Source organism: Trichosurus vulpecula, chromosome 5 (assembly GCF_011100635.1).
Source record: "Trichosurus vulpecula isolate mTriVul1 chromosome 5, mTriVul1.pri, whole genome shotgun sequence".
Lineage (NCBI taxonomy): Eukaryota > Metazoa > Chordata > Mammalia > Diprotodontia > Phalangeridae > Trichosurus > Trichosurus vulpecula.
Window position 1 is genome coordinate 88853141 of NC_050577.1, and position 72089 is coordinate 88925229.

A 72089-nucleotide genomic window follows, 5' to 3' on the forward strand; every position below is an offset into this window, starting at 1 on the left:
CATACATAAGACCCCTGAAAAAGATGATCTGTATTTTAATGTCATAGTTCTTTTTCTATGAAGAGAGAGTTCATGACTTAATCTTGAAATAAATGCTTATTGACTTGACTGAATTTTATATTTCTCTCAGATCCTAACACAGTGTTCTCCACACACTAGACATTTAACAAATGTTTGCAGAAAGAATGGAATGAATTACTCCTATCCACCCACCCCAGAGGAGAATACTGAGACACAATGACTTTCCCAAGGTCACACAATAAATCAGTGAAGGAGCTGAGACTAAAGCCCAAGTTTCCCTACTCCTTGTCCTGTCAGTACTCTTTCCATAGCTCCTCTGGTGTGAGGGCTTGCTGAGCACTTTTCAGGGCTGCTAATTCACCTTGGGTGTCTACCTGGCACTCAATTCTCACCTGTGGCTGCAAGAAGCTGTACCATGTACAATGGCCACACCCTGGCAGATGGGTGAAACCAGGTTGAAGGCAACTGACTGGCTTTGAATCATCAGTGAATTAGTAGGGTATCAGCCCCAAGCATGTGAAAACTTCCCCCGGTGGGTTGAGCAGATGAGAACAATTTGTTCCAGCGGCCATGACGGTGGCTGAAGTAGGCACTGTGGAGTGCTTAGAGCTTGGTCAGACATTGAAGACACAAAGATCATCCACTGCATGACAGGCCATCACCAGTCATTTTGACTTTTGTCTTTCCACTGGACTTTGATGACTCCAGAAGAGAGAGTGAGGCTGATGACTCTGTCCAACTCTGCCTCCCTTAAATCCAATTCCCATGAGTCCAAGACATCACCCCTCCTCTCTCAAGTGTACACATATTCTTTAGCTATAATTCATAGTCATTTATTCTGTGCTCTCACTTCTTTGGGTTCACCATGGAACCCGTACAAGATACTCTTTATTGGATCACATTCTTAAATTGGTATCCCCCAGTTCCTCTGTGCCTGTTACCGGTGTATCGTCTAAAATGAAACATAAAGTTGGAAGAACTTGAAAGAGAGAGTTACCTTGTGTAATTCTATACTGTCAGCCCATCTAGATTAGTTTGGATTCTAAACCTATTATTTTCACCCATTGCTTCCTGTTTCTCCTCTCTTTCCCACCTCTGCACAGGAAAAGTATTTTGGTCATTTGAGCAAAAAGGAAAGTGGGTTCCCCTCCACCCCCAACATTCTCTTTCTGAATTTTCCAAGTAAATGTGGTTATTGAAAACTTCTCCTTCTTAGACTAGAAAGTGGAATTGACAGTGAGTTGTATAGTCTCTCAAATCTTGGTTTAAGAAAGGTTTCGATATTTCATGGATTGTAGATCTATAATGGACCATGGAAAATAAGAATGCTTAGAATATTTTTGTTGTTCAGTCATTTCAGTTGTGTCTGACTTTTCATGACCCCATTTGGAATTCGCATGGCAAAGTGGATGGAGTGGTTTGCCATTTCCTTCTCCAGCTTATTTTACAGATAAAGAAGCTGAGGCAAACCGGGTCACCCAGCTAGTAAGTGTCTGAGACTGGATTTGAACTCAGGTTTTCCTGATTCCAGACCCAGCACTCTATCCACTACGCCACTTAGCTGCCCAATTTAATTTAATGACATTTTAAATTACTTGTGAGGTATTTCAACTCCCTGGACCTCTGTTTCTTTTTCTGTGAAATGAGGGGGTTGAATTAAATGGCTTTTGAGGTCCCTTTGAACTCTAAATATATGAGCCTACAATCCCAGTAAGCATTTCATATTTTTCAAATTGAATTACTTCCTGGGCTCTTAAATTCCTGGTTTGGTTTGGTCTTTTCAGGCAAAGTATGTTATTCGCAGTGTGGGTAGCCAATACTGCCTGAAATCACAAGCATATTCTGACCTCTGTGAGTGACTCAGGTCAATGCTGGTGTCATTGGTCCGAGGAGAGACCCAAGCTAATATACAAAGTATAAAAAAATTGTCTCTATGCTCAATAACCTATATTCTCTCGATTAACTACTAGGATATGAGAGACAGAAAACCAGTGAGTTTTATGAACTGTGAAGATTGATATTATGATTCTATTTTCTTTGAAAGACCTTAAAGTACTTATTTCAGAGAGACAAGGTGTTCTGGTGGATAGAGCATGAACTAGGAGCCAGAACATGAGGGCCCTGGTCCCAGCTTTACTACCAACTTGCTAGTCTTTATATCACCAAGGTGGAAGGGACCCTAGAAGCCACCTTTTCCAACTCCCTCATTTGTGAATGATATCTTAGTTTCTTCATATAAATCAAGACTAGAATCAAGGGTTGGCAAACTACAGTCCAAAGGTCCAGAGATCGTCTGAACTAGATGGTGGGCATGCCACTTTCAAAAGGCTGCTAGATCAACGGAATATTTTCTAGGTTGGTTGAAGATTGCTCCCAACTCCATTCAACCTAAATTGATAAAATCGCAGAATCTCAGATGCAGAAGTGACCACAACCAACTTCATACCTGAGCAGGAATCCCTTCTATAATATCATCGAATTAGTGGTCATCTAATCTCCATCTGAAGACCTGTAATGATGGGAAACCCGCCACCTCCTGAGATAGAACATGGCAGTTATAATTTTTAGGAAGTTTTTTTAAATCATGCAGAAATTTGCCTCTCTGAAACCTATACCCATCGCTCTCGATTTTGATTGCCAGCCTACTACAAGTCTTCACCTCTGCATATGTTCCAGCTTGTCAATGTCTTTCACTAAATATGGCCCCCAGAACTGAATGTAATATTCCAATATGTCCGGAGTTAGGCAGTGTATATAGGATTACTATCTCCCTCATTGTGGACACTATACTTCCATTAATTTAATCTAAGCTCAACTTAGTTCATTTGGCTGCTTCATCACCATATTGACAACTGTTGATATTGATTCATGAATCCCTCCAGGATTCACATACATTATTCACATAAATTATTGCCCAGCAACATATTCCCCAATCCTGTATTTAGGCAGTTGGTTTTTTGAACCAAGGTGCAGGATTTTACATTCATCTTTGATCAGTGTCATCTTATTAAATATGTCTGATCATGCTAGCCTGTCAAGTTATTTTTGAATCAATTCAAAGAATGATTACTCAATATTAACTTAGCAGAATATATCTTTAAGTAGCAATTCATTTTGCTTTCTTCTACTACTAAGTGTCTCTGTCGAAAGTCAATTGCTAATGCAGAGTGAAGTGAGTAGAACCAGGAGAACAATTTATACAATGAACAAGAATTCTGGTCAGGGCAATGACCAGTCACATCTCCAAAAAGCTGATGATGCTTCCCATCTCTTGGCCTAAAGGTGATAGACTAGAAGGACAGAATGGGGCATATTTTCAGACATAGTCAATATATGAACTTACTCGTTGTAAGGGAATACTTTTATTTATAAGGAAGAGTTATTAGGGAGTGATAATAAGGGCAAAAAGAAGAAAAAAAGAAAACATGAACAAAATATTTAAAACTACGTGAGAAACAAGGGAGAGAGGAAGAAGGGAAAGGAAGAGAAGAGAAAGAAGGAAAGAAGAAGAAAGGAAGGAAGGAAGGACCAAAGGCAACATAGATCTATCAGGGTAGTGTTGGTAATATCCTGTTAAATTTAACATACACAAAGGAAAAAAACCTACCACAAAGTGTAATTGAGTTTCATATATGTTCTTTGAATATGGGAATGTTAATGTTTGTCAATATTTGTTAAGCTCATTAAAAAAAGGAAAAAAATTAAAGAGCTAGTCAGCTGACCACAGGGATATGCAACAGGGTTTCCCTAAAGTCTGGACACATAGGAAATCTCATTAACATCTCATTAACCATTTCACCGAAGACTCTGTTTTGTTCAGCAACTTCTTTTTCTGGGGTATGCTAAAGGAAAAGGTGTACTCAATGAAAATTGAGTTGTACAGATGCAACACACTTGATTGAACGCATAAAGAGTGGATGTGCTAAAATTGCCGGCAATGTGGAGTTACTGCATTGAGTTCACATGAATCTTGCAAAGTGCATCGACCTTTGTTAACACAAATGATGGAAATCATATTGAAAATGTTATTTGTTAATATTCCAATTAAATGAAATGTTGAAAATTTCATTCATTTCATTTCTTGAAAATATGCATTTTTGCCTATGTGTCCAGACTTTAGGAACACTATGTATAGTCAAAGACTCTAAAGAGTTTGTGAAGAGTTGTGCCTACGGTGTCTCCAACAAAAGATAGTACTTGTATCAATTTTATTTCCATGTGATGATGTCTCATATCACAACAATTTTTAAAAATCACACAATTAAAATATTTGCATTTTCCACATGTGTTAATGACCTTCCAAACCAGGTTCAAGGGACTGGATGAGAAACCCAGCATATATTAGCATTAGTAATTCAGTAACCACTTAGGCCTTCCACTTACCATATGGAAACTTCATTTTTAAACTGTTTCATAAAGGCAAATCTGTTTTCATGGTATCTTTCATATACGTGATGGGCTATAATGTTGACTCACTCTCGGTAACATTGCCAATGATGAAACAGATCCTCTGAGGTGGAGGCACTTGCCCTTGGTCACACAGCTTATAAGTGTCTGAGGCAAGATTTGAACTTGGGTCTACTGACATCAAGTCCACCAGTCTTTCCATTATACCCACTGCCATCATGCCTAAGTGTGTATGCTGGAGAGAACTGGGAACTTCTTAGATTGGTCATTTATTGATTCAATTTGTTTTATGTAACGTGAAGCTTTAGCTATACTGATTTTTCAGTCTTGGGCATATCCTCCTCCTAATTACAAATAGAATATAAACTCCTTGAGACAGGGATTCTTTTTTTGTCTTTGTATCTCTAACACCTAGCACTATGCCTTATACACTGCAGACCCTTAATAAATGTCTGCTGAATAATGCTTACAGAGTGATTTTATGGGCATGGTATAGAACAAATGCTAGACTTGTGGCCAAAGGACCTGGGTTTGAGTCCTGGCTGGCACTTGTTACCTGTGTGATTTTGGGTAAATTGCTTCACTTCTCTAGGACTCCATTTCCTCATCTACAAAATGAGGGGAATCAGGCTAGCTACTCTCTAAGGTACCACCAGCTCTAAGTTTTTGATCATTATGATCACATAAAGCACCTCATTTGATCATTACAATCAACCTATGAAGTAAATAGTGCAAGTTTAATTATGCCTATTTTTCAGATGAGAAAACTGAGACTCAGAGAGTTTGTAAGTGGTACCAGCACAAATCCTGACTTGGATCCAATGATCCTTCTACTACATCTGCCTCTGACATCATGCATTTAGAAATATCTATTAGTGAATTGCAACGTAATGGTTTAACTTTATTTGACTATAAATACACAGACAAATGAAGGAAGACTGTAGAATTCTGGGAGTCCATGAATGTGGAATGAAGTGATTATCAAGCCTGGGAGAAAGCCCTATAGTATGGGACGGAAGTGAAGTGATTAATGGTGATAGAGATCCCCCAGAGTTGGAAAAGTATTGGAAAATAACAGGGACCTGATAGATGAGGTGTGTCAGTCACCTCAAGTTCTAAGCTCAATCTAATGAGGACTTCCCTTCCCACTACCTTCTTATTTGTAAATACATCCCTAATTAATGAATAGGAATCAATAGTCTGGTCCAAATTGCTCCCTTCCCCTAATGATTTTCTTTTTTTCCCATTAATACCTTTTGTCTTATACACAATATTTATTCTATAGCATTAGATCCCTCATACTTTCCCCTATTGAACCCTCTCATAACAAACTGACAAAAATACTGATAGCTAAAACATTCTACTCTTGTAGGACTCTGACCTCTCTAGCAAGAGGAAGGGAAAGTGTTTCCTTTCTTCTCTAAGACCAAGATTGGACATTGCAGTAATCAGAATCAAGTCACCATTTAGTGTCATTTTTGCTTATATTACTGTAATCATTTTGCATATTGTTCTCCTGGTTTTGCTTTCTTTACTCTGCATCAGTTACAGACTCTTCCCATGTTTCTCTAAATTCCTGATATTCATCACTTCCTAGAGTGTAATAATATTCCATTGCATTCATGTAACAAAATTTATTTAGCTACTCCCTAATCCCCAGTATTTTTTCGCTAATGACTGGTTAAAATAAACACTTAGGGCAGCCTAGAAGAAGGAAGAAGAGAAAGGGATGTCAAAACAGTAACACATATAGCCTGAGGGGGGATTGTAGAAGGGAAGAGGGGGTTATTGTTGCCCAGAAGTCACTGGTCATTATTCACTCTTGTCTTTTTTTCATGATCTCCTATGGGAGCATCACTTCCTTCTCCCTCTCCCTGCATTTCTTCTCTGTATTTCCAGTTATTTGTCCCTCACAGCAGCATCGGACTCAGGACAACTACCTTCATTTACTGAACTCTAGAAACAGCTCTAAAATAAATCTATTACAGTGTCCAGCCCTAGACCACTTTCTGGAGTCCTACACAATGAATTCCCACCAAGCAAAATAACATTGTTCCATCGAATATTGTTTGGATATGATAATAATGGTTGCATCAATACCTAGACTATAAACAATAGTCTAAATGCAGCAAGTATCCCAAGGACTTGCTCTTCTTAGCTGGTTTAGAGTCAACTTTGGCAAATAATTTGGGGCACATATTTTCAGTAACCCACTGAGGTAAGTAGATATTACAGCCTCAAACCTCAAGCATCTTTCTACTAGGCAGGAAGGTCAATAGATTCTTATGAAATTTGACATGCCCATGGTTTGACATCTCAGTTTGCAAATGGCAAATCCTTATTGTTGTTTGTGACATAGAGGATAGGGTAATTTCCTCCTGGGAGGTGAAGCACCGTTAATGCCCAAAGATTAAAATTGTGTTGACTGATACTGAAATGTTTAATGTGATCAAAGATAATCAAATCACTGGCACTCCCAAACAGACCTGACAAGAGCTGCCTGGCTTTAACATTGAGGTCCTACAAATTTGTAGTGCTGGGTGGGACCTGAGAGATGATATTTAGACATGACCCAGCATTTTCTTTGTTTCAGTAATGGGCCAGATAGGACATTCATGTGTATTTGAGCAGTATAATTTTTTAAAAATTGATAGCAGTGCCTGATGACTCTTAGTGTCCCAAAAATGTGAATTCTTTTTAGCCTGTGGGAAGAAGAAATCAGCCTTCCAAACAGTCTGAGTTAACTCATGACAAAAATATAGTTATAGTCTGTTCTATTCATTGAGGTATTTTGAACAAGTCAATGATGTATGGTATCTAACAGATTGTCAGTTTTTTATAACTGCAGGCTGTCTTCAGTTAAGGTGACATTGAAATTCTGACTATAGGTTCACACCCCGATAATGCATCCCAGCTTCAATTTTGGCAGCTTTAACAGAACAAAGTGACTCCAAATCTTGCCTAGAGTATGGCCACAGTCAGAAATTCCAGATGATTGGGCACTACCGTGTAAAGAAAACAATCGAGCACCTTCATATGTGCTAGCTCAGTAGAGAAAACCTTTTCTTTTCCTGTTAAATCTTAAGCTGGCTGTATCTTAGGGGTTAGGTAGATGACACTAGCTTGTGGATACCCAGGACCAAATCCCACTTTTCCACTTTTAAGATGATGAAACAGAAGTAAGGAGAGATGAAACTGCTTTTCCAATGTGATATTACTAATAAGTGGGAGTTTGAGCTAGAAACATGGTACACTTGATTTCATATCCAGTGGTCCTTCTACTATATTTTATGGCTTCCATTTTCCCTTCCCTACACAAGCCCCTCTCTTGCTTCTTCTCCCCTTCATGACTCCCCTTTGATATATACAGGTTCATTTAAGCAAAGTAGAGAGAATGTAAAGAATAAGCTTTGATCCCAGCACTGAATCTCTTGAGGATGGCTCTGAGTAATCCTCAGGACTAAAGATCATGCGGAGCCCTGACCTAGGGCATAGACAGTATCCACGGTCAAAGTATCTTTGAGGAGATGAAAAGCTGGAATATTGCTCAGTACATAAATGTTGAATCATGAAGGTCTAAGAACACATAAGGAGCTGAGTGTCCTTAAAGTAATCACTTATGATCCCAGGATTATTATATAGGAAGGGCCTTAAAAATCAGCTAATCCAAACAGGCTCAGAGAGGATAAGGGGTTTTTCTAAGGTCACATAGGTAGTAGGGAACCAAAATCAAGTATTCCAAATATAAATCTGGTGTATTTTCCACAGTATCATTCTGTCTTTCAGTCTTACCCAGTTGGTGCCTCGATTTCATCATCTGTAAAATAGCAATCTTAGAAGGTGTCTTTCCATTTTCACATTCTATGTATCTATAAACATACAAGCTTTTCTACTGACTCAGATAATCAGCCCCATTACAATACATACTCCTTCAAGGTAAATTGGACAGAACTATGAAAGCACTCTACTGTGACTTCGAAATCGACAAATAGGCAGTGTGTTCAATTCACAGTGAACTGGCAGGTCTTGACTATGGGATCATTCTTACTTTCACATTCTGCTTGAGCATGGGGACAGTATGGTACCGTTGAAGGAAGCCTGGGTGGCTTCCGGTTATGTTGGTGATGTGAAAGGTCCTAGAGGAGCCTGGCTCTGCCAGAAATACTCCCCCAATGTTCTAAAAATTCACCAGAAGGAGGAATGATAAGGAAAAATGAGAGAACAATGGTTGTAAGATCCTCCAACAGTTCAGGATTGAACAAGTAGATTACCAGGAGTCTGCCAACACTCTGAGCAGAGATCAACCAAAGGAGGAAGAAGTCATAGCACCCAGGCAGCCTGTTGTGGATCCACAGGTGGGACGGAGTGAAGACAGTACCTAGGCAGTGCAGCACTCGTGTTATCTGTGACAAATCCACCACAAGCGATTGGTGGAGGCATAGCAAATGACAGGGCCAGTACCGTGGACCCAAGGCGTGCAGGGCCCATGCATGCATTCTGTGCCAGAGCCCTGGGGGCAGGGCCAGCATGGCATAAGCATCAAGGATCTCACAAGAGATCTGCAACCAGCACAACTGGGATGGGGGCCTCTCAGGGACAGTAAGGGATATAGCCAACTCCAGTTAGTGACCTTGCAAGGAAAAGGAGATAGATAGGCCAAAGCCAAAACCCAAGTTGAGCCACAAGAACAGTGACCCAGAGGCCATGGATTCTTGCAGAGGGTGGGACCTAGACTAGCCATCACATCCAGAATAGCCAAAGTGAAAGAATATAGACTACAAAGGGGACAGAGCCAAGAAGGGCCCCATCCAAGAGTATGGAATGGAGAGCAGGCTATCCCAAGCACAAAGGAACGATCCAGAAACTGGGGCTGAAGATGCGAGTTGACTGAAGAAAATTCCATAGACAATAATGAAATACCTGGAGTCGAGAGATTCTCAAGAGGTAGCTAGGTAGATGGGCAGCTAGTAGATAAAGTAGATAAAGCCAGTGGATAAAGTACTGAGACTAGAGTCAGGAAGACTTAAGGTCAAATATGGTCTTAGACACTGACTAGCTGTGCGACTGTGGGCAAGTCATTTAACCTCTGTGTGCCTCAGTTTCCTCATCTGTAAAGCACCTAGCACAGTGCCTGGCACATAGTAGGTGCACATATATATATATGTTGGTGATGATGATGATGATGTAAACCTAGAAGAGTAAGTTACTTCACAGTTAAATTCAAGTTAATCCTCAGAGAGAATGGCTTGTCACAAGGACTAGAAGAAATGCAACAAAAGATACTAAAACGGAATTACTATCTAAATGATCTTGAATGAGTTATTTCATCTCTCTGGGCCCCAGTATTTTCTATAGTCTATAGTAGTCCCTTTCAGGTATGATACTATAATCTATTAACATCATCTTTTCTGTTTGTTGCTGTTCAGTCGTTTCAGCCGTGTCTGACTCTTTGTGACCCCACTTTGGGGTTTTCTTGGCAAAGATAATGGAGTGGTTTGCCATTTCCTTCTCCGGCTCATTTTACAGGTGAGGAAACTGAGGCAAACAGGGTGAAGTGACTTGGCCAGAGTTACACAGCTAATAAGTGTCTGAGGCTGCATTCGAACTCAGGAAGATGAGTCTTTCTGATTCCAAGCCTAGTGCTGTATCCCCCTAGCTGCTGCCATGTCCTTTGTTGACATGACTATTGCAATTTACCACACCAATATTTTGAATACCAAATACTTAATTATCTCACCTCTTTCAGAGGAAGATGTGAGCCAAGAAGAAATTAAGCTAATGGCTCCTTTATGCAGGTATGGCCATGAGTAGCACATGGAAGGAGAGTTGGAAGATCAGCCATATTGCGATGCAGTCTCTCTGGGCTGTACTTGTGGGTGGATACAAAGCCAGGTGACGCTGAGCCTTAAATGTCACTGTAGGGAATTTGAACTTGACCTGATACTCAATAGGATTTTGCCATAAATCTTATTCAGAGGAGGGGCATGATGATAGCAGTGTTTTAAGAAGGTTAGTTTGGCAGCAGTGTGCAAAATTCCAAATTGCCTAGCCCAGACAGAGGCTAGGGATAATGAGATTTGTTAGGAGGTTGTCTTGATAATGCAGATTAATGTCATGAGGGCCTAGACTAGAAGGGCAGCAGAGGGAATTGAAGAAGAAGGGGCCAGTTAAAGATGCTAAGGAAGTTTCCCAATTGATAAATTGGTCAAAGGATATGAATAAGCAGTTTTCAGAGGAAGAGATACAAGTTATCAATAGCCAAAAGAAAAAATGCTGTAACTAGTCATCAGAGAAACACAAATTAAAACAAGCCAGAGGTTTTACTTTACAATACTCATTTGGGTAAAATCGGCCTCCCCCCAAAAAGGGGAAAATTAATAATTCTGGAGGGAAAGTGGGGAAAGCAGGTACATTAATGCGCCTGTGGGTGGATCTGTGAACTCATCCAGCCTCTCCAGAAAGCAATTTGGGAAGATGGCCAAAAAGCTATTAAACTGTGCAAATCTGACCCAACAGTAATACTAGTAGGCCTATACCTCAAAGAGATGAAAGAAAGAGGAATAGGACCCATATGTACAAAAATATTTATAGCAGCTCTTTTTGTGATGACAAAAAATTGAAAACTGAGGGGGTCTCCATCCATTGGGGAATAGCTGAACAAGATACGCTATGTAACTATGATAGAATATTATTATGCTAGAAAAAAGGAATGTGATAGTTTCCGAGACACCTAGGATTATTTGCATGAATTCCTACTGAGTGAAGTGAGTAGAACAATTTATACAATAATAACAGATAGGTGGAGCAATGGATAGAGCACCAGGCCTGGAGTCAGGAAGGCCTGATTTCAAATCCAGCCTCAGACACTTACTAACTGTATGATCCTGGGCAAGTCACTTGACCTTATTTGCCTTGGTTTTTTTCATCTGTAAAATGAACCGGAGTAAGAAATGGCAAATCACTCCAGTATCTTTGCCAAGAAACCCCCAAATGGGGTCACGACTGAACAACCACAACGATTTTGCAAAGATAAACAACTTTGAAAGACTTAGGAACTCTGTCCAGCACAATGAACAGCTACAGTTCCAGAGGACTCAGAATAAAACATGCTGTCCTGCTCCTGACAGAACGGTGATGGATCCAGGGTACGGATGGAGATTTTATTTTTTGGACATGGACAATATGGGAATTCCCTGGATGGATTCTTGTCAGATAAAAAAAAATGTAAAGATACAATGAAAGAATTGGTGGGACTCATATGGGTAGCAGAAAAAAAAAAGAAGTGAAGAATAATGCTTGATTTCAAGCCTCTGGATGTGCACTGCCATTGGCAGTTGGCTGAGGGCAGCAGATCTGGAGATGATGTCAATGTTCCATATATTGAGTTCAAGCTGAAAGCAGAACATCTCTCTTGTTGACCGCTAGCTACAGGACTGAACTGGGAGGGGGACAGGTCAAGACTGAGCTGAAGTCTGGGAAGTCATCAACACAGAAGTGACTGAGTTAGCTCTTTAAGGAAGTTAGTGTAGGTAGAGAAATAAAAGCAGAAGACTGGAAGAGGGAATGGTCAAGAGACAGAGGAGGAAGAGGAGCTATTAAACTCAATTCAATAAAGTACCTACTATGTGCCGGGCACTGTGCTAAGCACATTATAATTATTGCCTCACCTGATCCTCAGAACAACCTGGAGAGGTAGGTGCTATGGTTATTCCCATTTTATAGCTGAGGAATCTGAGGCAGACCAGAGGAGTCAAGGAGGAATATCAAGGGCAGATTTGAACTCAGGTCTTCCTGACTCCAGGCCCAGTGCTCTGTCTACTGCACCAACACTATGCCTCTAGAATCCTCTACAGGGGATGGACAAAAAACAAGCCTTCAAGAGGCTCACCTTCTGCTGGGAGACGAGGGTTGGGACTACATATGCACACATAGATAAATATAAAATTTATACTGAGTTAATCCAGAGTAGTTTGAGGGTGGGGGCAGAGGACTGGCTAGAGAAGGCTTTGTGGATTAGAGCTGGGGCCTTCAGTGATGGATATAAGATTAGGATAAGGCAGACTCATTGTGGGGCAGGATGGGAAGAGCATTTACAGTTGTTTATTCTACCTTGCTGCATGTCTTGGGCTCTTCTCCACTCATCGGACTTCCACTGAAGTTCAAGCCCTCATGGCCTTTAATCTGGATTCCTGCAGAAATCTACTAATCCATCTCCCAGCCCTCCAGTCTCCCCTCTCTAATTCATTCTTCGCACAGCTGCCAAACTGATGTTGCTATAGCCCAGATCTGAACAGAACTGCGGTGGGTCCCTATTGCTTTTAGGATAAAAAAAATATGAAATTGCATCTGTTTGATATTGAAAACTAGCTGATGTAACTCTGACCTATCTTTCCAGACTAGTTTGCCATTATTGTGTCTCGCCCACTCTATATTTTAACCAAAATGGCCAACTCTCTCTTCCATATACATAACATTCCACCTCCTGCATAGGCTGTCCTCCATTTCTCTCCCCTACCCCTAATCTGAAATTTATGCCCCACTAGAATCAATCTCAATGGTTCCAGAGCTTAGATCATGTCCTCTTCTCATGCCCCACTACTGAAGGTCTTTCCTAATCCCTCTAGATCAATTTAACCCTTGTTAATTAATTTATTGTTTATTATTGTATTATTATTAAACAATTGTTAATTGTTTATTAAGTGCCTACTTTGAATTAGACACAGGGGTTACAAAGATAAAAATTAAAACATTTCTTTTCCTCCAGAAACTCATACAAGTCAGAAATCAGCAAATACAAAATATATACTGTTTAAGTACAAACTAATGGAAATGAGAGGAAGTGCTAACCATGGGGTAGAATCAAGAGATGTGTAATTAAGACTTGTCAACTGATTGGATTGCTACTGTTATTAGTCCTTCATGCTTGATTGAGGACCAATGACATCAGGAAGGTGATGTCTTGACTTGCTAGCAAACTGGATTTAAGTGAGGCAGAGCTGTGCAAAGTCATCAGCCTCATTCTCGCCTCCAGAGTCAACAGAGTCCTGTGGCAAGACCTAGGTCAGGATGACTTGTCGAGGGCCCCAGAGGCAGTGAGAGATCTTGGCCTTTTTAACCTAAGGTCTTTCCCCAACCTCAGTTTTTCCAAGGCAACACCCATTCAGTAAATTAAAGGCTAAGTAAGAATTGAGGCAAAATATGGCCTTCACAAAAGAATCCATCCGGGAGGGAAAGAGTTTCTGACTAAAACAGAAACAATTGCTATTTACACACTCTGAGCCATCAAAACCCAAACTCTGAGGAAGTGAGGCTTGGCTTGGGACCTGTTACTGGCCAATAACTGATTGAATATGGGGAAGGGGAGGCTAGGAGAATAAAGAATTGAAGGGACAGAAGAGAAGAGTCAGAAAATTAGCAAGAAAACTTGGTTTCTGAGGCATTTCATAGAAATCAAGAGAAAAGAACATTTCAAGATTGATGGATAGGTAGGAGTGGGGTGGGGTGAATATCATTAAATTTGGAGTCAAGTTCAAGAAGGATGAGTACTTAGAGGCTTTTGTCCACTGAAGATTGATTTTACATTTAGCTAGTGGTAAAGGATGTCCTTTTTAACACTTGTTTGGTGACCCAGAATTTGAACTTTGTCTCTCTGCCATTACGAAGACCTATGGGCAGCAGAATAGGTGTTTGCTTCAGGGAGACAAAAAAGATGCTCCTAGTCCCAAATTCCTTTAGATGTGCATAGAGTATTTTAAGAATCTTTTATGGTTAACTGGAAATTTCATCATCCTGGCAAGGAGTAGTTGGCTCAGGGGTCGGAGCCCATCTTTACAAGCCTCAGTACTTAGGTGGACTGCACCAAAGCTTTTCCCTTGGGCTAAGGCCCAGGGATGAGATTCACAGGGGCTAAAGAGGTGGAGGAGGGGAGCTGAAGGAGAGGGAGGTGTGTCTTTTAAATGTAACTAGAGAGATTTCTTATCCCTGAGGAAGGTTTATTTTTAAAACACATCCTTTACTCCATATTCCTGCAATGCTGTTAAATGTCACCTTAGCAGCTTATCCTTCCAAAACCATGCCTTCATCCCTTCTCCAGGGCTCCTTAGGGCTCCTTTCCCACTTGCTTCAGCTAAGAGCTGAGAGAGGTTACCCATAAGACCCTGAAGGAGTACAGCTTTGATAAATATATCAGCTCTAACAATTGGGATTGGGGCTGCTTCTCAAATGAGTGGCAAATCTGTCATAAAGTACTTATGGTGGATCTGGCAGTGAACTCGAGGGTAAGCCCTGGGTATCTATTAAACTGGCTGCCTTTCAGAGGGATGGCATCAATTTTTTTTTAAATGCTATAAAGTTCTTTAAAAAAACAGTTGGCAAAAAATCTTCTGCCCTGCTTTGCTGAATTGCTGAAGACACATGGCAAAGACTTCCATGTGCGGCTAACTCATATTCGGGTGCTCAGCACCTCAAAACCAGTTATGGCCACTTTAGCAAATACGTTAGGCTCTATTCCAGATTTTTGTATATGTGTCTTCATGCCTTTGCTTTTGTTCTCTTTTACCTTTTCTCCCTACTCCCTTTGCTTCTCTTGACTGTTTTGTTCTGTGTGAAATAAAAATGAAATATATTGAGTGCGTAAATATTTGTCTCAAAGGGCATCCCCCCCTTGCATATTCCACTCTCACCCTGCAGAGATTCCCTCATGCAAATCCGATTAGTGCTAATGGGATCAGGATGCACAAGTCTCCATGGGTCCATATGGGAATAGATGCCCTCCTGCCCCTTCTCTTCCCACTCTCCCTCAAGCCTCATGACCATGTATTTCTCTTGGGATGAGAATGAGCTAGTTGGCATCATTTTGCTGGTGGACTTCAAAACCAGGTAAGAAGGATTTCTACCTTGAATTGAATGAATACTGCCTTTTGTGATCTCTGGAATGCAAGTAGAGTTAGGCTGGCTACACACATAAGGAGAGTAGGTGGCAATATGATTAATATGGTCTAAGGGACCCTGTTAAGGTCATTCGGTCAAAAAAGTCTCTCTCCCCCCTCCAAAAAAAAAGTCTTTCCCAGCTGGCTTTTGAAACCTTCAGGTTAAGTCTTATTAACTCTTAAAATGCCAGTATTCCTGGGAGGACAGAGGCTGTCTTATTTGTTCTTGAATCTTCCCAAGTAACTAGCACATAGTAGGGTCATTGATCACGGAGTGTTAGAGCTAAAAGGAACCTGTAAGACTTTAGAGCAATACTCTTTACTTAAGACCAAGAACAGTGACCTGTCTTGTCCAAGGTCACACAGGTAGTAAGTGGCAGAGCCTGTATTCAAATTTAGATTCTCCTATTCCAAATCCAGTGCTTATTCAACAGTAGTGTGAGAGCTCTGGGTACCAATGCGTGGGATTTTAAAATTGGAGATAGAGTAGAAAGTTGAGGGGCACCAAAGACAAACCTCACTGATTTCCCTGTTTTGTCCATTGCAAGGGGTGGGCTAAGAGCTAAGGTGTGGCTTTCATAAACTGCACAACAGTCAGTAAATAAGCATTTGTTAAAGGCCTACTATGTGCCAGGCTCTGTGCTATGCACTGGGGATACAAAGAAAGGCAAAAGACAGTCCCTGCCCTCAAGGAACTCACAATCTAATGGGGGAGACAATATGCAAACAACTCTGTACTAACAAGTTAATGTACAGGAAAAATAAAAAATGATTAGCAGAGGGAAGGCACATATAATGAAGAGAGATTGGAAGAGGCTTCCTGTAGATGGTGGGATTTTAGCAAAAAGCAAAACAAAGTGTGGGGGATCAGTAGGGAGAGAAAAGAAACCCAACAGGACACATCATGTTATTTATGAGAGAAATTTCGCATTTCAGGCCATGCCTATTCAAACTCAGATTGAAAACAGGCATAGTAGCCAGCTCGTGTCTTCCCAACTGCAGATTTCCTAAATCCAAATGCTAAGAATCATAAACAAAAAGCCCAGGACTCTGGCCCGATGATTCATTCTGCCCAACAGGGTTCCTTCTGTCCTTGTATGCTGACATCCTACCTCCAGTGAATCCTGAAAGTCAAGTCCATCATATAATATACCCAGGACAGCATCATGCCCTGCATGTGTGCTTATTAACTGGAGCATAAGGTCCTGGGGGTGGGGGTGGGGAGGGAACAAGGACAATGCTTTATAATAATAGTTATTCATTTGTAAGATCTAGAGCAAGAAGGAACACCGTTTATTTATTTGTTTCAAATCTCTTCTCTCCTAAAAACACTTACACCACCTACACCTACCTGCCTCCCTCCACTCCTTTAAGCAGAGGATTTGACCACATAATTCACTGGAAAAAAAATGTAGCTATATGATGAATGAGGTTCCCTTGACTCCCCACTACCTCAGCATCACTCCCCATTCTCTCCTTTGTTCCAGTCAGAAGATGAGATGGCCTTTCTCCTTGCCAATGCCAACCCTTTTACTTGTGCCCCTGATCCAATTCCCTTCTCTTCCCTCTCCTAGCAGCTAGTCCCTTCCATCATCTCCTTTCTTTCCCTAATTTGCAATCTCTTCTTAGGTACTCTCTCCCTCTCTGATGCCTAGAAATGTGCCCAGATCTACCCCCATCCTAAAGAAACATCCATTTAACCCCACTATTGACTACTACCTTCAAGCTATCATCCTATATCTCTCTTCCCTTTCATAGCCATTTTTAAAAGAAAAAACTGTCTATGCTTGTTACCTCCATTTTCTCAACTCCCATTCACTTCTCAACCCTTTGCAAAATAGCCTAATCTCCACCATGGGACTTAAGATATTCTTTCTAAAGTATCTCATTGCTAAATCAAATGTACTTTTCTCAGTCCTCATACCTGACCTCTCTACAGCCTTTGACACAGGTGACTGCCCCCTCCTTTCTGGATTTTCACGATATTGTGTCTCTTCCTCCCTTATCCGAGAGAGCTTATTCAGTCTCCTTTGCAAGACCAACATCAGTTAGAGGCTATTATCTACACCTATCTTTGTATTTGCGTCCCCCCCCCCAGTTCTGTCTTGTGCCCTCTCCATTTCTCTATGTCTTCTCTAGGGGATCTCAGCAGTCTCTTTAGATTCAACGATTATCTCTATGTAGATGACTCCCTCATTTTTTTCTGAGTTCTTGTCCTACATCTCCAAATGCTATCTATACCTAGACTGCATGTCCCATAAGCATTTCCAAATCGACCTATCCAAAACAAATCTCATTATCTCTCCCTCTAAACCCATTCCTTGTCTGAATTCCCCCATCTTTAAAGGTACCATCATTCTTATAGTTAACCAGATTCCCAACCTCAGAGCCCTCCCTAACTCTTCAATTTCACTCATCCCTCATATTCTGATCAGTTGCCAAATCATGTCAATTCTACCTCCTCAACACCCTCTCACCCACAACTGTTCCCTTCTCTCTGCTCCCAAGATCTGCAACGTTTGGAACTCTCTTCACCTCCAGCTCTTGGAACCCTGCGTACCTCAAATGCTGCCTCCTTCAAGAGGTATCTCTTGAGTCCACCAGCTATTAATGCCTCTGCCCCTACTAAAATAAGTCATTTTGTATTTGTTGTTTTGTATATAACTTATATTTACTGATTTATGAACCTCCTTCTTCCCTCAGCAGAATGTAAGCTCTTTGAGGGCAGGGGCTGTTTAAATTTTGAATTTGACTAGCACATAGTAGGTACTTGATAAATGCTTGTTGCTTGATTTATTTGGTTTGGCTTCCTAATTTTGTAGATGAGGAAAATTTAAAGAACTCAAGAGACCAACCCAAGATCACATAACTAGTGTTTGAAAGGGTTGTGTTTCAAACCCAGGTCTTTGGACTTCAGAGTCAATTTTCCCCCCACTAAGCACATTGCCTCTATTCAAAAAGTACTTATTGAACTCTCACAATGTGTTCAACACTGAAGTAATTACTGTTTGAGATGTAAGGGAAGAGAAGGCATAGTTCCTGCCCTCAAGAAACTTTCAATCTAGTTGGAGAGTCCAAATACATAGCAAAAACATGTAAATAAGTCCAAGGAAAGGATATGATTATGTAAAAATAGAGGAGGTGGGTCTGGGGATCCACTAGATGAGTTCTCCAGTCAACAGGATGAGATTATAGAACACCATTCCTTGTTTGGGGGCATGTGAGGGACCGTTCTATATGGAGGTTATACATGTGCCCTGGCACCTTACTTAGACAACACTTCTAGTTGGTTTCCAATGACTCAGGATGAGGATTAGAGACTGAATATCAGTGAAACACACTCTTGTCTGGAAGGTTAAGGGGAGCCATTGAAAGTATCTGAGCAATGGAGTGACATAATATACATATAGTCTGTGGGTCCCATCACCTATGGACTATTACAGACTCAGGTTCAATTCATGGAGACTTTTAATGGTCATTTACCTATTTTGGCTCACTTGCCTCCAATTAATTAAAAACCGGGAATTTATGAACTTGATCTAGGTCTAGGAATACTGTTGCAGCTCATCAGGCTAACAGAGCCAGGCAAGGAACAGTTTTGAAGTGGTGAAATATTTAATCCAGACAGAAATAAATAGACTGGCAATGAAAACAATGTTAGCACACATTCTGGATTAAAAAATTGCCACACTGAATTGCACATAAAAGGGTCATTGAATGTAGAATACTACAGCTAGAAGGATGGGTGCGCTGGTAAATGTTTAACAACCAGACCTCCAGAAAAACAATGAGGATATGACATGTTTTTAATCTGCATTATCAACATTTTCTCTACTTTCTCAAGTCTGGACAATCAACAAATCAAGACCTGACTTTTAGCATTTGCTGATTTCTAGAGTTTAAATGTTCACATTGAAAATTTAACAATCAGCTTTTGGGAGTGTTTCTAGCTGGCTGTAGCATACCCCTTAGTAGAAGGAACCTGTGAAACTTTAGAACAGCCCCCCTCATTTCATAGATGATGAGCACAGTGTCCTCCTCTTCTCCCCCCTTCCCCAGAGCAGCTTGGGAAACAAATTCCTCCAAAATTCTCATGATTGTCATAAAACTTGAATCTCATAAATCTCATCATTCAATACAGCAAGATGTAGGCTGGGTCTCAATGCAGCTGGAGTGAAGAACAGGACATTCACCCAAAGTCCAGAGCCAAGGACTAGCCTTGTTTCAGCTCGTGTCTTGACTTGTCTCAGACAATTCTTATTATTCTCACTCTTAGTCAATGCCATTGGAGTTTTAGATGCCTCTTAAGTCTCTCCTCATGGTCTAAACTTCAGCAGACACCTCCATTACTCCTCCATCTTCTTGCAGAGAAAATCACTTTGGTGGAATCACCTGAAAGTAAAAAATGGGGTAGGGGAAAAAGAGTCAAACATAGTCTGGCCCCATCCTCTGAGTCACCAGCTACCTAAGTAGTGTTTTCGATGTTCAGGACAGATTGACAGAGGAAAGAAACTGGAGACAAGGAGGTCAGTCAGGAGATTATTGATCTAATCCAGGCATATTTATTCATAGCACCTAGCATCATGCTGGCTGCATAGCAAATTCTTAATAAATACTTTTTTATTGATTTTTATATGATTTCCTGAGGTTGTGTGGAAAGAAACATAAACAGGACATGAGAGCAGAAATAAATTTGTTGTTTAATTTCTTCCAACCCTCCACGAAAGTCCTACCTACCTCTGTGTCTCATCAGGGTTTGAAGGTTATTCTTGATTCTTGGAAGTAGTGTACAGATTCTGGAAGTTCTTGCTAAACTGAAAAGGCTTTGAGCTCTGCTCCGGTAATGAACTATAAGCCTGTCTTCTGAGGACCAGCCCAGCCAGGTGTGTGGAGATTTATCACTGGCTTGGCTGAGGGGGAGGAGGTTTTTTTTTTGACACAACAACTCTTGAATTGGATCCACTAAGAAAAGAAAGGTGGCAAAGAAAGGTGTTTGTAGAGAGATTACTAACACTAATGAAAGACCTTTTAAATACTAAGGTAATATTTTCTTTTACGCTTGAGTTTCATTAAGGCTTCTAACTCACAGGTTTTTTTTCTGACAATGGGAAATGCCAGTTCTTGGTGGGAGGAGGGAATACCTGTTCACAATAAAAAAAAATGTACCCTTTTATCCCTGATCCACTGTCAATTAAGCATGCACAGTTGCCTGCATAGTGAGGCCTCTATGAGACTTTAATAGGCAATATGGTGCAGTGGACAGAAGAGGTCAAGACAATGGGCTAGTCAGGTCAATAAGCACCTACTATGTGCCAAGCACTGTGATAAGGGCTGGGAGATTCGAGGAAAAGTAAAATACAGTCTTTACTCTCAAGGAACTCACAGACTAATGGGGGAAACAACATGGAAACAACTCTGTACAAACAAGATACATGCAAGATAAATTGGAGATAATTACCAAGTGTTAGAATTAAGTGGGATCAGAAAAGGCTTCTTGTAGAAGGTAGGATTTTAGCTGGGACGTGAAGGAAGCCAGGGAAGACAAATAACAGTTTCAGGCATGGGGGACAACCAGTGAAAATGCACTCAGTAGGAAGATGGATTCTCTTGCCTTAGGAACAGCAAGGACACCAATGTTACTGGGTTTCACTAAAATCAATTTGACTCTTGAGTAGAGAATGGACTGAAACTGAGAGAGACTTGAGGCAGGCTGAGCCACCACCAGAGGACTGTTGTAATAGTCCAGGCTTGAGGTAATGAGGACCTTCACTAGAGTGGTGGTGGTGGTGGTGGTGGAGGGCATGTGAGAGGAGAGAAGGGGGAGTATTTAAGAATTGTTACAAAGGTAAACTCATCAGACCTTGACAACAGCACAGATGTGAAAAACACGAGATAGTGAGGAGTCGAGGATGATATCTAGGTTGTGAGCCTAAGGAACTAGGAGGATGGTAATGTCTTTCATAATAAGAGGAACATTAGGAAAAGATAGTGAGTTCAGTCTTAGACATGTTGATTTAAGATATCTTAAGGACATCTAAGTTTGAGGTGTCTAATAGGCAGTTGGAAATGTGAGACTGAAGGTCAGGAAAGAGGATGGGGCTGGAAAGCAGATCTGAGAGTCACATGTGTATTGATGATAACTGAATCCATGGAAGCTGATGGAATAGTGGAGAGCAAAATGGTATAATGGGAGCTGAGAAGAGGGCCCAGGACAGACACTTGGGGGACATCCACCACTCTGAAGTATAACTGGATGAAGACCCAACAAAAGAGACTGAAAAGGATCAGTCAGATGATTAGGAAGAGAACCAGGAGACAGTAGTGTTGAGAAAACTAGAGAGAACAGAACATCAAGAAGAGAAGACTGTGGAGAAATCAAGAAGGATGAGGATGGAGAAAAGGCCATACATAACATTGGACAATAGAGACACCATCAGTACCTTTGGACTGGGTGTCAAAAGACTTGGTTTATATATAGAGGTATATAAGGTCTAGAAATAGTGAAGCCATGGAATAAAGCAATTTTCCTGATTTTTACTAATTAAAATGAGCAATTCCATTAGTAATGGGCAATGAAATTAAGGAAAAACAAGTGAAAAATAAACAAGATAATTTAGTTTAAGGCACTGCCTAGGAATATAAAGATGTATCACATAGAACTTAGTTTGCTTATGAAATGATCATATTTGGTCTTTCAATAAAGAAATATACTTCTATTATCTACTTTGTGGATCCCAAGACCCTAGGGCCAAGAAGAATCAAGTTTCAATTTCCTTTCAGCTCATAATACCTTTAGGCTTGTACTCATTCCATTCTGTCCTCAGCCTTTTAAAGAAGCGGAGCAAGGATGTCTTTGTTTCTCATTCTTCTGGGAATAAACGGAAGCTACTTCCAACGTCCACTCCACTCTCAGTCCTTTGAGATCAAGTCAGGAGTAGAGGAATTATGTGTCAACTCCTATGTCAAATAAAAACAAGAGAGAAGTCTACAAGCAAAGAATGCATTGAAATATTTTTTTTCTCTTGTGAAAATGGCAATGCCCTAGAGACAAGAACATGTCTTTTTATATTTGAGAGTCTTACTATGCCATTTATCTTTCAGGTACAAGAATCAAAATAATCTCATACTGTATATACATATATGTATATACATATATGTATATATATGCACGTGTATATATATACATATGTGTGTATGTACATATACACACATATATGTATATATGTGTATATAGATAGATAGATATAGATATACTACTGAATTAGTAGTTCTTTAGAAATCATTTTGAGGAAGCAAAAGGTAGCAATGTAGCGACACCGAAGTGTTTCGTTCAGGAGGGAGGGGAAGGAGGCGGGAAAATTTAGAACTCAAAATCTTAGAAAAGTGAGTGTTGAAAACTAAAAATAAATTTAAAAAAATTTTAAAAGTCTTTTATTCATCATACTAAAACAACCATTAAAACTTCTCCATTGGGCAGGCACAGAAACAAAAAAAAAAAGTCATTGGAAAGACACAGGGTATAGGAACAGTTTTTCCCAAATTTTTACATTTTCCTCTGGATTTTTATAGTTAGGTCTAGACTTTATGAAGTCAGTAACTAGTTTGTTCCCCTTCCGCCTACCCCAAACAAGTCAATGAATGTCTCTAGGGCTCAGTTTCTTTATATGTAAAATGGACCCAACCGTCATGACAGTGTTTGCCCTACCTATGTAACCTTGAGCGAGTCACATTTCTCTGGAGTGGAGTTCCTCGTCTACAAAGTGAGATGGTTGGACTAGATAACTTCTAAGTTTCCTTCTAGCTCAGTATCTATGATCTTATGGTCCTATCTTGCAGGATTGTTACGAAAATGAAATGAAATAATGGGTGCAAAAGTTTTTACCATACAAATGAAAGGTGTATTAAAAATCAAAGGTGTGTCGCCCCCAGCCTTCGATGATTTTACAATCCAATTGGTGTGTACACCATAGCCACAGAACCTGATGGCAGTTTTTCTAGTAAAAGCGCTGGACTTGAAGTCAGGAGACCCGTCCTTGAGTTCTGAGTCTTTTACTCAGTAGCTGTGGGATTTTAGGCACTTAACCACCTCGAGGCAGGGTGGATGGAATACTGGGCTTTCAGTCTGGAATATCTAAATTCAAATCTGGCCTCAGAAACTTGCTAGCGAAATGACCCCAGGCAAGTCACTTAAACTCTGCCTCAGTTCCCTCAACTGTAAAATAGAAATCCTAATAGCATCTACATCCCAGGGTTGTTGTGATGATCAAATCTGCAAAGCACTTAGCATGGTACCTGGCACATAGTAGGGGCTTAATCAGTGCTAGTTTCCCTCCCATTTCCTTCCTTTCCATTAAGTGGGAATAGTAACACTAACCCTATCTACTTCACAGTTGTTGAAAAGATTGAATATGATAATACAAGCAGAGTATTTGACAAACTATAAGGTCATATATATTTATATATAAGCTACTGTAATTATTATTTGCATAATCTCTGACACTCATTGTTATTATTATCCAATGACAAAACAAAGGAAAATGTGTATAGCTTTTTGAGACCACATTGGGACCAGCCTGCGTCTCAGTGAAGACTTTCCCTGAGTGCTTCACCAAGGTAAGACAAATTTACCTTTACTGTTTATTTCTCTGACTTAACCGTCTGTTCCAATGCTTGTCACAGTTATCTGGTTGGCAGCAGACCTGTGATGAGAATTCACAAAACCAGAAGAGATCATTAGAGCTTGAACATCCCAGCTCCCCGATTTTACAGATAAGGAAACTGAAACTTGGATAACAAAAAGGGACTAATGTAATGTCTCGGAGCCACTTGGTGACATTGGGGGTAGGGAGGTGAGAGCAGGACTTGAGCCCAGGTCTCCCGATCTTCAATGGAGTACTCTTTACACTATCCTTGGGAAGCTGGGTCTCCTCACCACCCAGCCTTGCACTCTCTAAGCTAGACCAGGTGCCTCCTGAGTTCACCACTTTGTCTATCACCGTGATTATTATTCATGGCAGATCAGAAAAAGGAAGTGAATAGCACTGCAAAATTCAAGCCCTCCTAAGGCAATGCAGCTTGAATGATTCCATCCATCCCAAGTAGGTGAACAAGGCTGGATACTCTGCGGCCCCGCGCCCGCTCCAAGTATAGATAGATACCATCTGAGCAATTTCCTCCCGCTCTGTGGCCTTGGTAAATCATTGATGACTGATCCTTTTCTTCCCCGCCCCCAAATTGTCTGGGTATGTTTGAGGCCAGAGACAGGTACGAGTATTTATTAATCATTTACTATGCATGTGCCAAACGCTGTGCTGAGCAATTTCAATTATTATCCTTATAACACTGTGACAGGTAGGTGCTATTATTATCCCCATTTTGCAGTTAAGGAAACTGAGGCAGACAGCGATTAAGCGACTTGGCATGGGTCACACAGCTAGTAAGTGTCTGAAGCCAGATTTGAACTCAGGTACCCAAGCGCTCTATCCATTGGGCCACCTAGCTGCCTCTAACACAACACAGAATGTCAGTGCTGGACAGATCCTTAGAGATGATCCAGCACAGAGGTTCTTACTCATTTTTGTGTGTCATGGACCTCTCTGACCATCTGTGAAACCAATGGACCCTTTCACAGAAGAGTGCTTTCAAATTCATAAAATAAAATACATAAAATTACAAAGAAAACTAACCTTGAAATAGTTATCATAATTGGAAAAAAAAACAAGTTCATGAACCCACAGGTTAAGAAACCCAGAACTAGTCCAGCTCCTCCATTCTATAGATGAAAAAGCTGAGGGCAGGCCAGTGAAAGAGCCCAGGTTGTATAATAGAAAGAGCTCTGGATGTGAAGTCAAAAGAGTCAAGTTCAAGTCCCAGTCCCTCCCAGAGCCATGTGCTGCTGGACAAGTCTCTAGATTTCTCTGAGCCTCAGTTTCCTCATCTGCAAAATAAGCCTGCCATTGGACTAGATGACCTCTAAGGTCCCTCCCACTCCAACATTCTATGCCTCCATGTCCTGACCAAGATTTTGCCACATGGTGAATGGGAGGTGTAGCAGCAAGCACCCTAGCACACCCAGGATGGCTTGCTGACACAGGTTCTTTGGTCTGCTTTTAAAGGAAAACAATTTTAAAGGGGTCAACAATCTTCTTTATTTACATTCACTAGTTCAGGGGAAAAGTCAGCCCCCTGAACATCAGAGAAAATAGCATAAAGACCAACAGACAGGGCTCTTAACTGCCTGATCAAAGCAATATAGTTATACATTTTACATATACCACTAGATCCGGAGAGCCTTTACATCTGAGCAGTCAGGGGAGTCTGAACATACAGCTACTCAGTCTCGACCAGGAAATCAAAAGATCCTTTTCGTAAGCAAACTCCCAAAGCAAAATACCAATTCAGAGTATATTTACACTTCTCAGAGCCAGAAGGCATTACAACCCTCGAGACTCAGTGCCTAATCAACTTAGTACCAAAAGGTGTGAAAGCCTTCCTAAAGGCAAGCCTCCCCTAAGCGAACTTCCCTTAACGGGCTCCATGTGCAGCCTATTAATGGGCAGAAAAGATCTTCATATCCCATTAACATTACAGGGGACTAGAATCCAGGCAGTCTGACTTAACTCCACTATACAACCTGTCTCCTTAACTAGAAGATTAGCAATATTTTGAGGAACAAAAATGAAGGTTAGTCAATCAATAAGCATTTATTAATTACCTACTGTGTACCAAGCACTGCGCTATGCACTGAGAATACAAAGAAAGACAAAAAACCTAAAGAAACAAAAAACAAAACAAACAAAAAACAGTCAAGGAGTTCACAATCCAGTAGTGGAGACAACATGCTAACAGCTGTGTACAGAAAAAAAAAAAGATATATATGAAGTAACTTAGAGATAATCAATAGAGGAAAGACATTAGAATTAAGAAGAATCAGGAAAAGTTGCTCCTATAAGATGAAATTTTAGCCAGGACTTGAAGGAAGCCTGGAGAGCCCAGAGTTGGAGATGAGGAGGGAGAGAATTTCAAACTTGGGTATCACCCACGTATTTTTCCCTGACCAGGTTCTAGAACTTGGGAATCAAAGCTAATTACCTTCTCCAAGAATTAGGATCCTCCTGGGACTATTTTGGGACAAGGTAACAAGACCAAATGCCTCATCTCTGAGATGTAATACAGTAGACCTTTGATGCCTGAACGGAAAAGAGATCCTGGATAGAAGTATATGAATACTAACAATTATTGTTACATTATTATAATAGCATTATATTATATAATTATTATATATAGAGTACCTTGCAAAGCACTTCACCGGGAGTGCTCCATTTGACCCTCCCAACAGGCACCATGAGGTAGGTGTTGTTATGTTCATTTTTATAGGTGAGGAAACTGAGGTTCATAGAGTTTAACTAACTCACTGAGTACCACATAGCTAGTAAGTATCAAAGGTAGTTTGAACCCAGATTCTCCTGACTTCGGGCCCAGCTCTCTAGCTACTGTCACACTTTCTTATACAAAGAAAAAGCATTCATTATATTTAAATGCTGCACCACAAACATGGATTAGCTAGCAAAAACCATCTTCAGTGCGGTAAGCAAAGTTAAGATGAAGTCTGGGATGCCTGCCTGGGCCTAGCAGGAGGAAAGGAACAGTAGGTATAAATGGTCTGTGAAGTCCTCCAGGTACCTAGATGACCACTGGTCCTGTATCTTCTTCAAAGGTATCAAATGGCAGGGAATGATCTCATATGATCTGACCCTATTTCTCAGGGGTAGGAAACAGACATGTCCACCTACTCCTGCCCCCCCCCCCAATCCGATCAATGAGCCTGAAAGAGATTTCAGGTCCACAGGAAGATCAGAGCTTGGCAAATAGAGTCTGTCCAATACTTGCATAACCCTCCTGTTTCACTGAAAGACCAATTCCCAGGAGCCTTGGAATTGTAAGACTCAAGCAAGAGGCCAGGAAATCTTCATTATCAGACACTGTTTGCCAAGCAGAGAAATGTCACCTGCATGCACATGAACTCTTCTCTCTCTCTCTCTCTCTCTCTCTCTCTCTCTCCCTCCCTCCCTCCTTCCCTCCCTCCCTTCCTTACCTCCCCCCTCTCTTCTTTCCCTTCCTCCCTCCCTCCCTCCCTTTGTTTCTCTAAGCTGCAGTCCCAGCTCACTTTTCCCTCCTACTTAAAAAACTCCATGATTAGCAGTAAGCTTTAATATTCATATGAGTGCTGGCTCTGTTCTAGATACTGTGCAAACACAAAGGCAGATAAGGTACCTGCTGGTGAGTTTAAAGCTAGCATGCGATAGTCAGCGGGGGAAATCACAGACTGACTCCCCAGCCAGGCCACTCAAGGCCTGAGGGGAAACAGTATTGAGCAGAAAGCTGGCGCTGGAGAAAACAGGCAGCATTGAGAGAAGGAAGGAGAGGGATCAGCATGGAGATGGGGGTAGAAAAATCAAGATACTGACTTAAAAATACTGCATTGTAAGCTCTCTACAAGACTGTCATAGAATCATAGGTTTAAATCTGTCAGGGATATCAGAGGCTATCTTGTCCGCTCTTTGACAGATAAGGAAACTGAGGCCCAGAGAGCTTAAATGTCTTTACTAAGGTCTCACAGATAGTAAGAAGCAGAGCTGGCTCTTGGGATCATTTAGGGACCTGATTGAAAAGAGATAGGGAGGGATCTCCTGGTAGCTCACTCAAGGTAACCAATGTACCATCCTTCTATTAACAATCTATTATTTTAGCACCAGCCCTAGCATCAGGAGGACCTGAGTTCAAATCTGGTTTCAGACACTTGACACACTTACTAGCTGTGTGACCTTGGGCAAGTCACTTAACCCCAAATGCCCTGCTTTCCCCCCTCCAAAAATAAAACCAATTTACTCTTTTGCCTTCAGGTCCCCTTTCAAAAATGCAAATATTTCTAGGAGAGATATCTCTTGGCAGAAGGGAAAGAGCACCAGATTTGTAGATGGGGATCTGGATTTGAATTTCAGATCTGCTATTTAACATCTTGGTGACTTTAGACAAATCACAAAACCTCTCTAGGCTTTGGTTTTCTCATCTCTCAAAGGGATGTGCCTGTGCATGTGCATGTGTGCATGTGTGTGTGCGCATATGTGTGCATGCACGCGCGCGCGCGCGCGCGCGCGCGTGTGTGTGTGTGTGTGTGTGTGTGTGTGTGTGTGTGTGTAGGGGGTAGGGGTGGGTTAGGCTGCATGATCACTAAGGTCCCTTCCAGTTGTAATACCTGTGATGCTAGGAAGCGATTTTTTACTATGGTGTCAAATGACTTAACCATTCTTATTTTCTTTCTAATTCTAGGAGTGCCTGTTCCTTTCAGTGAGAGAACCACATAACATCATCATTGTAAACAACCACCACCACAATGGAGAATGAATGCCAAAGACAAACTTCACCAGTATCAAAATTTGGCTCTGTCCTTAGGGGAAAAAAGACACGTTGGCTAGAAGTTCAAAGATTTGTTTTTTATATTTTTTTTTTGCAAGGCACTTGAGGTTAAGTGACTTGCCCAGGGTCACACAGCTAGTAAGTGTCCAATATCTGAGGCCAGATTTGAACTCAGGTCCTCCTGACTCCAGGGCTGACGCTCTATCCACTGACCCACCCAGGTTCCCTTCAAAGATTATTTTAAAAAGGAAATATACTGCCTTCTCCTCGGTAGAAGGTATATTCCCTATGTTCCTCAGACTTCCATACATTGTCCTGGGGACCATCCATCAAGACAGTTGTAACTTGATCCACAGGGAATCCAAGTCATTAGTGAAGTCCCCACCTGCCATAACTTTTTCGGGGATCTCCTTTGTGTGTGGATCCCTGTAGGAGCTGATGTGGCTAGAATCTCTACCCTACAACCATGGACTATGCCTCTCACATCAGCCAAATTGACACACACATACATGCTATTGGTCACCAGGAAGGAAATACAGAGATAATATTAAAATAAACCTCCCCAAAAGCCCCATGAGATTGAGCATATACATTTGTGGTATGTATTTGCATGTGTTATGCATAGTGCTTTGAAAATACCCTTTCCTTTTTTCTGTCATGTGTAATAGAAAAAAGGAAATGGTATTTTCAAAGCAATATGTACCCAGTGTGTGCTGCCATATTCTGCAGTTCCATCTAACAGTGCAACCAATTTATACCTGCATTCTGCTATTAAAGTTCTATATACAGTGTTTTGTACATATTGATATGGTTGTTGGGGGGTGGCATTGGAACCAACTATCAACTTACTTCTGAAAACATTGAAACTCAAATGTATCAATCTGCTGAGATGAGAAGACTGAAAGAAAAGAGACATTTTAAGAGAAGTAAAACAAAGGGATAAATGTATTTTATTTTGGAAGCCAATAAAGGCTTTTGTTTGTATTTTATTTTACTTTATTTTTGCCTTTGAGCAGAAACCAACACTGCTGTGCGCCAAGAATAAAAACCCAAGCCCACTTGTTTAACAAAAGGGGGGAGGCGTAGAAGAATAAGACATGTACCCTCAAGGACTTTACTGGCTTGCTGGGGAGAAAAGGCATACACATGAAAGAAATAACACTGAACAATACAATAAGCCTCAATACTTCAGTGGGTCTGTGATCTCTTCAGTGTAGGTGCTCTCACCATCAATGCAGAATCTATCCCATCCAAGTCTTCTCATCCTGTGCAATTCTTGTTAACATTCTTCCAAAAAAAAATCCTCCAAAGACCATCCACTCAATAGCTGAAGATATTCCTCTAGGAGTTTTGACCTTTTATGAGCACTAGTATGACTCTGGGGCCGTCCATCTGTTATCTCTCACTCTCACTACCCCACTCCCCCATTATGTTATTCTCTTTTCATTTTTTTGTCTATTTTTTGGAGACTGGCTCTCCCTATCTCAACTAAGCTGAAGTTCAAAGGCCACTCACAAGTCCAATCCCAATTCTGACCATTACCAAGACTTTGACTTGCTTCATTTCTGACCTGGCAACCTTAGCCTGATAGCTGACCACTCTCCCTCCCCGACAAATTTGTGGCTCACCATTTTGGTACCAGACTCAGGGCAGGCTTCTGAGCAGCACGCTGCAGCTCAGAGCTCCAGAGCTCAAGCAATCCACCAGCCTCAGCTTCCTCCAGTAGCAGGGATTACAGGTACACTTATCTCTTCTGATTTTTAGTACAATAATGATGAATTGCTAAGCTGTGTGGTACCCCACAGAATGTAAAATGTTATAGCAATTCAGAGAAGGAGGACCATGTTGACTCATAAAATTTCATAGCTGGACTATAAAATATGAACATTATTCCTCACTTTATACATGAATAATGTCAGGAAAGGCTTGATTTGGTCTTTGAAAGGTAGGATGGCTTTGAAGAGAAGATGGGGAAGAGAGTTTACAGATTGGTGGAATAATATGAGGAAGATGAGAATAACTATAATACCTACCTAAAATCAGCAAGATTTGGCTGGATTGAATTGAGGACCTTCAACAATCCCAAATGACATAAATTTTTTCCCCCAAAGTTCTCTTCCACATCAGTATTCTCCCAGTGATGCCATATGGTTGTGGATTATAGAACACAATGACTTCTGTCAGTCAGCAAGGATTTTTATTGGGGTGTAGAGGGTGTTCAGGGAGGACTAGCACCTCTGGCATGATGGCTCCCTGAGGCCTTTCAGGGCTGCTCATCTACTTTTGGTGTCCACCTGGTTCACCCAACTTTCATCTGTGGCTCCAAGAAGCTATATTATGTACAGTGATCACACCTTGGTCAATCATCTTGGCAGATAGGCTAAACCAGGTTGAAGGTGACTAACAGGCCTCAAACCCATTGTTGAGTTAGTGGGATGGTTACCCCAAGCATGTGAAGACTTTTCCTTGTAGGATGACCAGATGAGAACCACTTGTTCCAAAGGCCATGAAGGCAGTTGAAGCAGGTGCTGTGGGAACACTTAGAGCTTGGTCAGGCATCAAAGACACCAAGGGCATCTACTGAATCTCAGGTCATCGACATGTCCTGTCTTTTGTATTGCCACTGGACTTTGATGACTGTGCTATAAGAAACGATGAGCTCAATGATCTTAGAAAAACATGCAAAGACTTGCATGAAATAGTGAAGAGCAAAATGAGCAGAACCAAGAGAACATTGTATACAGTAACAGCAATATTGTTTTAAGAATGACTTTGAGAGAATAAGTTGTTTTGACTATTATAAATACCCAAATTAACTATAAAGGACGTATGAAGGAAGACACTATCTGCATCCAGAGAAAGGACTGATGAATAGAAGTATTCATAGAATAATTTTACATATCTATACCTATTTGTGTGACCATTTCTAGGGTGGTGGGGGTGGAGAAGGAAAAAAAAAGAAATTTACATAACTTTGTTGCATATTTAAAAGAAATCACAAGTTATACAGGCAGTATAACTTGGAAGTTTCATGTGCAATCATCTTTTTTATTTTACTATGTTATGGAAATGCTTGTTTTATTCCATTAATTAGAAATGAAATAATTTAAAAAAAATACATCACCAGTGATGTCATTGATCCTCTTTGAAAATGAAGGACAAACAAAAAGCAACAACAAAGATTTATTAAACTTCTACTAAACTAAATTTCTACTATATGATGCCAGGCATTACACTAAGCACTAGGGATGTTAAGAGGCAAAAGAGGGTCCCTGCCCTCAACAAACTCACAATCTAATGGTGGAGACAGTAAGCAAACACATATGTACAAGTAAGTTATACACAAAACAAATAGGAAATAATCAACAAAGGGAAAGCATTAAAATGAAGAGGAATCAGGAAAGGCTTCCTGTAAAGATGAGATTTTGGTTGGAACTTTTAAAAAGCCTGGATACTTAAAATGACAAACAATGCAAAAGGTACCAGGAAGACACATGTGGGTGTCCACAGGCTTCAGAATTTTATCACTGATGACTTTTATGAAAGAGGTCAAGTGAAAAGTGTCATCAGAGAGAGAGAATGAAAGACAATGGATAGAATCCAATCCAAAAAACATGTTGAGCACCTACTGGGTGCCAAGCACTGAGCTAGGTGCCAGAGATGCACAAAACCAAAATAGTCCCTGGTCTCAAGAAGTTCACATTTATTATTGGAGGGGGGTGGGGTATGCATACTTGTCTCTAAACAAAACAATGAAAAGGTTATGCCATTAGTTTGTGGTAATTTTTGATAATCCATTATCTTTTAAACTTTTACATTTCTCTAAGAAGACTGGAGGCTTCCACAGAGCTTGTTAGGCCTCAGCAGTTGGCTTTTGAAGTGGCCCATTGGTTTTGTGAACAGTTCTACAGATTTGCTAATCTACCTTTTCTTTGTTCCTCTCACCATTTTATTCTGTTCTTTTTTTCTTTGATTCTGTCTTTCCTAGCTCATAAAAAGTTTTTCTTTGCTCAACCATTTTAAGAGATTTTTGCTATCCAGACCCTGTTGGAGATTCTGCAGTGAGTCTCTTGCATATAGTCATATCCATTAATTTTTTTAAATGCCTTGGTCTTGCAATTAACAGAATGCTATTCTTTTCTTTGGCATATGTGTGAGGAAGACTAACAAAGTCAATATTGGCTAAATTGGAGTATGCCTAGAGGGTAGTGATGTGCAATATAATGAGAAAGGTAGGATGCGATTAGGTTATAAGGGCTCGACCAGCCTGTCTAGAGTAAGGCTATGGGAAGAATAGTCATGAGACAGACATAGATGAGATAAATGATGGAATAAGTAGATTATTGCTTGAAATACAGGTAGGAGAGTTGACTTAATGTGGCAGGCAACAGAAAGCCATAGAAAGCTGTTGAACAAAGAAATGGCATAGTGAAAACCTTTTAGAAAAATTGGTCTGTTAGTAGTTTGCAAAGGTAGATCTGAACAGGGAGATCTGGGAGTCAGGAAGACTAGCATCAGAAGCTGTTGCAATTTTCTTGGGGTGAGAATATAAGAGTCTGGACTACTGATCCATAAATGGTCCATAGAAACAGGTAAGAAGAAATATCAAAAGGGTTAGTTCATTGTCCACGAGAGCTTCCTAAACCCCAAGGAGTTATTGTGCATACTCCTTAGAGGGATCCTTTTCTTCTGTTAAGAGCTGGAGATGGTGCCTCAAAGGCCAGGATGGATGAGCTGGTCTCAGCTCAGCCCCTAGTCCAGAATCTTTCATTACCAGATTCTGCCCCCTTCCTGTAGCTAACTAGCAAACACCACACCATAGACACCAGGACAGGAAAGATTTATTCCAGTGGGAAAACTGTCTGTGGATTTTGAGATGTTAAACTGCTTGACAACTTTAAAAAATCAGTAGTGTCTTTCATAGAATAAACCTGTTTGAAAAAATTGCAATGTATTTGTAAATTTGGTATTTAAAAAAAATTCTTTTACATGCTATTTGTAAATTGACTCTGATTTCTTTCCCACCTCTCTCCTTTTCCTTCCTTCAGTTTTTTTCCCCCACTATAGACCAGAAGAGGGAGAATTTACTGAGGCCAAAGGTGCTGTGACCAGATGCATAATTTCCTCCCCAATGCAGACTTTATAATCTTAGTTACTTAGTACCAACACCTCATTAAAGGATTTTTCCTTTTCCTTTCAACAAACAGGCTCAGAACTCCCTCTTTGACTTCTCTGCTCAAGCCTTAGACTAAGTATCTCCTGCTGCTGATACTGCCACCAATCAAAACAGCCTTAAAGTAGGAAGGGGAGGGAAGGGGATAAACCAGGGGCCACACACTATGCCTTGTGTAACATGTCAGTAAATCAGATAATTCATTTATTAAGCACCTACTATGTATCAGGCAATGTACTAAGCCCTGGGAATACCAACAAAGGCAAAAATAGGTGTGCAAAAAAGTATTTTGAATGATTGAATGAAAAGTGAGGTGGGATGGGAAGAATGAAGGGGAGAGACAGGAATTCAAGAAATGATAAATTATGCAAGTAAATACAGTCAATGCAAAATTCCCTCACAAAGTGTCACTAACTGCACCATGAAAATTCCAGAGAAGGATGTGGAACACACGATCTTTTTTTATTTTATTGTTAGGTCTTTATTCTTTCCCTCCTACATCTTTCTTCTCCCTCCCCCATTTGAGAAAGCAAGAAAAACACACCCCAATTACAATTATATACAGTCACACAAAACAAATTCCCACATTGGCCACGTTGAAAAAGAAAAAAAATAATATACCTCAATCTGTACTCTGAACCTATCACTTCTCTATCTAGAATTGGGTAGCATTTTCATTACAAATCCTCTGGAACCGAGAGTACATGAGATGTTTGCCTGAGTTTTCTTAACCGTATAACAGATAATAATGGCACCTACCTCTCCGGGTTGTTGTGAGGAACAAATAAGATAACATTTGTAAAGTGCTTAGCACAGTGCCTGGCATATAGTAAACACTGTATAAATGCTAGCTATGACAGTAATGATATTACTAACATATTATTATTATTAAATGGGGATTAAATTGGACAAACTGATTTCTGCTCAAGACCGGGATGAACTTTCAAGCTAACTTTTTCATAAAGGTCCTTGTTATTGAAGCAAATATCCACATTGTGGAAAGTTCAGTGGGCCAGATCTAGGTTTCAGTCCCACTTTCATCACTTTCTAGCCATGTAACCTGGGGAAATTTATTTAATGTATCTGCCACTCAGTTTACTCATCTGTAAAGCAGGGATAGTATTTACTTCACAGGGTTATTGTGAGACAAGTGACCCTTCAGGTACTATATAAATGTTATGTACTATTATTGAATTAATTCACACCAATGTGCAAATGACTGGTAGCTCCTTAAAGTTCACAGAGGTGTATGCAGTTTTTAACATAAATTATTTTTTAATATATTGAATCTCAGGCAGGTGACTAAAGGTGACAATAAGGTGACTAAATTCACTAGAGAAGGGGCTGCCACCTAAGTCAGGCTTGGCTTTTGGAGCTGAGTCCAGCTCCAAGAGTAAGTTCTACCTGCTTTCCAAAGGTCTTTCCCTCCTACTTCTGAACCTACAGATGATCAAAAAGATTCCAGTTTATTCATTCTTCTACTCCCAACCCCTCCTCCCAATAGTTCCATTGCAAAGACAGTGGCATCAAAGCCTGAAGATCCCGCTGGAAGACAGTACTAATCTGTACTAGTCATTTGTAAATCAGGAACTACAAGGATAGAACTAAGTTGGAACATGTCATTAGTTAAGGATGGTGAAAGTTTATGCCTAGATAACCAGCAAGTGTCATATTAAGATCCACCAAGGTCAGTGGTGGTGAAGTAGTGAACACTGTGTTTCCCTTAGCATACCATACACTTACATATTCTTTTGTGACATTTTTCCCCAGTAATAATTTTAAGAGCACATTCAACAGTGAGCTATTCTTGGCAAAAGACATTGCTGCCTTTGGTCCCTGGTATATACCAGTTCAGTTCCCCAGGGAGCACTGGGGAGGGGTGTAACAGTAAGGCAAAAAACACAACATCAGCAATAATTGTGAATATGCTTGTATAGTTCTGTATCACTAGGTATGAGAAACTCTCCATAAAGAAGGTAAAGGAAGTATGACATTTATTCAGACACCAGAAAATCATATCCCATAACCAAATGTTCATCTCCCACAGCCAGTCAGCCCACTTTATCATAACAGCAAGGAACTTAAAACACCATATCACAGCCTGCAGCCTTGCCATCCAAAACCCTCTCTGACCCCCTTCTGGTGTCTTCCCCAAAACAAACTCAAAGTATAGCTAAGTCAGCCTGTTCAGTTCTAACAATCATGAGGATGGCCATTAGCAGCCATTGGCAGCCATAACTGCTCTCTCTCTCCCTACCCCCCACCCCAACATTTTCCTGTGACCTAACTTGCTTTTCCTGTCAGGAAGTTCCTCTCACAGGTCACATGGTCTATTAATGGGTGGGAAAGATCTTCAAATCTAAACTGCTACTACATGGGGACACTGAATAGTTTCACACCAAAGAATGACACCATATTTGAGATTTTGTTGCTGTTGAATTGTTTTAATCATGTCTGACTCTTTGTGACCCCATTTTGGGGTTTTCTTGGTGAAGATAATGAAATATCTTGCCATTTCCTGCTCCACCTCATTTTACAGATGAGGAGCTGAGGCAAACAGGGTCAAGTGAGTTGTTAGTAAGTGTCTGAGGCTGGATTTTAGCTCATGAAGATGATTCTTCCTAGTTCCAAGCCCAGTGCTCTATCCACTTTGATACCTAGCTGCCCTCCATATTTGAGAACTGATACAGTATAGTCTGAGCACCCCATGTTGGTTATAATACTTCCTAGAGAGCTTTCTTTGATACCTTCTTCTCAATCTTCTCTTTGGACTTTCTGGTGGAGGAAATATGGTGGTACATGCTTTGAAATTGTTTAACTGGCTGTAGTCTTGCTCATTAGATAGTCCCTTAGCTTACAGCCTAGACCTATATGGATTTGGTAAAACTTCTTTCCTTAGCTAGCATGGAACTCTCTCAGGAATATCACCAGGCAAGAAAAAGCTCCAAAGATACAAACACACATTTCTTTTACTAATAGATGGTAGATTTTCAAAATGGAGGCTTTTTCTTTGTGGTTGAACCAAACACAGCAAAACTTTCTTGATTTTGAAAATGTGATAGTGTGCAAATACAAGCAGTGTTTATAGGAATCCTAAAAGGGTTAGGTTGAACAGGGATGCTCACCTGTTAGTTATAGGTGAACTATTCAAAATTTCCATTGCTAGTCTAACTTAAGTCTTTCTTGGGACCTTAATTAATGATCCTAATACACAAGTACAAAGTGCTTTGGGAATTCAGAGGCAGGGCAGATCCAGAAAGAATTAATTTGAACTGGACTTTCAAAGATGGGGAAGATTTGGATAGGTGGAGAGGAACTGGGGTGGGAAAGTGAGGTATTCCATTTGGAAAAGACAGCTATGAGTGAAGGTATGGAGTTGCAGGGAGGCAGAATTCAATTCAATTCTGTCTAGTAAGAACCTTCCATGTGTGCTAAGCACTGGGGATAGCAAGGCAAATCAAATGGTTCCAGCCTTCAAGGAGCTTACATTCAACTGAGGAGATCAAATTTGTACACAGATAGGTACATTGTTGTTCATCCTTCGGTTCTGAAGAGGACAAGTGACATCACTGGGTAGTGTCTTGACTTGCTTGTGAAGTAAATTTAAGTGAGGTAGAGTTGCACAAAGTCCACAAACCTCATTCTCTCTTCCTGAGTCATAGAAGTCCAGTGATAGAACAAAAGACAGGATGACAGGTGATGGCCAAGGGTGCAGGGGATGACCTTGGCATCTTCAATAAATGACCAAACTTAAGTGCTCTACAATACCTGCTTCAGCTGCCTTCATAGCCTTTGGAACAAATTTTTCTCATCCACACATTCCACCAAGGGAAGTCTTTCCATGCTTGGGGTGGATATCCTCTTAACTCACCAATGGGTTTGAGGCCTGTTGGTTACCCATACATGTGGTCATCCACCTTTGGTGTCCACCAGATTCACTTTACTCTCACCTATGAAGAAGCTGTAGCATGCACAGTGGCCACACCCTGATAACCATCTGAGCCCAAATGGGCTAGACAAGGTTGAGGGTACTATGGCATGATGGAATTGTTTTAGGAAGGGCAAACTGATATATATACTCAGTATGCACTGGAACACAGTGTCTGGCACATAGTAGGTGCTTAGTAAATGTTTTCTGACTTATGGTTGAAGGAAAAAAATCAACTAAAAGGCACAAGATGATAAGGACCCAATTGAGTGGTGATGGAGAGGAAAGACAAATCCAAGAGATATTTCAAAGAGAGAAGTAATAGAACTTTTCACAGATCAGCTTTCCCTCACCTTCAATTGTTTCATCTCTCACCAACTCCTAGACCACTTTCTACGATGTCATGCCATTGCAGAAATAGAGAAACTAGAAAGGGGAGCCAGTCTGAAAGGTAGTTCAGTCTTGGTCATGATGAACTCAAGGTGCAGGTGGAACATACATGGTCTGTAGGCAGATGGGAAAATAAGGCCAGAGTAAAAGTGAGAGGGCAAAGCTGGAAGAACAGATATGAGTCATGAGGATAGAAGTAATAAGTGAAGCAGATGAAATCCTTTACAATAATGATAGTAGCTAGCATTGACATTGGTGCTTTGAGGTTTGCATAGCACTTAACAATATTATCCATTGTTATCCTCACAACAGCCCAGGGAGGTAAGCTCTATCATTTGCCACTTTTGACAGATAAGGAAATGGAGGCATACAGAGGTTAAGCGACTTGCCTAGACTGGATTTGAATTTAGCTCTTCCTGATTCCAGGCTCAGCACCTTATGCACTTTGCCACCTAAATGCCTCTCCATCTTTCCAATCTTCATACACCTTACCCTATACCCCAAACCGTCCTCTGGTTAATCTTTGATCCAGTGACACTGACCTTGCTGTTCCACAAACATGGCACTACATCTCTTAGATCTGGGCATTTTCTTCTTCTGTCCTCTATGCCTGAAATGCTTTTCTTCTGCATCTCTGCCTCATGGCTTCCTTCAAGTCTCAGCTAAAATCTCATCTTCTACTGGAAGCTTCTTCCAATTCCTCTTACTTCTAGTGCCTCATCTGTTAATTATTTCTACTTATCCTTTATATAGCTTGTTTGGACATATTTGTTTACTTCTTGTCTCCCACCCCCACCCCATCCCCAGATTGTGAGGACAGATACTGATTTTTGCCACTGTTTTGTGCTTATCGCAGTGTCTGGCACATAATAGATGCTTAATAAATGCTTGTTAGCTGACTGACCAGAATGTGAAAGAGAAGAGTTAAGACCCAATGACTGAGGAATAAAGATGGAACTTTGGGACACACCAAGGATTAGGGGTAGAAAGAAAAAGAGTCAGAAAAAGAGATGGAGAAAGGAAGAGTAAGGGAGATCATCGGGAATTGGTACTGGTGTATTTGGAGTTTTGAAAAGAAGGGAATAATATGCACTGTCAAACATTATAGAAAGAATAAGGAACACAGGAACTAAGAAAACACCATTGACTTCAGTAGTTATGCGGTTGTTGGAAAACTTTGAGACTACTATCTCGGTAAAGTGGTGGGGATAGAGGGCAGAATGTAGAGGGTTATTATTTTAGAAACGAAATAGAGGCTCAGAAATATTGAGTGATTTCTCCAAGGTCACACTGGTGCTGCAAGCCAAGTGGTAGACAGAAATGAAGCCCATGTCTTCTGACTTTAATCCAATACTCTTTCCATTTAATGGGTGTAGATCATATCTTAGAAGCAGTTCTGTAGAGGATGGATTGGAGTGGAAGAAACCATGAGGCAGGGAGACCAACCAGAAAGCTGTTGCAGTAGTCCAGGTGAGAGGTGATAAGGGCTTGCTCCTAGGTGAGTAGACAGTAGTTGTGCTGAAACATTGTGAAGGCAGAAAAAAAAAACCACACGTAGCAACTGATTGGACACGTGGGGTGATATGAAGGATGACACCAAGGGAGCAAGCCTGGGTGATGGAGATATCTTGTAAAATAATGCTGCCTTCTCAACCTGGAAATCTGGAAAAGACTAAAAATCGTATAATTTCTCAAGAGATTTTTAAATCAATTTTGTGACCTTAGAGCTTCCTAGATTTGTAAAGGCTTATCTGGGTTGAACCCCCAAGCTTGTTGTAGCTGCCTTGGATAAACAGAGAGCTGGACTTGGAGCCAGGAAGGCCTGAATTAAATCCTGTGCATACACTAGCCGTGTGACCCTGGACAAGTCACTTAACCTCTTTCGGACTGTTTCCTCATCTATAAAATGGGGATGATAAAGCACCCACTTTGTAGGGTTGTTGTGAGAATAAAGTGAGATAATATATGTAAAGTCTTTTGCAAACCTTAAGTGACATATTAGCTAATATTATTATTTCCTATAGATAATAAAAAATGGAGAAATTATTGTACTATTCCTGATCCTGGTCCTCTGACTCCTTTTTCCCCCACTGTCTTTCCCTTCTATCCTCTCCATCTCTTTTTCCTCTGGCTTTCTGTCCTCTCCCCGACCCCCTTCCACAGCTATCTTATTCTGTTCTCACTCTCTTTAACTCTTTTAAAGACAGATCTTCCAGCCTTTCCCCCCTACCTCTCTCTTTAGACTTTCGTCTTCTCTGCCTCTCTATTCCACCGTGATCCCAGCACTACAGATCTCTAAACCTTGTATGAAGTTATGTGCTTGAGTAGCTGACAGCAGCCTCCGGGCTAAACTTTTGATCCGCCTGTATGCTGACATCTTCAAAACAGTATGGATTTCTAGATCTCCCTGTTCCCTTAGTTGGTGGTGGCAGATCTCCTACAGGGGTGTGGTGCAGGTGATAACTTTACAGATATAAGTAAACAAATACAGAGGAACATGAGAATTGTCATACTGGGTCAGCCCCATGGTCCATTCAGTTTAGAGCTCTGTCCCTGACAGGGACCCGAGGGGATGTTTTATGGAAGCGATGATAGACTACAGGCTCAAAAGGTCTGGCCCCAGGCAAAATAGCCCAGCAGTCTCCCACCTCCTCTTTTTGTGACCTCCCTGTAACCTGTCCCTTGTCCCCACTCCCCTCCCCCATTCTCAATTCAGCACCTGAACTAATCTCACATATAAGAGCTGATGAGTTATGAGGTGGCATTTCTCAAACCCTGTTCCTTTATGTGAAAAAAGCTTTTGTGAGACAACTTCCATGCTGACAGTATTTACCCCTCTAAAATATTTAATAGTAAATGATGTGTTCATAAAAAAATGGTTAAGTGCAGCAATTTTCACTGATGAAAGAGGCTTCATTTCCTCTATTTTGCTCCAAAACATCCCTGATCCACACCTCCCTCCTCCCATCATCTGTGTATTGCATAGCAGAATTGTTACTAGAATGGGAACACTGAGATTTTTCCACCAGGGTGTGGACCAGGGTCCAGAGTTAACTTCCTCCTGGTGGTGGGAGAGGATGTACTTCTTTCCCCGCCCCCAACCATTTATCTGTCCTGGTCTATCTACTGCTGGTCCTTTGGGCAGAAGTTTGTTGTTGTTCAGTCACTTTTTCAGCCATGCCTGACTTTTGGTGACCCCTTTTGGGATTTTCTTGGCATAGATACTGGAGTAGTTTGCCATTTCCTTCTCCAGCTCATTTGACAGATGAGGAAACTGAGGCAAACCAAGTTAAGTGGCTTGCCCAGGGTCACACAGCTAGTGAGGCAGAGTTTGAAGTCACTAAGATAAGTTCTTCTGATTCTGAGTCCAGTGTTCTATGCACTGTGCCAACTAGCTGCCCTGGGCAGAAGACCTGAGTTCTAATGGTTAACCCTTCTTTGACTATGAAAAGAGAAATGGTTGTTTTAACCAAAGATCTCCTCTGACCGCCCCAATTCAGAGACTCTCTCTCTTTTATTCTGTTAACCTTTCTCATCTCAGATAAGATTCCCACATACAGGTACTGAAGAAGAAAATGCTGGAAAAATATAGGGAAGCTTGAATTACATTCTGGTTGCTGTGTCATCTTAGGCAAGTTATCTTATCTCTGTTTGCCCCAGTTTCCTGATTTGTAAAGAGAAAAATAATAATACCCACCTCCCAGGGCTGTTGTGAGTTCAAAATAATATGACTGTAAGGATTATAACACGATGACTGGCACATGCTAAGTACTACATTATTATTATTCCTTTCACTGAATGTAATTGTTCCATACCTGATAAGTCTAAAATGATTTCAAAATGCCAAAGGTAATAAGATTAATGATTTTATATGTGATAATTTGGAAATGCAATTAACTGAATTGATGTCATCTGAAGTTTTGTTTCATGCTTTAAATATATGATATTGTTCATGTTGTCATTGTATTTCTAAATTCTCTTATATTGTGAAATTTGAGAGACCATTGAAAAAGAAATGCTGTTGAACAAAAAAACTTCTGGATGCTGTTAGTCATGAATTTGGCTTTCAAAAGGATGTGATAAAATAGATATTTGAAAACTGTTAAATATTTAATGAGGTATATTTTGTTATAAACTAGGTAATAATAAGTTTAAAAACAAATTTTCATTTGAAAATTCTTGGCTATTATGAAAGTGTATATGGAAGTTTAAAGATGTAGCAACATATTGATGATGAATCAACTATCAGGTATCTGCTGAATGTGTAAAGCCCCAGAATATGGGTAGTTTTTAATTTATAAGTAAAGAATAAATGAAATTTTAACTATGAGGGAAACAGCAGGAAAGATATTCAAGCCCTAAGTTGTGGTTAGTGAAATTTTGCTATTTAAGGTAAAAATTCCTGGGACTGTAATTTACTACTGTTTGAGCTTTGATTATTGGGACAGTTATCCGAAATGTCATGAAGTCAATAGTATGAAATAGTATGTGCTACAGTCTGGGAACTGCTGAAGGTAGATGTCTGTGCCTGGGAAAAGTTTTGGGGATGACTTTGTCATGGCCAAGGTAGGATCCTCCTGACTCTATTTCTCCATTGTACTATTTCCTTTCTGAAAAGGAAAATTCCCACTTTGTTAATCCTGATCCTTGCTTTTAACACCCTGTTAACAGCCATGATTGGCTGTCAGATATAGCTCATGCCTGGAATCAAACAGAACCAAGGGAGTTCTCCCCCCACTCCATTATGATATATGACATTGTTATAACTATGTCCCTCCTTCTCCTTTTATAGCAAATCTCTATAATCAAGAAGTTTTGTAAGTACAATACTGAATCTATTAAATGATTGACTGGTACTGGAACATCTTAGTTACTATAATAGGATGCAAATATGAACATTTTATAATTTTAACCTTAACAATTTAACATCTTACAATTGTGGACAAATTATAATATAGGGATGATATCCTCTTAAGGTGGAAATGCTTAGACAAAGTAAAAAGACAAAGATGTCATGTAAAAATTTTCTACATAAATGGAATAGTAAATTCAGAGAAAACAACAGGATAATATGATTGGCTTTCAAATTTATCTATCAAAGAAATTCAGGCTTTGAACACGTTTTAGTAATAAGTTCTCAAAATTGGATTAAGATTTTACACATAAATTGTATGGATCCTGGTAAAGGAAGTGAAATTATTTTCCCATTATTAAAGTATCTGACAATTTTAAAAGGCAGAAGAGTTCATTTTATGGTTGTAACTTCTTAAATTTTTAAAAGATTCTTGTATCAGGTACAGGATTTAGATAAGGATAGAAATAGCAAATGGTATATAAACTGAAATTCTCTGAAGTTTCAAGATAGGAGAACCAAATTTACTAAATTGTATTGTCTTGATACTAGCAGAATTATCTAGGAACCTCTATATTTGGAACTAGAGAAGCAGAGTCCCCTTTAGAGATAATAAAAGTTTGTTGTCTAAGAAAAGATATCTAGGGACCAGATAACTACATGAGATATCTGGGACTCAAAATGTGCTGATTAAATGGATATTGAGAAAAGAGAACTAGCATACAAGGAGACTTGATGCTAGTTAACACTGGTGATAATTATTGTATTACTTTGCATGATTTATGTTTGAGTTTTCTTGGTTACCTTGGTGACACATAAATCTGCCTTCTCAAAACTAGTCCACCGTGAGCCCTCTAAGTAGTTTGATCTGTACCTGACTTAATGTAACCATGCAATTACGGGAATTATGAGAAAACCTTATTGCATTGTTTGAACTTAGCCTTCCATGGCTGGGAAACTGGATCATCTCTCTGTGCTATTCAGAGATGCTGATCAGAAACAAGGAGTTTTTTCGCAATTGTCAACCAAACATTGTTTCTAAGTGTCCCTACCAGGTCGTGCGGACTACTCCCACAGCTGGCAAACTTGTGGGTGTGTACTCCTGGATCATCTGAGGAAAGCCCCCACTCCTGAGTAAACAGCAGAACCCTCTGGGGACCTCAAGGTTCATCTAGTATGGACCCAGAAGCAGTCGACATCCAGATGAGACAGCTGTCCCAAGATGCCAGATGAAGGCTAAGTATACTGTCCTAGTTTTTGTTTTCCTCCTCCCTTTTGTTATGTGTCCAACCACCAAGGCTCTGATTCAAGTGTGTGTTGGCATTTTCTCCCTCTACATTCTTGCCCCGCCCCTTTCTGCTTGCAAGCAAACAGTGACTAGCAATGCTACCTGGGACATACTTCCCCAATAGATGCCCTCGAGGAACTGACCTTCTGGGATAAGAATTCTCACCCTGGACCAACGAGCCTCTCATGGCATCTTGGCTTATACCTGCCTCTCATTTATTGGCCAGAAGGGGAGGGGTTCTTTCAGACCCCCCTCCCCTTGGCCAAAAAGGGGAAATGTCAAGATATTATTAGAAGACATCCTGTTTTCCAAAGCTAAGGTCCAGCAAGCAGGCTGTGCCCTGAGCTTGGCATAACAATAATCCTTTGCACTCACCCTCTAGATGATCTCACCCTCTGGCAAAATCACACAATTATTATACGCTTTGACCAGCACCAGGTGTTCTCTGAGCTTGGATAAGCACTGGACAGACTCAAACAAGAGGGGACCCTATGTCAGGCAAGAGTTGAACTGAAGGATTTTGGCAGTTACTTTCAGCTCTACCATTCTCTGTTCTAAGTCCCCTCCCAGCTCTGACCTCCCCTTCTTTAAGTGTCTCCTCAGTCTGACATCCCTTGTTCTCAAGCCCCTCCCAGTTCTGACATTCCCTGTTCTAAGACCCCTCCTAGCTCTGACCTCCCCTGTTTTAAGTCCCTCCTCAGTCTGACATCCCCTGTTCTAAGACCCCTCCCAGCTCTGACATTCCCTGTTCTCAGGCCCCTCCCAGTGCCCATGTTCCAGTCATGAAGCCTCACTAGGAATCAAACTTTTTTCATGATTGCTGTTACCCCTCATTGTCAGGGCTATGGCTCACTGTGAGGCCATTGATATAAGTATTGAGATCTCCCCACACTGCCTCAGGGCCCCCCACTAGAGGTGGTGCCCTGGCACATGTGTCCTTGCTTTTAAGCCATTTTCCTCATTTTGATATTTTACTTCTGTTTGATTCCTGACTCACTTGTCTCTAGTCTGTTCTGTTCTGCTTTGGCTATCCACAGGTTAGAGGCCAGTTCAGTCTGGTTGACTTACTAGAAAGTAGGCCACCAGCTAATAATTTTTTTCAGCCACAGCAACTCATGAAGATCATACGCTAAGTCATAAAGGGATGGCAGTCTATAATCATTCTCCCCATTGAGGACATTAGGAATCCTTAAAATAGGTACCATAGGCAAAACATTACTTAGTTCCTGATTGAGTCAGTAGGTTACTTTCTTCCCTGCCTGGAGGCTCTTAGTTTCCAGTTTTTTTGCCACCACAAAAAGAGTTCTTGGTCATATTTGTCATTTCCTATGGCACAATAATATTCCATTACATTTACATATCATAATTTGTACAGCCATTCCCCAAATGTAATGCACTTATTTATTTACAATTATTTTTTAATAAGAAAAAGTGACCTTATAAATATTCTTCTACATATTGGCTCTTTTACTCTGTCTTTCACCTCTTTGGGGTACATGACTAATAGTAGTATTATTGAGTCAAAGTATATGTACAGTTTAGAAACTTTGGGGGTAGAATTACAAATTGTTTTCCAGAATTGTTGAACCAATTAACAGCTCCACTAATGATGAATTAGTGTGCCTGTTCTCCCACAGCCCCTCCTACAACTGCTATTTTTCTCTTTTGTCATCTTTGTTAATCTGAGAGGTATGAGCTAGAAACCAATGCCCACATTTTACTACGTAGAAGTTGAGACAGAGAAGAAGTGTTACACAAGGTCATTCAGCCAGTTAGTGGCAGAGCTCTAGAGCCTAGAACCAGGGTCTTCTGACTCCTAAGTCTGTTGTGCTGGTGTTCATTACACAATGCTGTTTTGCTGTCAGCAGTCACAAGCATTTTTTAAAATTATTATTTATTTACTTAATATTTTTAGTTTTCAGCATTGATTTTCACAAGAGTTTGAATTGCAAATTTTCTCCCCATTTCTACCCTCCCCCCCAACTCCAAGATGGCATATATTCTGATTGCCCCATTCCCCAGTCAGCCCTCCCTTCTGTCATCCCACTCCTCCCCATCCCATTTTCCCTTACTTTCCTGTAGGGCAAGATAGATTTCTATGCCCCATTGCCTGTATGTCTTATTTCCTACTTGCATGCAAAAACTTTTTTTTTGAACATCTGCTTTTAAAACTTTGAGTTCCAAATTGTCTCCCCTCTTCCCTCCCAACCCATCCTCCCTAATAAGGCAAGCACTTCAACATAGATCACATGTGTATCATTATGTAAAACCCTTCCACAATACTCATGTTGTGAAAGACTAACTATATTTTGCTCCTTCCTATCCTATCCCCCTTTGTTCCATTTGCTCCCTTGACCCTATTCCTTTTCGAAAGTGTTTGCTTTTAATTACCTCCTCCCGCTATCTGCCTTTCTATTGTCCCCTCTTTTTTATCTCCTTCCTCCTTCTTTCCTGTAGGGTAAGATACCCAATTGCATGTGTATGTTATTCCCTTCTCAAGTCAAATCCAATGAGAGCAAGATTCACTCATTCCCCCCTCACCTGCCACCTCTTCACTTCCAACAGAACTGCTTTTTATTGCCACTTTTATGAGAGATAATTTACCCTATTCTATATCTCCCTTTCTCCCTCTCTCAATATAGTCCTCTCTCATCCCTTAATTTGATTTTATTTTTTTAGGTATCATCCCTTCATATTCAACTCACCCTGTGCGCTCTGTCTACATATATGTATGTATGTATGTATGTATGTATGTATATTCCCTTCAGCTACCCTAATACTGAGGTCTCATGAATTATACACATCATCTTTCCATGTAGGAATGTAAACAAAACAGGTCTACTTTAGTAAGTCCCTTATGAATTTTCTTTCTTGTTTACCTTTTCATGCTTCTCTTGATTCTTGTGTTTCAAAGTCAAATTTTCTATTCAGCTCTGGTCTTTTCACTGAGAAAGCTTGAAAGTCCTCTATTTTATTGAGAATCCATATTTTGCCTTGGAACATGATACTCAGTTTTGCTGGGTAGGTGATTCTTGGTTTTAATCCTAGCTACATCAACCTTTAGAATATCATATTCCAAGTCCTTCAATCCCTTAATCTAGAAGCTGCTAGGTCTTGTGTTATCCTGATTGTGTTTCCACAGTACTCAAATTGTTTCTTTCTGGCTGCTTGCAGTATTTTCTCCTTGATCTGGGAGCTCTGGAATTTGGCAACAATGTTCCTAGGAGTTTTATTTTTGGGATCTTTTTCAGGAGGTGATTGGTGGATTCTTTCAATTTCCATTTTACCCTCTGACTCTCGAATATCAGGGCAGTCCTCCTTGATAGTTTCTTGAAAGATAATGTCTATGCTCTTTTTGTTGATCATGGCTTTCAGGTAGTCCAATCCTTTTTAAATTATCTCTCCTGGATCTATTTTCTAGGTGAGTGGTTTTTCCAATGAGATAGTTCACATTGTCTTCCATTTTTTCATTCCTTTGGTTCTGTTTTATAATATCTTGATTTCTCATCAAGTCACTAGCTTCCACTTGCTCCAGTCTAATTTTTAAGGTACTATTTTCTTCAGTGGTCTTTTGGACCTCCTTTTCCATTTGGCTAATTCTGCCTTTCAAGGCGTTCTTCTCCTCATTGGCTTTTTGGAGCTCTTTTGCCATTTGAGTTAGTCTATTTTTAAGGTGTTATTTTCTTCAGTATTTTTTTGGGTCTCCTTTAAGCCAGTCATCGACTTGTTTTTCATGGTTTTCTCTTATCACTCTCATTTCTCTTCTCAATTTTTCCTCTACTTCTCTAATTTGCTTTTCCAAATCCTTTTTAAGCTCTTCCATGGCCTGAGACCAGTTCATGTTTTTCTTGGAGGCTTTTGATGTAGGATCTTTGACTTTGTTGACTTCTTCTGGCTGTATGTTTTGGTCTTCTTTGTCACCAAAGAAAGATTCCAAAGTCTGAGTCTGAATCTGAGTCTGTTTTTGCTGCCTGGCCATGTTCCCAGCCAACTACCTGACCCTTGAGTTTTTTGTCAGGGTATTACTGCTTGTAGAGTAGAGAGTACTTTGTCCCAAGCTTGAGGGGCTGCACTGTTGTCTTCAGAACTATTTCTACACAGCAAGCTCTGCCACACCAGTGCTATTCCTCCCCCAAGAACTGCCAACCCGGACTGGACTCACATCTGAGCAGGTTCTGCACTCCTGCTCAGATCCACCACTTAATTCCTCCCACCAGGTGGACCTGGGGCCAGAAGCAACTGCAGCTGTAGTTCTGTAGCTGTACCACCTCTGCTGCCCCTGGGGCAGTGGCCAAACCGGGAACTCCTTTCACTCTGTCCCCTGCAGTTTTTTCTCACTAATTTTCTGTGTTGTCTTTGGTGTTTGTGGGTTGAGAAGTCTGGTAACTGCCATAGGTCACTGATTCAGGGAGCTAGGGCCTGTTCCAACCAGCTCCCAGTCTGGTTGGTCCAGGTGCAGCCCATGTTGGGCTCTGCTGGGTTCTGCTCCCAGCTCTGTGCGATAGACCTTACCCAGCTTATCCAGGCTGTCGTGGGCTGGAGCCCTGCTTTCCTCTGCTATTTAGTGGGTTCTGCAGTTCTAGAATTTGTTCAGAGCCCTTTTTATAGGTGTTTGGAGGGTCCTGGGGGAGAGCGTTAGGCCAGTCCCTGCTTTCCAGCTGCCATCTTGGCTCTGCCTCTTTTGGAGTACTTTAAGTGTTTGAAGGGGAAGGTATATATAAATACAATACTAAGTTTTACATGATAAATATATAATAGAGAAACAAACAAAATATATCATGAGCCAAAAGGAGGAAAAGTTCAAGAATTAATGGGGTGTTTAGGAAAGAGTTCCTGGAAAGGGTGGATTTTAAATTGAGCTTTAAAGAGGAGAAGGATGAGACACAGAAGGGAACACAAGGAAATTTGGAGGGAAACACTGGAGAGCATACTGTTTCAGAAGCCGGGGGAAGAGAGATTATTTGGGAGTCAGAAAAGCAACAATAATGATAATAACAATAACTCACATTTGTGTAGTGCTTTAAAGTTTTAAAAAGTGCTTTCCTAGTTTTATTGTCCCCGTTTTACAGATAAGGACGCTAAGACTCAGAAAAGATGAAGTGATTTACCTAGAGTCACACAGTTGATAATTATGGAGCAGAACATTTGACACATGTCAAATGCTACAGGTAGGAGAGAGGGGCAAAGAAGGACTAGAAGGGGCCATTAAGATTTGGTAATTAGGAAGTCTCTTGGGAGAGTGGAATAGTGAGGACAAAAAACAAATTGCCATAAGAAACAAGCCTGATTGATGAAGAAGTAAGGTCACTGGGGATAGACACCTATGCAGTAAGTTTAGCCATGAAGGGGAAACAAAATATATACATTAAAAAAACCAAACCCAACTAACAATACAAGAGGGGCAGCTAGATGGCACAGTGGATAGGACACTGAGCTTGAAACCAGGAAGACTCAAGTTTCTGTGTTCAAATCCAGTCTCAGACACTTACTAGCTGTATGACTCTGGGCAAGTCATTTAACCCTGTTTGCCTCCATTTCTTCATCTGAAAAATGGAGCTGGAGAAGGAAAGGGCAAACCACTCCAGTATCTTTGCCAAGAAAACCCCCAAATAGGGTCCCAAAAAGTAAGACATGACTAAAAAAAAATCAACCAACTGAACAGCAACAATACAAGATGGTGTAAGATAAATGCTAAACCCCTGTCTGGATGTTGACTCTATACAGCAGTTGAAGTCTGAGAACTTATTAAAGGAAGAGAAATTGGGCCTTTGGAGCTTACAGAAACCTCATCATCATTCACATCTCTATGCTAAAGTGACTCCACCTAATTAACTTTGTGGATTTGGCTTCCAGAGGCTGGTTGAGACTTGCATGGGGTCAAAGCTGCAAAGTTGAGGCAAAAAACAAACAAAAAGAATTCTAAATCCAGGAGTCAGGGGCAAGGAATTTCATGCTAGTCACCTTTTAGCAACCCAAATGCTGTCATTATAGAACAGTCTTGCTAAGGACCTGGCCTTGACCCATAGGCTGGCCAGCGCACATGAATATGGCATGTTGTCAGGTTCTGTTTGGAAGTCAACCTGAATTGGAAGTGTGTATTAGAGAGTAGCAGGAGATAAGGTCGGAGAAGTAAGTAGGTCCTGATTATGGAGGATCTTGAATCTCAGATCCTCCATAATGTCAAGAGTTAGGGACTTAACCTATAAGCAATGAGAAGCAACTGAAAATTTTTGAGCATGACAAAGCAGTATTTTATAAAATTTACCTCTGCAGGCCTATATAAGATAATTTGAAAAGGGGAAGAGAAGAGATTGGAGGCAGAAAGGAATGATTGGAGATCCGTCAACTCTTGGGATTTTGCTATTTCTCTTGTAGATAAATCCATTTCCCACCCATTGCTTCAAAGTCTTTTCCTCTTCCGTCCTTGGAACACAAGTTGAAAATCAGTATCAGCTCAGAGCTGTCATTTCTCAGCTCTGAGAGCTTGGCATTGCTGGCTTGACGGGGGCTGGTGGGCAGGGTGGGTGAGTAGTGCTGTTGAGATCTGGCTGGCCCAGCCTAGACACCTTTCTTGGGGTGTGTTAATCTGGCTCCCAGAATGGTGCCAGCTTTTTATGGAAGGCTTGAGGTCCTCCTCCTCCTCTAGCTTCAGGGAAAGTTCAACCTGATTTAGACTTCTGCAGTTGTGCAAAGAATTTCTGAATGCAGGAGGTTACTCCAGGCTGGATTAAAAAAATCCACTTTCATGCCAGCTGGGTTTCTGACAGAAATGCCACGAGCTGGCATCTAGCAGTGCTACTTGGCTGGCAAAAGTCAGAAAACTTTTGATTTTTGCAGTTCACACCGTGTAGCCTTCAGCGTTTTGCAGACTTCCCCAAGTGACTCAAGGATTCTGAATGGGGGAGGAGGAAAAGGTGCGGATAGGCAGATAAGATTGCCTTTTTAAGATTAGGAATCCTAGGTGTTCCAGTGATTTGTAGCTTCAGGGCAGAGTGGCTAATCACCTGATATTAGAATCACCCACTAATTATGTATATCACAACTAAAGCCCAATTGGCTATTGTCCATTAATTAGCAGCAAGTTAGTAGACTGTGCCTGTGTTGACAGTTCAGTCCTCAGACTAACGATTTGTGTATTTAACTGAGGGCTACTTTCTCAATAGGACTTTTCTTAGCACAACAAAAGTGGGTTTAAAAATAATTAGTCGTTCAGAAAAAAAGGGTAAAACACAAACCAATTTATCACTTTGTTAGGCTCAACAAATACTGTTTTGATATGCTAACAATCCCTAAGGGCAGATTTCTGTTAAATGAACAAACCATTAAGTTGGGGACAGAAGTATCAGCACAAAGACAATCTAACGATTTGTTGATGGACATGACTTAATTAATGGCCATTAGCTATGGCATGTAAAGAAATTGTATATACCAATCCTTGCCCAGAATGCTGTAGGAAAAAAGCAGAATGATCAAATGGAATCATAAATGGGTAAGTGCAACATCTAGAGGAAACTGAATAATTATGTACATAAAATAAAATTAAAATGGAAAACTAAGTATTTAGATTATAAATAGGGCTGTAGTGCAAAAGATTTGCAGGGAAGTGCTTATGGTACCCACACTTTGCTTTTATTTACACTAATCTCTCAAGGTAAATATTGCTTTCAAATTCTTAATACATGCATAAACAAAAGTGATTATAAAGTCATCTTATTTACTCCCCTCTTTACCTTGCTTCCAGATTACAAGTCAATGGGCGTCTTTCAAGCCAAAACACCTAATTTCCTTCTTCCTAACCAGAAACCAACAACAGCAACTCAAATCTGAGAAAACAACACAAGTGAGCATTAACTTCTTAGGCTGGTGTTCTGTATGAGTCTAACAGCTAAAGCTGTCAGTGTCCAACATAAAAGCAAGAGGAAAGTTGTAAGCAGGGGCGGGGTAATTACAAGACTTCCCAATTACTCCTTTGTTTTATTTGAAGCATTATGAACTCTGAGAATAGATCCCATATTCAAATACAAGTACCAAAAATTCCTAATGTAAATCACTCAAAAAACATTTATTGAACACCTACTATGTGCCTAACACTACTAAGTCCAAAGCTCTATTTTAATGAAACAAAGGCAGAAAGTCGTGGTTACCTAAGCATCACTGGGAACGTGTACCTCTTAGCTTCTGACTCCACTGTATTTACTGGGATTCAGCCTGATTTCTTTAGCCTCTCTTGTTAGAGACCCTTCAGCAACCTGTACTATCATTTCTAGCTTTCACTATTGACCTCAACCAAACCATGGATCCATTTTAGTCACTTAGCATCATCTCTTGCTGATAGATATAGATATATGTATGTGTATGTATATTTGTATGTATGTGTGTGTATATATATATATTTGTATGTATGTGTGTGTGTGTGTGTGTGTGTGTGTGTGCGTATCATATGTGTGGGGTGTTCAGGAGGACTAGCACCTCTGGTGTGAGAGTTTGCCAAGACCTTTTCAGGGCTGTTCATCCACCTTCAGTGTCCACCTGATTGACCCAACGCTCATCTGTGGCTCCAAAAAGCTGTCGCATGCACAGGGCCCACATCCCAGTAAAACCGTCTGGGCAGATGGGCTAAACCAGGTTAGGGGATGTCTGCCCCAAGCATGTGAAGATTTTCCCTAGTGGAATGGTGGCTGAAGCAGGCACTGTAGAGTTGCCTTAGAGCTTTGTCTGACATCAAAGATGCCACTGCATCCTGGGCCATCATAAATCATCTTGACTTTTGACCTGACACTGGACTTCCTCCACTCGGGAAGAGAGGGTGACACTGGTGACTTTGTACAGCTGTGCCCCACTTAAATCCAATTCACGATCAAGACATCACTCATGATATCACTGGTCCTTTTGGAAAATGAAAGACAAGGAAAAAAAAAAAAGAAAGTGAAGGACAAACAACTACATGGGACCATAGTGACATCTACCCAGACAGAACTTACGGTCTACTGCCAGAGGTAAAATGGGTATACAGGAAGTGATAACCAGGAAGACACTACGTATATGACAATTTGCAAACTACTAAATGCCACTTAAGTGTGAGCTCCTAGGCTTGCTACCTAGATGCAATACTCAACTTCACATTCTTTCTCACCCTCCCTGCCATATTCAAACAGTTGCCAAAGCTGGTTGATTTTACTTTCATAATACTTCTCTTCTCTGACACTGTCACCCCTCTAGGGCAGGTCCTCATCACATCACACCTGAACTATTACAGTAGCTTGCTGGTGGGTCTGCCTGCCCCAAGTCTCTCCCCATTCCCATCCATTCTCCATTCAACCACTAAAGAAATTTTCCTAAATCACAAGTCAAATCCTATTACCTCCTACTCAGTAAAGTGCAATGGATTCCTGTTGCCTCCAGGATGAAATACAAAATGTTCTGTTTGACATTTAAAGCCCCTTGTAGGCTACCTTTTCAGTCTTCCTTAACTTCACTCCTGACTAACACTCTTCAGCTCAGTCACACCCGTCTTCTGGCTGTTCCTTCAACAAGATACTCCATCTCTCAGCTTTGGGCATTTTCTCTGGTTGTTCCCATGCCTGGAATATGGTCAGACTACTGCCTTCCCTGGCTTCCTTTATGCCCCAGCTTAAATCCCACCTTCTACAGGAAGTCTTCAACCTCTCTTGATTCCATCACCTTCCCTCTCAGGTCTTCCTGACTCCAAGTCCTGCTCTCTGGCCTATCATCTCCTGGTTCTGGCATCTACTTTCCTTGGTATTTTTATCCTTCTCAAAAATGTATGAATCTTTAAAATTATGAACTAGAAATCACAAGAAACATGAATATTTTCATGTATTTAGGAAGATAGATAGATAGATAGACAAGCATGGGAGTACTGGCATTACTCTGCTTTTGTCTCCTGAATTTCCTTCTGCTGTCTCTTTTTTGTATTTTCTAAATATTTCATCAGTGTTCTTTCCTTTCTTCTTTGTTTTTGCATCATGAGCACTGCTCCCCAAATTCTCTACCCCCAAATATAAGCTCTCCCTTGTAACAAGTATAGTCAAGCAAAGCAAATTTGTGTTATCTTGGTAATGTCTGAAAATGTATGCTTTATTTTGCACCCACAGAGCATCACTTCTCCAAAAAGGAGAGGTATTCATGCTTCATCATCAGCCTTTTAGAGATCCACATGCCTTTTTCCCTGCTAACCCCAAGTCTCCACACACTCCTGACCAGAAGAGTGTATCTTTAGGGGATTATTTTCTGAGGGAAAACAGACTACAAAAATTCAGAAATAAGACAACAGGGTAAGGCCATTAATAAAGATAAAAGAAAACTCCCTAGTCCCCACAAAGGGAGGAACTAGGCACAGTTGTCAAAACTCAGACACGTGGCTCTTGGGTTCATCTGCAGGATGCTGGGCACACCTCCAAGACTCAGATCAGTTCTTAGATGAAATCTATGTCCTGGTTCTTAAGCACTACAGAATCAGACTTGTGTAACCTGACCTGAGCCACCCAGGAAAACACAGGTGTACTACATGTGCTTCTGACCTCCCTCTCCAGAGCTGCACAGACCTGGGCCACACAGCACAAAATCAAAGGACACAGAAGGGGAAAATATGAACCACTGCCAAATTACTTTTCTAATGCACAGTTTGATCATTTCACTGATCAAAAATTGTTAACAACTCCCCATTCTTTCACATCACACGCAGGGGTTGATGGGGATGATAAAAGCAACTTATATTCCTAGAGCATAATAAGGTTCGCAAAACATTTTTCTACCTACCATCCTGACAAGGAGGCAGTGCAAATAATCGTTATTCCCACTTTACAGATATGGAAACTGAGGCCTAGAAATGTTGAAATGAGTTGCCTAGTGCCAGAAAGGCCAATAATTGTCAGTCAGGATTTGAACTCAAATATCCTGACTCCAAGACCAGTGTTCCATACTGAGAAGTCTAAACCAATGATTAAGGGTATTAGAGCTCATCACTTCACTTTATTTGTTTCTTTAGAGTACTATTGATGGCATCCACACTATCAACCAGAAGAGGGTCTAAAACAGGGGTAGGGAACCTTCAGCCTTGAGGCCACATGTGGCCTCCTAGGTCCTCTAGTGCAGCCTTTTGATTGAGTCCAAGTTTTACAGAACAAATCCTTTTATTGAGGGGGTTTATTCTGTGAAGTTTGGATTCAGTCAAAGGGCCGCACTTGAGGACCACATGTGGCCTCCAGGCTTCAGGTTCCCCACCCCTGGGCTTTGTTGCTAGTGGGATTCTCAAAAGGGATCCTTACTAGTGCCCTTTTTGGCTCTGTCCCAGTTGGTTTTGGGCTTCAGCACTACAAAGTTCGTGGATATGGGGTTTAGTATCCCCCCCAAAAAAGCACAGTCTGCGCCTCCATTATCTTTACCAATTTACTTTGAAGCAAGTTCCTTTGCTCAGTGCTGGAGATGAACAACAGAAACAAGATATGTTGTCAACCCTCAAGACGTTCACAATCTAATAGGGGAGAAAATGGCTACTATAACTATGACTGATACAAAGTAGAGTGGCACGGGGACAAAGGTGTCTAGACAATGTGCTAGAAGAAAAAAATGTTGAATTCATTTAAAACTCAATAACCACCAACAAAAAAATAAAATCACAAAATAACAATACAATCTCATATACGATCCTCAACACAACACACAATTTTAGGACAAAAGAAATCAACCAACCACAGACTAAAATTGTGTTTCCATTCAAGCCCTTCTGAAGTTTCACTACCTTTGATTGTGTGTGTGTGTGTGTGTGTGTGTGTGTGTGTATGTGTGTGCGTGTGTGTATGCTAGGTGGCTCTGTGAATACAGCACTGGGGCTAGAGTCAGGAAGACTTGAGTTCAAATTCAGCCTTACACACTTACTAGCTGTGTGACTCTGGGTAAGTCACTTAACCTTGTTTGCCTCAGTTTCCTCATCTGCAAAATGAACTGGAGAAAGAAATGGCAAATCACTCCACTATCTTTGCCAAGAAAACCTCAAACAGGGTCATAAAGAATTGAGACAATTAAACAACATATGTGTGCATACATGTGTACATGTATATATGTGTATATATGTATGTATGTACAAATAGATCCATAATTGTAGATATGTTTTGGGTTTGCTGAGCTTGCTTTGCATCATTTCACATATTTCCTTGTATTTTTTTTTCTTTTATGCTGAGAAGTGTGGTATAGTGCAGAGATCCCCAAACCTATTTGGCCTACCACCCTCTCTTGAAAAAAAAAATTACTCAGTGCCCTTCAGGAAATCTACTTTCTTTAATGCTTTAATATATTTTTAAAATTTGCATCATTTCAAATATATATATATTTAAATGATACATCTTAAATTTAATAATTTCTTATAAGTTTGGTTTTTTCCGGCATTGAAATTTTGATAACACAATATTGCATCATGTAACTGTATAGTATCGTATTGTAAACAAGTCAGTATATGAACATATTCCTGCCATTGCATGCTGGACTTCCTGACAATGTGCAACATGCTCGCCTGCCAACACTTGCTTGTTAAGACTTGTGGGCAGACTTGACCACTGATCAGTTATAACTTGCATTTTGTGTGTTTATTTGGAAAATAATGGAATTACTATGACTTTAACTCTGTTACACAACAGATGAAACATGTATGTTTTTTCTTCTTTTCTTTCCTTATGCTTCCACTGCCCCCTTATTTTTATTCAATGCCCCCCAATTGCATTCAAGGCTACTACCACCCCCTTGGTTCATTCCAGTGCCCCCCAGGGGACAGTATCACCCACTTTGGGAACCTATGTTAGAGAATCAAAGCCAGGAAGGCCTGGGTTCAAGTCCTACTTCCAGGGGCTACATTCGAGCTATGTGACTTGGGCAAGTCACTTAACCCACTCAGTGCTCTAGGTAACTCTCTAAGGCTGTAACAATTTTTATTTTAAATTTAATTTAGTTTTTATTCTGAACCTAAGAAATGAAAAATAAAACAATCATTTCCGCAACTATTGTTGAATGAGAGAGGATTACACACAAAACTGCAAATCTCAATTATGTAAAGTTTGCTTTAAAAAAAAAAAGATAAATTCAACATGCAACTTTCAGAGGTGCCCTGCTTATCTTTGATTCCATCTTCTGTCTAAACTTCCTTCAGTTCTCCTCTCTTTATTGGGTGGGGGGAGAGAGATGGGGAATCCTATCCCTATACCCTCTTGTTCTTCTCATCCCCACTGAAAAAAGAAAATGAAAACCAAAGCCCTAGTAACAAGTAAAAAAAATTCCCAATTAGCCTTGTCCCCAAAATGTATGTCTGATTCTGCATCTAGAGCCTATTACCTCTGTTACAAGGTGGGTTTAAGACCTTCCTAGGTTGTGGCTGGGTGTTTCAGAGTTTCTAGGTCTGACTAGCAGTTACATTGATTGTGGAATTTCCTCACTTGGAAGAGCCCGCTATCATGAAAATCATAGAACCAACCTGCAATAATATTTAATTATATTGTATGTTTATTTATATATATATATATATATGTATATATACTGCCATAATAATTGTATTAGTACATAATGCTTTATATATTCTCCAGTTGTTGAACATGCAGGTTACTAACACAGACTCTGTTAAGCACTTTAGCACTAATTACAGTCCACATCCAAATTGTGGAGCTATTCTTCCTACATGCTCCCTTTTTCTGTGCAGCCCCACCTACTAAGGGCTCAAAACCAAGCCAGTCAAATCCAGCATCTACCAGAACTTGTCATTATAGCACCTAGAATACTGACATGACTCCATGAAAGAATGGCACCAGGCCCCAGGGCCACACAACCTCTCCACCCAGTCACACAGGGAGGAAAGTTGCTTTCTGCTTTGCTCTAGAATGCCCATTTCCATACTCACCCATAACTCAGTGGCCAACCTCACTCTATAAGGGAAGAATCAGCTACCAAGATTCATGAATTTGAGGAACCCTTCTTCCTTATATGCATTCCCCTACTTCCCCTCACTCAATAACTACTCTCCAAAGGCACATAGTAGGGCTGAATCTCACACTGCCATAGCAACAATGACTGCCAGTATCAAGAGAACAGGTTCTTTTATAGGGTGGAGACAAATTTTTTAATAGTATTTTATTTTTCCAATTACATATAAAGACATTTTTTAATATTCATTTAAAATATTTTGATTTCCAAAATTTCTTCCCCTCTCCCCCCCAAAAAGGTAAGAATTTAAAATAGGTTTTACATATATATATATAATATATATATGTATATATATATATATATATACATACAATCATGTAAAACACATTTCCATGTTAGCCATGTTGTGAAAGAAGAAACAGACCAAAAGGAAAACAACAAAAAAGATAAAGAAAGTCAAAAAAGTACGCTTCCATCTGTGGTCAGACTCCACCAGTTCTTTCTCTGGATATGGATAACATTTTCCATCATGAGTGGTGACAATTCTTAATTATGGACAGTGTGTCTTCTCTGTTCAGTTGTCTGTCACCCCTTAGGGTTTTTAACCCTTGCAATTATTTCCCACTTTCAGCTCTTACAGATAAAGTATCCATGAATATTGTGCTTTCCCCTTCCTCCACCAGTTCGGTGATTCTTATTTATATAATATTATACTGCTCTCAAAAAATTTTTGCATCAATTTACAATTCCACCAATAGAGTGCTGATTTTCCCCCAAAGAATGACCCACATTGAGTATTATCACTTTTTAAAACTGTGCCATTTTCATGGGTGTGAAATGGAAAAAACTACTTTGGTTTGCATTTCTTTGAAAGAAATTTGGGAAGAGAGATTACTTTGGCGAAGATAGAGAGGAAGAGTCAGGAAGGACTTCTTTCATAAGCAAGACCTTAAAGAAGCAGAAGGATATCACTGGGAAAAGATTTGGAGGAAGTACGTTCCAGACATTGGAGATGGCCTGACTGAACCCACAGAAATGGCAGAGGATGGATGAAACTGGGTAATGCTGAATAGTTCAGTTTGGTTTCACTAATAAAGGAAAAACTAATACTCACTTCTATGTCTCCTTCTACTATGAAAACCTTTAGAAACTAAATTTCCCTTAGTTGTCTAAGGTCCCATTTGTATACAATTTACATTTATATCATCAAATTTAATGCAACCAGCATTTAGTAGCCACCCACTATGTGTAAGGCAATATGCTAGGTGCTGAAAATATGAAAAGATAGCTACAATGAAGTCCCTGTCCTCAAGGAGCTTACAATCAAGTTGGAGATTGGAAGAGGAATGACGTGAATGAATATAGATGATATAGTGTATTAGCAAGCACCCTAGCACCCCCAGGATGGCCTGTTAGCACGAGTTCTTTGATCTGCTTTTATAAAGGAAAGACAGTTTCAAAGGGGTTAACAATTAAACAATGCAGACTTTATTCTATCTAACCTTCTCACAAGGGTTGCTGAGCACCAACTCCTACAGTATTCCCTAATCATTCTTCTCGAAGGGGCTCGTGAGAAGGGACGGAGCAACTCCCACTACATCTCCATGGGGCCAATTGAGACAGGCACAACTTGTACACTCCCCTAAATCCCCTTAAGCCTCAAAGGGGACTAGTTGAGGCAAACACAGATTACCCCCCCCCAAGACTTGATGGGGGCCAATCAAGGCACACACAGCATCCTAGCTGGTGCATTTCAACCCTAAAGGTTCCCCACTCACTGACCAGTGCCCCTGCTTTATACTTACACTCCACCCCTCCAGGGTCCTATCTAAACAGGCAACACCTGACCCTTACAATCTACACGGTTGTGGTGGAGGTGTTTTGAACCATAGAACTCATATCTAACACCTGGGAACAAGAGATTGTTATGGCTATGGATCCTGGAAAACCAAACTCCTTATGCTTACATATAGGGGAGAAGGTGATTAGTTCAAAAGACAAGTCAAGGCGCATGGTATAAGAAATTTGAAAGAGGAGAAATTCTCAAATTTAAAAAAATTAAATCTTTAGCAGTTGTGATTGGGATGGTTATAATCAGCTCTACTCTCTCTAATCCAAGAGCACATTAACTATTTGGGATTCTTTCATGGTCTCTACTTCCATTACTTTTGCCACTCATCATCTATCCTTTCCATGATTTATTCAAAACTCCTTGAGGTGGAAAAAGGTTGATCAGGAAAAAGTGAGTTATCTCATCTTGTAGATGAGAAGAAAGGGTCTGAAAACAAAAGTAAATAAAAAATAAAATTTAATTTGAAAAGAAAAATGAGTCAATGAAAACAATACTAGAAGCAGAGACCTGGATTCTATTGCTGTCTCTTCCACTAACTAGTTGTATAACTGTGGACAAATTCCACCTCTCAAATGAGATATCAATATATGAATGTTTTGTCTAGTAGTCCACAGGTATTTATAAATTGGCAAGTGTAAAGTTGTTGGGGGTCAAAGCATCTTGTTAGTTGTTTTTTCATCCCAGGTAAATTAGCAATGTCAACCATAAGTGGGTAGCTAGTTGTCACAGTGGATAGCCTGGAGTCAGGAAGACTCTTCTTCTGGCCTCAGACACTTCCTAGCTTATGACCCTGGGCAAGTCACTTAACCCTGTTTGTCTCAGTTTCCTCATGTGTAAAATGAGCCGAAGAAGGAAATGGCAAACCTCTCCAGCACCTTTGCCAAGAAAACCCCAAATGAGGTCACAAAGATTTAGACATGACTGAAAAACACCTGAACAACAACATGAATGGGAGAACCCAATCGTGGAGACCGGTCCTGAATCTGATTATAAATATCTACAATGGCACACAACTCTATTCACTGTGTTGGAAAGAAGCAGGACTCTTTATAGAGTGTTTAGATCAATTTTCAGGAAAATTCCAAGACAGCTAAAAATAAAGTTGCTGATGTGAATATTGCATTTCCAACCTCATCTTCCAAGGTGTTTTTTGTTTTGTTTTGTTTTTGCAGAGACCAATATGAAGGGGGTGAGGATGGGGAGAAATAGTGACAGGAAGAGCTATTTCTACTGCATATTTTTAGACTTGCTCACTTTAGGTGTTAGGAATATACCTCAGTATCTAACTGAAGATTTCATGTCTGGTTGTGCTGTAATACCCATACTCCTGAGGGCCTTCCCACCTCTGGATTCAACATAACTAGAGGTAAAACCAAAGGAAAATCCCTTCCTCACCTACACTTAATCTAAGCGTTAGAGCTTATATTAAACACACAACCAATTGGAAATACCTTCCACAAATTTTTTTTCCCCACCTCATTTCATGTTGACCCCTAAGGCTAAGTAAGAGGTCTCAGCAACTGCCTGGGGCTCTTTCCAAGCCCCTTAGTAAGTATTATTACATAATGCTCATAACCATTTAGTTATTAGTATTTGATTATCTACCTCCTGCTAAGAAAAAAAAGGAATTCTTTTTAAACTATAGCTCCCCCCCCAAAAAAAAACCAAAAACAACAAAGCAATGATGATATAGAGCGTGTAACTGTCTCCTTGAACTGGGCTCTAGAATGAGGGTAGTGGCAGATCCTATAACATTTTGCAGGAAAGGACAAGAGATGAGGTCTCTCTATATACAATTGCTCTTACAAAGCATATGAACCTCCTTCATCTTTGTCCCTACCTGAAGGGTGAACAATATTTAGATGCTTCCTGGTTTGGGGATGGCAGGCATTTATGCCTTTCTGCCTGATTTGCCAGAGCCAAAAATATTCAGTACAGAAAAACATTTACTGAGTGTAATGCCTTCTCTTGGAACCAAACCTAGCCTCTCTTTTCACATGACTGGAAAAAGCATTGTGTGGGAGAAAGAAACGCCACTCTATTGTCTCCAGAGTACAACTCCAGAAAGAAGACCTGTGTTGTTCAGCCCCACTAAACAAGAATGAGCCTTAAATGATCTCCAACATTCCAATCCATCCACCCCACATCCAAATAATTCCCTTTTAAAGCTGGAATACAAAACCAGAGCTTGCCATTTGCAGGTTAAATTGACTTTTCCATTCTCTTCCTACTCCTTAGCTACTTTAATCTTCTTCCTCTTCATCCTGCCATCCCTCACATTATGGGAAAAAAAAATAGCAACACAGAGGCCAGATGGATTATCTTAACATTGTGTATGTGTGTGTGTGTGTGTGTGTGTGTGTGTGTGCATGTACGTGAACACATGCATGTATGTTTTCTGGTTAAAAAAATTAAACCTAGTGAGGCTTTACTCCTTAATTAACTGGCAAGAGACAGATTTCTTCACAGGGGTATAGCAGGCAATAGGCAATGTCTTTAAAATGGCTTCCAGTACTTCCGTCCTTTGGCAAATTGTCATATGAAAGAGCTGTGGGTTAGGGATTCCCCAGTGAGATCAGCCCATACTCTTGGAGAATATAGTAATGCTAAATTGGACTTTTGCAAAATTATTTTTGAAGCTATATAAGCCTAAGCATACTAGATTAAAAAATGTTCCCCCCCCCCCACCCCTTTTGCAACCAAGAACACCAACAAAATGGCTGCCATCGGAGGGAAATGGTAAAGAAGGCAAAGAGACACCAATGCATTATGTGGGCAGGCTCCAGGCAAAAGTGGTTACAGAAAGCGTAGTCTTTCAACCAAGGAAAGGCTTTGGGTTCCTACTTAGCGCATTTTGTTTCATGTGGAAGGAAAACTATACTAGGCTCTCCCAAACTTAGTGTTTCCAGCTTCACTTAATGTACCATCTTGTCAATAAGGAGATAATGCTAGTGACTCATTCTTACCAAATAAAGCTAAGAGTTTATAGCTCAAATATAATAAACAAAAATCACAGAAGAAAAATCCAGGAGTCAGCTAAAATCTTTAAATGATAATGTTTGTGTGCTTTGCAACTTTGGCAAATTTTAACTATTTAAAAAAATTCTTTTTCCAAAAAACAATTAAAAAAATTAAAAACTTTCTATCTGAAACAAATGGGCCAGGTGCTCATTCCCTCTCCGCTTCACATATTTCTGCTTTAAAAACTATACAAATCTATTCCTGCCCATTGGAAAAGAAATGGACCTCTTTTTAAGGTACAATGGGAAATGTCGATATCCTGGCTTATCTTCAAATGATTACCATCAAGATATGGAATCTCTTATAATTGAAAACCAAACAGGCTTTCTGTAGTGAAATCCAGGCCATGCTGGAAAGTGGCATTGTAGGCTACAATTGTGCAACTTTGAATTTTCTGTAAGGTGTCCAAGGTTCATGTCCAAGGTGCCAAGACCTGTCCTTGGCAAGTTTATAGTGATAGAAAATTTGTCTTCATCTCACTTTTCATCCCTTTCAGTATTTCCCTTCCCAGCTTATTGTCCATTTGCCTTCTCTCTCCCCCATTTGTCCTCTTTCTCCTCATGTTGCTCAATTAGCTGACCTGATAAATTCCTTTCTACAGTTAGCATCCCCTCCCAAGGATATTTGCATTTTAAATTAAGACTTCCAGTCCAGCCGGAACCATAGGAGTGAAATGCTACAGAATTAGTTTAGCAGAAGCAGAATTATACTAGAATTAAGGGTACAGGAGGCTCTGCCATTCACTATGTGACTTTGAGCAGCCACTTATTGAATTTGGTTCCTCCTTTTTCAGGATGATAATATTGGACTTTGTAATGTTCATAAGGTTCTTTCTAATTCTATATTCTGTCATCTGCAGTGGTGGGATTTTAAGCATCAATGAAGGAGAGGTTTTGGGGGGCCAAATCATTCCATGTAGATGGCCATCTACTATGCCTACACATAAAGCCAGTTTGGTTCCATTCATTGTGAAAATTGAGCAACAAAAGTAATATTTTGGTTTCTAAACTGATGTGACAGTAATGATTAATGCCAATAATGATTTTGTTGTTCATTTGTTTTCAGTTGTGTCTGACTCTTTATGACCTCATCTGGGGTTTCCTTGGCAAAAATACTGGAGTGGCTCGCCATTTCCTTCTCCAATTCATTTTACAGATGAGGAAACTGAGGTAAACAGGGTTAAGTGACTTGCCCAGGGTCACCCAGCTAGGAAGTGTCTGAGGCCAGAGTTGTTCTCAAGTTGGGCAATCTACCTACTGCGCCACCCAGCTGCCCTGACAATAATAATAGTCAACTTTTATATGGGTTTGCAAAGTTCAACTTCCACAACAATCCTACTATATAGACAAAAGTGTAATCACTAAGCAATACTTTGGATCGGTAAACCTATTACTTCAGGTTGTACAACCCTGTATTTGACTAACTTTGCTAATTTCTTATTCTGCAGCATCATACACAGTGATAGAACCTTGAGTTGCAAAGGAGAATGCATTATTAATTCCATGTCTCTGAGAGCACACAGTGAAACTAGCTTTCTGACTTTGAAATATCCTGATAATCTCAGGTACTTCAAAAGGAGTGGTAAGATTTTTGTATATATTTGAGATATGAACTCTTAGCTCTACTACTTAGAATATGCATAACTACCCCACTTCCTGGCCAGCAGCATTATCTTCTTATAGAGAACACAGCACAGTCAGATTTTAAAATGAAATTGGAAATGGTGTACTTCACACACTTTTTTTCCTTGTCACATTTTTTCAGGGGATGCTGTATATTATGGCAGTTTTGCTGGTTTCACACACACACACACACACACACACACGTATACTCATACACAGTGTCAATATGGGGATAATATTTACACTCCCCACCTCACAGCATTGTTGTAAAGACAGTGTACATGTTTATTTCCCCCATCCTCACCAATACACACCCATGTACTGTACATGATAAGAAGATGTGGCTTAGCCTAGTAGGGGAAAAATTTCATTTTTTGTCTTTGCATCTCCAGCACTTTGTATAACGCCTAGTGCATAGCAGGCACTTTAAAAGTCTGTCGATTTAAAGGGATTTATAAAACCTAGGTTCAAGATTAAGCTGTCCTACTAAACAAGCATATGACCCTGTGGGAGTCAATGAACAACTCCCCAACTTCTCCATCTGTAAAATGGGAATGATAAAACCTACCCTACCTACCTCATAGTTGATGTCAGAATCAGATGAATAGGATGTACGGGAAGCATCATGTCCCTTGCAAAGCCAGATACAAATGATGAGACTGTCAATCTTGTTTAATGATAAAACAATTCCCCCACCTCAAACTGGGGCAGCTGGGTGGTAGTGAATGGAACACTGGATCTGGAATCAGCAAGACCTATGTTCAAATCAGGCCTCAGTCACTTACTAGATGTGTGACTTTGGACAAATTACTTAACTTCTGTCTTTCTCAGTTTCCTCAACTGTAGCACCTATATCCCAGGGTTGTGAGAATCAAATGATATATTTGTAAAGCACTTAGCATAGTGTCCAACACATGGTAGGTGTATGATAAATTCTTGTTTCCTCCTTCCCCCCCAAAACCCCTCAATCCAACTCTCCCTATTTGATACGCTGTCATAGAATAAGAGTAGTTCTGACTTAATAATATACATTGCATAGCTAGTAACGGAAGGCTGGGTGTGAGTATGCCTAAAGTACTGCATATTCTTGGGTTCTGTCCATGATGCCTTGACTTACAGCCACCGTTGTTATTTAACAATCCCTGTAACAACAACAAAAAAAAATGGCTGAATGAATTCCACTAATCTCCCCTATTTAGTAGAGCATCAGTTAGCTGGGATTTCATAGACAAAGACTTAAGTATATGCAAATCACATGCAAATCACTGCTACCTTCCAGTGGATGGCACTTTTTTCCTGCTCGGTCCTGCCTTACTGACTTTTGAAAAATGAAAAAACTGAGACTCTTCCTTGATTAAAAAAAAAAAATCCTGATAAGTGCTGTGCAGTAGTATCTTTATAACATGATACATATTCTCCCACAGAGTTTGATCCATTTGAATCATGTTTTACTAACCAGTGAAATAATACTTGGCAGGAATGAGGACACTGGATCATAGGATCTTAGGTCTAGGGCTGGAAGGGACCACAGAGGTAATCTAGCCCAACTTTCTCCCTTCCCAGAGGAGAAAAATGAAGCCCATAAAGGATAAGTGGCATGCCCACTTTCAAACAGGATGTAAGTGGCAGAGTTGGGATTTGAACTCAAATACCATGACTCCAAGTTCGGTGCTGTTCCCATTGCAGAGTTGAGGATGACTGCCATGTTTCTTTTTTTTTCTAAACTAAAAGCTCTTCATATACATGAATTCTCCTAGATATGAATATTTTTAATTTTTAAAAATCTTAAATGATACAACTCTTAGAGGATGTTAATTCTCACAATTACTGATGAAAATTAATAGTCTATAAATTCATTACTTCCCTAAACCATGTATTACTCTCCCCGATGTTGCAGAAAGAGAAATCAAAGTACAGAGAAGTCATATAGATACAGGATATACAGATGAAAGGGGCTTTGGAACCCATCTAATAGGGAAATTGAGACTCAAAAGTAACTGGCCATGGTCACAGAGGTAATAAATGACAGCAGGGCTAGGATTTAAACTTAATTCGTCTGACTCCAAATCCAGTCTTCTTTCTAATACATTATACTGACTTCTCCAAGATCACAGATCTTTACATAAGGTTAGTCTTCTAAAATGTGACCCCCAAAAGTCAATGTTCCTGTATTATACAGTCCTCAAATTCTACTTAATACACCTTTAAAAAAAACTCACTGACAAGATCTCTGCTTGACTGAACACCAGACTCCCAACCATGGGCTCCCACTAACTGGCTCTGATTTATATGCACTAACAGAACTTTAAATTCAAGGTCCTCAAACAAACCTTTGAGGAACATTCCCTTGTCATTCCACCTCTTGTCTGTTCCCAACCTTACCCCTTCAGAACAAGCTTGTTGCTGGAAAGACACTTCCTTTCATGACCTTTATGTACTGCAGGAATTTCTGGGAGAGGAGCAACACCTAAGAACTAGGCAGCAACTGTATTTCTCATCCTCCCTAAGATCACCTACTTCAGCCACATTGCTGCCCTCTTCTATGGTCCATCAGTCTTATTTCTCCAAATTGGTGTAAACAAAATTGTTTCATCCACTTATACCTCTATTTATGTATTTTGTATTTCTCTTTAATGCTTCTGTCACTGTACATGCATTGATATAAAAAAACAGAATCTAGAACTGGAATAGATCTCCAAGTCAATACGATGTTGGATTCAATCCATATTTCATTAATGAAGGATGCTAATGATACTGAAAATGATTTTGATGGTCAGTCTTAATATGAAAGTTCCCCTCACACCTTTGATAAAGGGACCCTTTCTTTCTTGGTCCCCCAGACACTACAGAGGCTTCTTGGGCAGTGACTGCCCAAGATAGCAAATTGTGTAGTTCAGAGATTCTCTAAAGGTAAGGTTAAAGTTCCACAAAAACGTTCCTTAGTCTCTGGAATTAGCAACAAAATGGTATTCCTCTTGGCACCTGACATCTCAAACCAAGGTCTGGAAGTTCATTTACAGAAAGGGTGCTTAAGCTTTTTTGTGACACAGATCCCTTTGGAAATATGGTAAAACCTATGGACCCCTTCTCAGAATATTTTTCAGTGCATAAAATAAAATGCATAGGATTACAAAGAAAATCAATTATATTAAAATACAATTATGGAAACATTTTAAAAACAAATTCATGGACCCCAGGTTAAAAACCCCTGATTTAGGGGCTCTCTTAGGAACAAAGCAGTAATCAAAAAGGAACAGAAGAATGCCAAGAGCTGAGATTACATGGCTCCAGAATTCATAAAACACACAAACACTGAATTGGACAAAAACCTAGAAGTCCTTTAGTCCTAATTCCCACTGGATAGAGCCACCTTTTCTATAATAATCCTGAGATGGTCATCCAGATTTTGGTTGAATATCCACAGTGACAGGTAACTCACAACTTTACAGGGTAGCTCACTTAATTTTTTGACAGCTCTGAATGTTAGAAATGTTTCCCCTCATGAATATAAGCTTCAGTGTCTCTCCTTGTAACTTTTATACACTACTCTTAGTTTTTGCCTTCGAATCCTTGTTTCAGTTGACAGGCCCCAAATATTAAAAAATTGTTATTATGTCCTTTCCAAATCTTTTCTTCTCTAAGCTATACATGACAAGTTCCTTCCATTTTTCTTCATATGAATGGTTTTGTGTCATCTCACCATACTTTCCCCCCAATCTGAGCAGGTTCCCTTTTTTGAAAGTCCCCCTTCAAGTGCGTTGCCCCAAACTAACCCCAATCCAGATGTGGTATGGCCAATGCAGGCAGAGTCCAGTGGTTCTCTTACCTCTCTTATTCTGGACATCATTTTTCAACGACTAACTTAAGATGGAATTAGCTATTTTGGCATCTGTATCTTGCTGTTTGACTCAATGAACTTTAATCAACTAAAGCCCTGAAGATTTTTTTTTCCATGTGAACTTCTGTTAACCCATAGCTCCCCATCCTATGAACTGATTTCTCTTTAAACTAAGTGCAAGATTTTATATTTCATAGAATCCTAGAATCTAGGAGCTGGGAAGAATTTTGAAGATCACCTGGCTTGACCCCTCATCAATCACTAAGCATTGTATTAAGCACCTACTATATGTCAGGCTCTGTGCCAAGCACTAGAGATATAAATACTAGAGTTTCTGCCTTCAAAGAGCTTATTCATGGAGATGACACATACATATAATGTATAATATATACATAACATATGCAAAATGAATGTTAAGTAGTTTGGGGAGGGTAGGTGGGAGGATCAGGAAGGAAGCCACCTGGAAGGTGGTGCTTGAGCTGAGTCTTGAAGGAAACCAGTGACTCTGGAAGGCAGAGAAGAGGAGGGAATTAATTCCCAGTCATGGGAGACAGCTGGTACAAGGGCACAGAGACTGGTGTGCCTTTTCATTCCTTTAACACTTCATCATATTAATTTTGACCCATGGATTCACCCTGTTGAATCTTTGGGGCTTTTGTTTTTTATCACACAAATGCACAATATGAAGCATTCTAGACTCTCAGAGGCACTTCGAAATCAACTCGTCTAAGTACCTCACTTTAGAAATGAAATTAAGGCACAGTGATGTGATGTCAAGTGACTTGCAAAGGGGAACTAATATAATCCAATGTTCCTTCTAGCTTGATGCTATCTGAAACTTTGCTAAGCATATATGTATTGTCTTTATACAGCATTTCAATACTCCAAAAGATCTGACTGAATCAATAAGTACTCTCTTCACTGATACAGATCACAACCATCCTAGGGGATGGCTTCATAAGTTGTTGTAGTAGTCGAATATTTCATCACCTAGTGGCCAACCTTCTGATAATGAGCCTCTCTGGGCTTACCTAAACTAGCAACAAACTGATAGCTCCTGACTGGGCCCGTTCTTAAAGGCTACCTAACTTGGTAGGATGTCAGAGCTTATTCAATTCAACAAACATTTATTATTTATTTTAAAATTCTATTTATTTTCAGTTCTACATTCTCTCCTTCCCACCTCTCCACAAACCCGTATTGAGAAAGCAAGAAAAAATCCAACTCTGTTGCAAACATGTATCATCAAACATAGCAAATGTTTGCATTAGCCATGTCCAAAACCACAACAACAACAACAATAACTATGTCTTAACCTGTACTCTGATCACCTCTCTATCAGAAGGTGGGTAACGTTTCATCATGAGTCCTGTGGAATTGTGGCTAGTCATTGTGTTGATCAGAGTTCCTAAGTCTTTTGAAGTGGTTTGACTTTATAGTATTACTGTTACTATACACATTGTTCTCATGGTCCTGCTCATTTCACTTTGTATCAGTTCATATAAATCTTCACAGGTTTCTCTGAAACCATGCTCTTTGTCATTTCTTATAACACAATAGTATTCCATCGCCTTAACATAGCATTCATCGATTGTTGAACATCCTCTCAGTTTCCAATTCTTTGCCACTACCGAAAGAACCATAATAAATATATGTGTACATATGGGTCCTTTCTCTATTTCTTTGATAGATTTGGTGGTGCTGGGTCAAAGAGTATGCACAGTTTAATAGCTTTTGAGGGCATTGTTCAAATTGCTTTCCAGAATGACTAGATTAGTTTTCATTTCCTCCACCAATGCATTAATTCAACAAACATTTATTAAGTGTTATTATATGCAAGCTACTATGATAGGTACTGGGAATATAAAGACAAAAACATCATATTCTGACTTCAACATGTTTAAATTTTATCTTCAGATACCCAGGAGTCCCTGCCAAGTCATGTGGAGGCATCTGAATAATGGTTGAACAGAACAAGGAAGAATCCCTCCAAGTTGACATTGAGTGACTAAACAGTACCACTGGATGTAGTTTTTCAATCAGCGATGAACCTACCTAACTGTAGTAGCATATTTCAAACCATATTTTCAAGCCACATTTCTCCATCTTGACCACAAGCCTATCATGAAAGACTGTCAAATATCTTGTTGAGAAACCAGGTGAATAGGCCACACCTAAAACCTGATCTAGTAGCCTTGTAACCTCATAAAAAGACTTAAGGTTACTCTGATATGATTTGTCCTTAGTGAATTATTTCTGATTCCCTCTTCAGGATCACCAATTCCCTTTCAAAGTGCTCAAAAATGGTGTCTATTTTCCTCATATAACATTTCAATACTCCAAAAGTTCTGACTGAATCAATGAGTATCCTCTAACTCTAAATCAATGACTAACTCTCTGATAATCTGCCATTAAATTTTTCTCACCGGTTTGGAAAACCATACAAACATTTGCCCCAAATGTTGCAGACAGCACCAAAGCCTTTTAAAGTTATGTCAAGTCTTTTAGGAACCTCTCCCCTTCTCCACAATTCTTCAAACATCTCATCTATAAAGTCTTTCAATACTCTGAGATAGAATTCTGCTGGGCCAAAAGACTTGAATTTATTTTGAGTGGTTAAATCTTTTGCTATCTTCTTGTCTGCCATAGATTTCAATTTCTTTGTAAGATGTTTGTTCTGCTATTTCCAGCCTAAAGCTCTTTCTTAGTTTCTCTCTCTCTCTCTCTATCTCTCTCTCTCTCTCTCTCTGCCCCCCTTCCCCCCCCCCCCTCTCTCTCTCCTCTCTCTCTCTCTCTCTCTCTCTCTCTCTCTCTCTCTCTCTGTTGTCTGTTAACATACACCATCAGCCCCAAGCACTAGACCTTTCTTTTACTTCATCCAAACTTAGGTTTAAAAGTTCTGGCAATTGTAGCACTTCACAAATCCTCAGTTTATTCTGGGGTTCAGCCTTCTTGATGCTGCTCTTAAAAAGTTGATACTATTATTTGGTTTTGGGGTTTTTTTGGCCAAACCCCCTACCATTGTTTATACCTATTTTAAAATTTTAGTTTGCTTGGAGAACTTCTTGTGAAATCACATTAGTCTCTTTTAACTTCTTCCCAGTTTCTTCTACATAAAGATTATATTTTAGAGCTGTTTACCATTCCTTTTGAGCTGTTTTTCCCTTTCAGAATAAAATCATGTTTGTTGTTTCTCTGAACCTTTTAAAAGTCTGCTTTACTGAAGTCTAAAGTACATCACTGACAATGCCCCATAGTTCCTTCCTTGATTAGTGCAAACTCTAATAGTAATGGTCTCTTTTTCCAAATTTTCAATCACTTCCATTTCCACAACCATTTCCTCTTTGTGAGCATTTTAATTCAGAGTATCAGTTTTTTTCATTGTTTCCTCTAATTTCTGAAAATAAAAATTGCCAGTGAGGCAATAATT